This window comes from Arvicola amphibius, chromosome 6, assembly GCF_903992535.2.
Source record: "Arvicola amphibius chromosome 6, mArvAmp1.2, whole genome shotgun sequence".
NCBI lineage: Eukaryota > Metazoa > Chordata > Mammalia > Rodentia > Cricetidae > Arvicola > Arvicola amphibius.
The window spans coordinates 23434807-23505709 of NC_052052.2; the positions used below are offsets into that span (position 1 = coordinate 23434807).

Consider the following 70903-nt stretch of genomic DNA (forward strand, 5'->3'; position numbering starts at 1 on the left):
GAGAAGTGGGCATGTCAGAAAATCACCCCATGTCAAAGAGTCTCTAACATATTTTGCTTTGAGGCCTGTTTTTTTGTCAGGCCCCGAGGGCATAGGAGTGTCTAGTGTCGAGTGAGCTAAGGTGCAGATCTGTACCCAAAGACCCTGGCACAGAGTGGGAAGGACCCTGGGGAGGGATGGCTGTGGGTTGAGAAGGGGTGTTCATGGAAGTGTCTAGAAGCCATCTAAGCTTTGGAAACATAGGTGCCCAGGACAGCCAAGAGGGTGGCTACAGAGGAAGGAAACCTGAGAGGGCCCAGTTCTGTCACAGAGTTGCCCGTATCTCTGTCTCTCAAGCAATGGCATTCAGGGAAGAGTGAGTCAAGAACTCCAGAGACCTAGCCTAGATTTGGTCTTGAAGGGGGCCACTGAAGGGTTTTAAGAAACTGGGCCAAACTACATTTACAGACAAGGAGCCGAAGGTGCAGAACCTCCCATCTACCTCTGACTGTATGAAGCACCCAAGAGAGAGGTCTTCCTGCCTATGGGGGACTGGAATGTGCTGGAAGTCTGGAAAATGACTGGGGTGGGGAACTGGGTAGGAGAGCGAGGGTAGAGATCAGAGGTAAAGGGTAAGCTGGCATGATCCTTGTGCCTTTTCCCCACCTAGTATCTCCTCAACCCCTATCTGCCCAGCGAGCCACTGTCAGGTGCTAGCCTCCTGCATCGTGAGGGATTCAGCCTTCCCCCCTGCCCTGCTGTCGGTGAAGGGATGTCAGGAAGACAGGCGTTGAACCCTTGTTCTCAAGAAGAGATGCTCTATGAGTCGGGCCCCACTGTGTCTGTAGGGATCCGAACCTGGATGCTGAGGAGAAATTAGCGAGGGCGGATGACGTGCTCAGGACAGCACGCACTGGGAAGGGATGTGTGAGAGCCGCTCTGGTGGCCTCTGGGGGTGCCACAGTGAACACTGGGGATGCACAGGGGCCAGTCTCATGGACTGAGTGTGGCAGGAGGTGCTGGGGGTGCGAGAGGACACTCTGCCTTTTGGAAGGATGAGTGTATCTGTGCTGAGTCTGTGTGGAGGAGCGGGAGCAGGTCAGGGACAATGGCAGATCCCAGCGAGAGACAGAGATGCGGGAGTGGGTTGCTTGGGAGCTAGGCTTGGCAGGGCCACCTGGGTGTGGGCTGGAGCAGCTGGTCAGGTGGTGGAACTGCTCATCCCTCCAGGACGGAGGGTAAGAACCAGTTTGTGGGATTGGGGCGGGGCAGGCAATGGGCTATTTTTTAAGCCCTAAACCTGGGATGTGGAGAGCTGGGCTTATTCCTAGTCTCCCCACCTGTCAGGGAGGAGTCTTAAGCAGGGTGCTTCTTTCTGAGTTTGTTTCCTCTTTGGGAAAATGGAAATGGTTTGGTTTTCCTGCAGTGCTTTTGGAAGAAAGGACTTAGGTAATGGGGTGGCAGGGCGGGTGGTGAAGTGACTGACGCTGTGTCTGATGCACAGACAGTCTCAGTAAACATGAAGCCTTTCCTTTATTGGGTGGTGTGACAGTGGGACAAGGGCCACAGGCCTCCCTTATTCTTATCCTTGGCTGGGCTTAGGGATCGGGTGAGAATCTTGTGTGTAAGGAGACCAGGGCTATAGAAGCAGGGGCCACAGGAAGCCCTGGGCCTCTGTCCCCATGCTGGCTGCCCTTCACCTTTTTTCACTTGCTCCCAGGGAAGCGCTTCGAGGGCAGCTGCTGCCTGAAGAAGACCAGGACACCGAGGATGTGTGCAAACCTCTGTCCTGTGGCTGGGAAATCACAGACACCTTGTGTGTGGGCCCTGTCTTCACCCCAGCAAGCATCATGTGAGCAGGCCTGTTTTCCCAGAGAAGCCCAGCGGGGCCAAGGAGATGCCTCGGGAGAGGTGGGCAAGGTGGCAAGCTGGTACCCTCTGGCCAGGACTCTGGTGCTTGCTCTGCCACCCCCATGCTCCACCTGTAGTGTTTCTGCCCTGTAAGTAGGACCAGGCTTACACTCGCTGTAGTTCAAGAGTATGCAACATAAATCCTGTCCCTTCCAGCCGTGTCTGCCTCTGCAGCGTGAGGGGCCTGGCCAGCCAGGCATGGGGGAGGGAGTGCTTGGGGTCTCACTTAGTCTCCTCCCCACTTTTGTAAATATGAAACAAATAAATATTTAGGTTTTTAAAAAATTATTCAGTGGAATTATTCACAAAGCAGCGTAGGCAAGGCTGAGAGAGAGCCTGGCCTACCCGGCATGTAGAAACCTGTTCCTCACCTCAGCCCTGTCTGTTCTCCTGAGCCCTAGAATCGCCTGCTGGCATTTGCTTCTCTGACTCATCCCTGTTTTCCTCACAGGCCTCCGGGCCTGGTGTCATGAGGCAGGGTGAGTTGCCTGGTTGAGGTAGGGGTCAGAGCTGTGACCTTTCCTAAACTTATGACTGGTTGTTGTCTCTGTGTGACACACCATGAAGGATAAGGCCAGGCCCAGAGAAGCTCCAGAAAGAGAGCAAAGGAATGGGGGGTTGTTGTTTTGTTTTGCTTTACTAGGGGCTCGAACCCAGGGCATTGGGCATGCCAGGCCAGGGCTCAACTACTGAGCTACAATCTTGGCTCTACTTCCCTGCCACCAGGAGGCTTTGCGTAGACTCTGCCTTACTCTCCTTCTAAGCTGGCAAGGCAGAGTAACCCTCATATTTGGCTTGCTCAGGCAGCAACTGTTAGAACAAGGCTGGCACAGAGCATTGTGGTGTCCAGTACCACGGGTCGCAGTGTCTCCTCAGACTGGCAGTTATCAGGACACAAGCCTCTTTGTACTTTCATGGTTCATAAGCTGTGGTGTGTGCTGAGCAAAGCTGTTCAAATTTAGACTTCTCCCAGCTCCTGTGGGCTTCCCAAAGCCTCTTCTTCCTGAGTTTAGGGAAACAGACAAAGACAAATGCCACAGATCTACATTGACTTTTTTGATAAACTATTATTTATTGTGTAATGTGTACAGGTACACATGAGCCATGGTGTGTGTGTGTGTGTGAGAGAGAGAGAGAGAGAGAGAGAGAGAGAGAGAGAGGAGAGAGAAGAGAGAGAGTCAGAGGACAACTTTTGGGAGGTGTTTTCTTCCACCATGTGAGTCCTGGGAATTGAACTCAGGTTGTCAGCTTGGCAGAAAGCTCCTTCACCTGCTGGCCCAAGTTCATTCACCCTTTAAAATGTAAGGGTGAATACTTCCAGTGTATTCCTAGCAGTGAGCCCACACCCTCCATTCCCTCTCCCCTCAACCATGGCAACATGACTCTTACCATCTTTGTGCCTTGCCCATCTGGGGCATTTCACTATGACGTTTGCCTTTTTGGGGAGCATTTCTTGGGCTAAGCCTGGCTGCTTGGCTTCAGAGTTTCAGTTGCTCTGGGGCTTGTACATGACTTTGAGGTCACCTAATGAATCAGTGTGCCATGTGTTCTTCAAAGTCAAGGGTGTCTTCCTCTCTAAGACTGGGTCTAGTCTTTGCATTTTGAAAATGAACAGTTTGAAAGCTTAGGACATCAACTCAGGAATGTCGCTAGGAGCTCTTCCCTCGTCCCCGCCAGCCACTCAGAGCCATGCTTTACAGAGACTCTCATGTCGGCCTCAGCATCTGTGAGGCCATTCCTGAAGTGACCACATCAGCTGTCTGAGCAGATCTGGATCCACTCATGCTTCGTTTTTGAGTGGATCTGGAGGGACACACATGAGTCTTTATAGTTTTGAGACCTCTTGCCGGGTCCTCCTTAGGCTGAGCACCGCCCTCTTTTCGGGGTTCTTATGCTCGGAGTGGCTGCGAGGGAAGCACTGAGTGAATAGGAGAGGTCCCTTTATCTAGGACACTGACTTTTCTCATCTGAAAACATACATCAGATTGTCAGAGCAGGAAAGCACGCTTAAGTACCTCCTCGCGGAACCAAAAGTGCGAAAGAGGCGAGCTTTGGGGAAACTTTTTAACGTTGCCCCCAAGCGCTGCAGTTCCGTTTTCGTGACGTCACTTCCGCATCCCCAAACTCCTCGGATTCGCGCTGTGTGCTCGTGCGCCCTCTGTCTGTTGGGAGGAGGAGTTGACTTTCCCGGCCTGAAAAACTGCGGGAACCGTAGGTTGAGAGCAAGAGCTGCAGCTCTACCCCCCACACTCCGCCACTTTCACCAGTGGAAACCCGAGCCTTCGCCGAGTGCGAGGCTCCCACGGGAAACCTGTCAACACGGGATGGGAGAGGCGTAGGGCACGGTCGACCTGGTCTTTGCCGGCTCAGAGATGCCTGGAACCCAGGCCCTACTGGAAGCGGCCTTCTGGTCCATCAGCTACCATTAAGTAGGAGCTGTCCATAGTCAAGAACCTCAGTGCGGATGTCTCTGTTGCGTTCCTGCAGAAAACCGGAGGCTTTGAACGAATTCTCCGTTTCCAGGCCAAGATACTTAAAAATAAGAATGCCTACTGTCAGCCCTGCCTTGCCTTGCCCTTGCCTTAATTTGCATTATTTCATTACACTTCTATACAACCCCGTGAAGTGAATTTTACTACAGATTCTCACCCTCGCTGCCTGTGTCACGTAATCTTAGTTTTACCGTTTCTTAGCAGCGTCTTGCTGCGTAAGTTACTTTGTGCCACGATTTCTGTGTCTGTAAAATGGAATTATAGTACCTGCTTTGTATGTTGCTTAATTAACATATTTAAAACATACAGAACAGTTCCTGGTATATGGTCACCATTAGTGACTATCTAAGAATGAGGAAGCAGAAGCTTAAATATGAAGGAACTTGCCTAAAAATAGACAGGAACTGGAGGAGCAGCTTAGGGAGCATCCTTGCCTAGCCCTAGAGAGTTCTCTGTCCTCGCCCAGTTTCTTCTTGTGTGTGTAGGCAGCTGGTGATGAGGATAACTGCCTTTATCAGTAGCATGTATAGTGACTTATTAGCACCCGCTCACAAATGAATGCTATTTAGACATCTTAACAACACCAATGGAGTTGGTGAGGATCTCGTATACCAAGACCACGTGCCAGGCTTCTGTAAGAAATGGGAATGGGAGGCTCCAAGATGCAACGCCAGCTAAATCCCAGGGAAGAAAGAAATGGGTTCCTGAACATGTTAAATCTGTGATCCCCCATCTCGAAAAATAACAACAATAAAAAATTGTGATCCCATGGTATCTCTCCCATGGAGAGAGCTGTAATTTTGTGTGCTGCAGGCTGCTTTAGGGAAAAGGAAACCCTCCAAAGAGTGTCTGATGCCTGCATAGCCCAGAGCTGACTTCCTAAGAAGCAGTGACATTTCAAGGGAATGGCATGTGACAGGAATAGTGGCCTGATGACTCAAAGTCCTTGGGAGCTCAAGCACGGAACAGAAGGCGTGAATGGGCTGGAGGGGGAGCATATTCTGAAAGAGTGTGTTCTGGGTGTTCAAGTGAGTCATCAGGAATTCTCAGCAGGGAGAGAAGGTGACACTTTAGATGAGGCGGTCGGAGGCCTGAAAAGACTGTGGCAGGCAATCTCTAAGATTGTCATCAATGGTCCCACACCCCTGGATCCATACCCTGCTTCCATTCTCTCTCCTGGAGTAGCGGCAGAGTTTAATGATCCCATCTTAAAGGACAGAGTGTGTTAGAAGTGATGGCATCATGACTGAGTCTAGATTTCCTCTTAGGTGCCTACTCTTCTCGGGGCAAGACATCAGCCATGTTATTATGAGCTGTGCTGCAGGCAGGTTTGTATGTCTAGGAACTGATGCCTTTGCATATCTTCTAGCAGTCATATGCATGAACATGGAAGTGGACTTGCCACCAGGCTGGGTTTGGGATCATGGCAGCATAGACTAATAGCTGACTGCAGCCATGTGATAGGCCTGAATCAATGGAACCTGGCTAAGCCGTATCTAGACTCACGGAAACTGGGATTTTAAGTTTTGCCTAATTTCAAGGTAAAAATGTCACACAATAAATTCTTCTACAGAGGTTAGATGCACAGAGTATGCAGGAAGGTTAAGGACCAGAGCAGAGATGATAAAGCTTGAACTAGGCAATGGCTGTGAGGGTGAAAAGCATTAGGAAAAAGAATGGAAGGCATTCGTCAATGGAATTAGCTGGAGCAAAGGAGAAGATAGGAGAGATTGACACTCATGTTTAGTAGCATGCGGGGTGGGATCTGAAGCGTTCCCAGCATCCAGGTCACGGGATGAGTTTTAAAAGGTGTTCCTTGTAATCTCCTGCAACAAGAAGATAAAGCAACAGTGGAGACTCAGGGATGGGCAAAGAGAAAACAGCCACTGTGGTCCAGAGTAGATAGAGTGCAGAAAAATAGAGCAGAGACAGTCAGTGCCAGGGGGAACTCTTTCCCCAGTGAGAGTTACTTACCCAGGTGTGTGGTGTAGTGTGTTCTGCTTCCATCAGATCATGTATCCAGTATGTACTGACCAAGTGTCTTCTGTAACAGCGCTGTTTCAGGTTCTGGGAGCACAAATGTGGACACAAAAACCCCTTGCCTTCTTTGCATTCATCACTTTGTCTCAGATGGCAACAATAAGACTTTTAGTTTGTGGGTGCCATTCCAAGGCTGTGTAACAGTTTTGAACTTTTGAGGATTTCGGTACGAGCCTTCCAATGCTGTCCTCCCCATTTCCAGACTTTTTTTTGGAAGATCTCACCCTCTCTCCATTTCTGCCTCTCACACAGTGGCATGTGCTAGACAATGCTATAAATCTAATTCTCTGTGTTTCCAGTTATTTTCTCTTGTAATCTGACTCCACCTCATCAACACCAGGTGCTGCAATGAGTCCTACATTTTGTGTTAGCTCTTGCCATGTTAATATCTTTTCTTTCAATTTTATAAGTCAGGATAGGTTAGGCGGTGTTGCGGTAAGAAACAGTCCTGACATTTCAGTGGTTCAGATGGGAAGGTTTTAAAAAAGGGGGCATTTTTTCTTGTTTATACTACTTAAACACTATGGGCCTTCTGAGTCCTTTAGAGACTCCCGTGATGGAGGAAGCCAGCATTTCAAGTGCTAGCCACTATGCCAGAGTTAGTGAACATGGGAATGTCTTGTTGGCAATTGCTCCATCTAGGACTTAGCACCAACAAATTGAGCCAAATCAGGCACATGGCACAGCCAACCTTAAGTGGGCAGAAGAGTGCTTTTCTACTCATTGTTTAGAAGTAGGGTAAAGAGGTGAGGTGGGGGAGCTGGATTAGTTATGAACAGCATGGTGAGGTTCTTATGTCAGCTTCGATTTCGCGGGTAGTTTTTGTAACCACTCCGTTTCATTCACCCTCACCTTTCATCTGTCGAGCTGTCTTAGCCAAACTCCAACCCAGTTAAATATGACCCTGCCCACATCCATGCAGCTGAAAAGACTTCCTACATCAGCCCTTCTGCCCCATCCTAGATATTTGTTATCTCCTGTCGTGAATCACTTTATGTGCCTGTCTGCCGAGGAGATTAGGAAGGACTTGCCGTTTCCATTTCCGGAGAGCATAAGGGAAGAGAATTAGGGGTATGATGGTGGACAGGTGAGGGGTATGATGGTGGACAGGTGGGAGCCAGCTGTAGTCTGTAACGGTCTGATCACAACGAGGTCTGCTCCCCCAGCTCCCCTCGTCAGTTCTTGGAAATTTCTCCCCACTGTGAAGTCCCAGACAGCACCACTTCATCAGCAGCAGCCTTGTGACCTGTCTCCCAAGCTCAGCTTTCCTCCAGTCTGGCCTTTAAGTAGAAGTCAGATTTGACCATGCAAATTCTTGGTTTGAGTCTCCTTAAGGGATACCGTTGCTTCAGAGAGAAAGATTTAAGCCAGTTGCACCCAGTCCTGGGGGTCAAAATCTGTGTCATCCATTGTGTGCCAGAGACGGGTCTGTGGCGGTGGGCATCTGAAAAGTGTTTAGTCTGAGGTGAGAGGTGTAAGTGTAAAATACATAGCAATGTCAGTTTAAAAGGAAATAACAAAATTTAATATAATTGTATGTATATATATATTGGGTTAAATGTATTGCTAAAATAATTTTACTTACAAAGCTTTTCAATGTGGAAATTAGGAAGTCTTCAGTCATATATGTGTCTCATATGTCTGTGCTATGCTGACGAAAACTATGCTCACCAGCTTCATTTCTCTCCTTTAATTTTAACTAATAAATTTTTTCCCAGCTTGGCCTGCTGGCATAGGCCTGTCATCCTAGATGCATAGGTGGCTGAGGCAGAGGAATCACAAACTGCAAAAGCTATAGCATGAGTTCAAGGCTAGTCTGGACAATTTGATCTTAGGAATACAAAAGAATGGGGATATATATATATATATATATATATATATATATATCTTGGGACCTAAGAGGATGTTGAGGAATGTCCAGCAGAACCTTGGCAGGGCAGGGATCTAAGAGGCAGGAACCCTAGTTATGACCCCAGGCAGTGGAGCACATCCTCACTTGTTACCTTGAGAAGGCAAGGCGAATTTCTTCTCTTTTTGTCACACCTAAGTGTCACAGGTGTGCAGACATGGCAGGGCTTTGATTGGGTATTTTCCACGATGAAACGAAATAAAAGAGAAATGGGTCCCCCCCGTTACTGTGGCCCCCTTTTCCAGACGGGCTCTTTCTATGTATCCCAGGCTGGCTTTGAACTCACCATCCTCCTCCTCCCTCCTCCCAAGTGCTGGGATCATCTATACGCATCACCATGCCCACCATGGTCCTGGAGTGACTTACCTGGGTCCTTCATGGGGATGGTGGGCTGGGACAGGTGAGTCGGGACCGCCGTCGGCATGTCTTCCATAAGATGCAGCTGACGTCCAGCAGCGTGGACAAAGAATTCAGTGCTGGAATGATGATCACCGCAGCCTGCAGGCTGCCTTTATCTGGACAAGGGACAGAGCATCAGGTGGATTGCTCTCCCAGGGCAGGCTGTGCCCCTGACCTCTGCAGCCAGGTCTCACATGACATTAGACTCCTATGTCATGGAGGAGGCTTGGTACAGGGCAGCATAGGCAAAGATTGGAGGTAAAGACTGGGACCTGGGGTGAATGTTTAGGCACCTGGCAGGTGCTTGGTAGAGGCAGTGGACTAAAATGGGGAGATATGACAGCAAAACCCCATGCTTCTGTGCCTTGTCTTTCTCAGCCCAGCGAGCCACCTCCACCAGCACCATTCACCAGCTGGGTAAGCTGCAGGGCAGAGGAGGGACCCCCACCCCATACCCTCATGCTTCCATGCCTTCATGGTCTCCATGTGCGCTCCCCCAAGCATGTTCTCAACACTGACATGAGCCAAGCGTGTGGCCCAGACCAGTAAGAATTCACTGGCTCCCAGGAGTCCTCCAGAAAACTCTAGCTATTACTGTTATTATTATATAGATAGGCTCTGTTTGCATGGAAACCCCACAAAAATAGACATTAAAAAATTATTGGCTGGGTGTGGTGGTGCATTCCAGAGGCAGAGGCAGGCAAATCTTTGTGAGTTCAAGGCCAGCCTGGTCTACAGAGTTCCAGGACAGCCAAGACTCAACACAAGAGACCCTGTCTCAAAAAAAAAAAAAACCCCAATAAAAGAAAATAAAATTAGAATTTTGTTTTTGTGTGTGTATAGGACAGAAGACAATGTCTAGGAGCTTATTCTCCCAGCTCTAGGCCCCCAGTCTTGAACTCTGGCCATCAGCCCAGGCAGCAAGAGCCTTCACTTGCTGAGATCTCTCACGGGCACCAAGGGTAGACAGAAAAACAGACTGGGAAAGTGAAATGTCTTATTCAAGGTCACCCAGCGGCACACTGGCAAGGTCAGGTCCCAACAGACTGGCCCCACCTTTCCCAGGTCTGCTCTGCCTCGGATCATTCCATAGAATATCTAGAGGGAGTCCTGGAGAAGGGAACTAACAGGCCCGTACAAAAGGAGGCTGTGGAAAGGAGGCCAACCTGATCTGAGGCGCAGAGACAGGTTAGGGTCAGTGGACATCAGTGCGGACTCATAACTCTTATTCAATAGTGGGCCATAGTCGCGAGCTTCATCATCACACACACGCTTACCCAGGGCCACTGTGGTGTCCCTGAGGCTGAGATCACAAGTATCCAAAAGCTCTGCGGGACCAGGAACATACGTGGGACTCTGCTGTGCCACAGCAGGTGTCAGGTACCGTACCCACTGTGCCTGTGAAACAGGGGACCGAGGGGAGCAATCCAACTTTGAGCAATCCAACTTTAAAACAGTCCCAGAACTCCCGGAAGAAATCCCTGGCTGCCTGCTTCCTTCATCTCTCATTCCACCCCACACTTCAGCCTCCCGGGCGCTGCTGTCTTCTCTCGGGTCTCCCTGTCTCCAGCTTTGCCGCACCCTGCACAGTAGGACGACATACTCTTTCCGTGTCAAGCCCTGTCATGGCTCGCTCTTGTCCCCAGGATGGCTCATGGCAGGGGACAACGCACGCCTGCTTTCTTCTCCAATGCCACTGCTCTGCCCTTTGCTCTCTGCAGTGGTGGTCCGTTTGATAGGACCTAGGGTCACCTGGGACAAGGGAACCCCAACTGAGGAACTGTCCACATCGGACTGGCTCATGGCCTTGTCTGTGAGAGATTGTCTTGCTTGGTGATTGATGTGGGATGGTCCAGCCCACTGTAAGTGACATCCTACCTGGCCAGCCTGGGCTATATAAGAAGCTAGCTCCGAGTGAGCGAGACTGAACTGGGAGGCACGGTCCCTTCACTGGTTTGGTTTCAGTTCCTGCCCTGGCTCCCTTCCATGACGGACTGTGGCCTGGAAGTGTAAGCCACATAAACCCTTTTGTTGTGGAATATTCCTTTACACTGTGTGAAGATGTGTCATTGTGATTGGTTTAATAAAAAAAAAACCAAGCAGTCACTAGCTAGGCAGGAGGTACAGGTGGGACTTCTGGACAGAGAGAGCTCTGGGAAGAAGACAGGGGGAGTCACCAGCCAGAGCCAGACTAACCAGTATGGGCATAAATGGAGATGAGGTAACGAGCATGTGGAAGAACGTAGATTAAGATATATGGGTTCATTTAAGTTATAAGAGCTAGTTAGAAACAAGCCTAAGCTAAGGCTGAGCTTTCATAATGAATAATAAGTCTCCATGTCATTTTTTTTTTTTTTTTTGTGAGCTCACACACGAAAAGAAAAGTCCGTCTCCACCCCTTCCCCTCAGTTGCTTCCTGTCAGCGTTAGAGCAACAGAAGAGCGGGCGCTCTCATGTTCAGTCCTTGGCTTAGAGCTCCTTTCCCACTTCCTGTCCCCGAAGAGGCTGTCATCTTCCAGAAGCAGTTTGCCTACCTAGCTCCTCATCCTCTGGGGCTCAGCTTCCAGGAGGCTCCTCTGGTCTGAGTTCCAGTAAGCCTGCCTTCTCCTGGCCCTCAGCATGTGCACTATGGTGATCTGGTCACCATACACTCTCTGACAGAACCCAGGACCCCATCTGTGGTTGAGCTGCTCAGTGATTGGCACATGAGATAGGGATCTGTAGGGTGAGTGACTGAATGTGGGGGGGCAGGATGACAGATGGACCATTGTGGGCTGTCAGAGGAAGGTAGGGAAGAAAGGAACTTCCTGGCCCAGCCTTTGCCGGCCCCACAGGCAATCTGGGGACTTGGCCAAGGTCAACACTTCTCTCTAGTGATCTTGGGCTAAACAAACAACCTTTCTCAGCTAACATTCTCCCCCTCCCCCTCCTCATTCAGCTCTGGCCATTTGACTCTAGTCCAAGGCTGCTTCCGATATCCCACCATCCCTTCTTGAACACTTAGTTCTGGTCAACAGACGAGGGTGGACTGGGGGTGGGGGGCACATAGCCTGGATTCTCCCCGCTCTGCCATGATTTTGCTGTGTGCTCTGGAGGAGGCCATCTCCCCTTTTGGCCCCCCTTCCATCAACTGCAGCCAGGAAAGAATTTTCTCCATATGCTTCACCAGGTGATCAGCGGCCCAGGGGCGTGCATCTGGGCTCTGCACGGCTCTGGCTTAGGATCTGGACACTTCTGTTGAGTTACAAAATCTGAACTCGATGTTTTCTTCTGTAATGAAGGGATAAAAATGGCACCTCCTGTTTTAGGCTTATTGTGAGAGTTGAATGGGGTGACAGCTAGTAATTACCGTGTTAAAAATGTCTCAAGATCGGGTGCGTGACTGGATTAAACCAATCACAAGATATGCCAGGACTTCGAGAAGAAAGAAAACATGGATTTGAACAGAGTCTTGTATTCTAGAGTGGGGGATGTGCCTGGGGAGCCACATGGCCCATGGTTCCCATTATATAACTAGGGGGAGATGAGCTCGCTGGAGCAGAGAAGAGTTGCCTGCCCCAGATCACACTCAATTCAACACTGTTTGGATCATTGCTTCCTCTGTCCCATGTCTGGTAATCACTTGTCCTTCCCTCTGCTCACCGGACTGAGAAACCTGGCTAAGGTACCAAAGCAAGCGACACTTCTCCTCACCTAGCTTGAGTCTAGAGACCCTCCTGCCTCAGAGTCAGAACCTCTTCCCTGCTGAGTCTTGGGTGGGCAGCGAAGCTCAAAGAGCTCCCCCTCCCCCGGAGTCCAGGATGCGAGAGGGAAAAGGGCTGGCATTTACTTACTGCAGAGGTGGGCAGCGGTGGAGAAGTTGCAGGAGGACCCCACGCCCATCAGGAAGATGGTGGCACTTCTGCCCAGGAGGAGTGGATGTGGCAGGTACTCAGGATCTTGGAAGGCATTTCATTCCTGTGAGGGAGCGCAGGAAGTGCTGCCCCCTGACCAGCAGGCTTTAGCAGAGCACTCCCTGCTCAGAATGGGAGTGGACAAGTAGATGCAGGACAAGCACCATCGTAAACGGATGCTGTGGAAGGATATTTTACTAGGATGGATGTGTGCTCACAATCTTTTGTTAAGTGAGGGGAAAGCCAGCCTGTGAAACAGTAAAGTTGTGCGTGCGTGCGTGCGTGTGTGTGTATACCCATGCTACAGAGTGTGTGTGTATACCCATGCTACAGTGTGTGTGTGTGTGTGTGTGAGCGTGTGTGTGTAGGCTAGAGGACGCCTTGTGAGAACAGGTTCTCTCCTTCTAGCACATGGGCTTTAGTGATCAAATCCAGGCCATCAGGATTGACATTGCGTGCCCCTATCCATTGAGCTATCTCATTGGCTCCCCCACCTTAATGTTTGAGACAGTGTCCAATTGATTGTTTAGGCTGGCCAGACAGTGAGCTCCAGGGACCCGCCTGCCTCTGTCCTCCCAGTTCTGGAGTTATTGATGACTTCATCACACTGGGCTTTTTACAAGGACACTGAGGGTCAGAACTCAGGATCTCCCATGTGAGCAGCACCACCTTACTAACTGAACCATCTTCCCAGCACCCAGAGTTTTGTAAAATAAATCACTTGGGAAGAAGACTAAACCTTCTCGCCAAAATGCTATATCAGTGTTTGAACAGTGGCCAATAATGGGCGAGTTTCGCTTTGGGCATCTTGACTGTGTTTTCCATAATGCATGTAAGAAAAGTATTTACTTAGGAAAGAAATGGGCAAACCCCTCGACCCATAGTTCCATTAGAATGAATCTACTACAGAAGATGTAGAAAGAGGAGGAGAGTAGAGAATGATCGTACTTTTGTAGAAGGAATGACGTTTTTGTTCCTGTACAGGCAAAGATGCCCGGAAGAGCACAATGAACTATTAGTAGCCGCTGATTCTAAATGCAGGGCAAAGAAAACTGTTCTCTTTGTCTGATTTTTTATTATTTATTATTTGTTTTTATTTATGTGCACTCATGTTTTTCCTGCAAGTATGTCTGTGTGGGGGGAAGGTGGATCCCCTGGAAGTGGAGTCACAGACAGTTGGGTGTTGTGAATTAAACCTGGGTCCTCTGGAAGAGCAGTCCGTGCTCTTAACCACTGGGCCATCTTTCCAGCCCCTGATGCTTTTTTAAGTAAGTTACTTTATAATTTGTTTCAAATACAGACAAAGTACTCACGGAGTCTTTGCCACTTCTCCCTGACTCTTCTTGAGCAGTCTGGCTGGGATGACCAGGAGGTACTTCCTGGCAACCCAGCTTCCATGTAAAGCTCTATTTCTGGTCCCTAAGATTTCTCCCAACTTGGAGACATGGTGGTTACATGACCCCAGCCAGAACATGTTTTCTGGGTCACTATCATGTCTGCAGCCGGCAGAAATGCAGAAGTGGTCTCTGTCTTAAGACAGGTAACAATGGACCAAAAGCACTTCACAGTTCTGGGGCAATGAACTCTGATGGCCTTGGCCAGACATGGCCAGTCAGCCAGGTTTCATGATGAAGGAAAAGGGGCTGGGCGTTCTAGACAGGGAGAGAGTCTTACCCAAGCAGAGGTGTGAAGAATGGAAACACACCATTCGTTGTATAAGGGACCTAAATGGCCCAAGTGCTGGGATTGCTATTGTATGCACAGCATCTTCCACCTCAGGAGGAGGTCCCTGGGACCCGCTGGGCTGTGATGTGTGACCATCATCCCATACTGGGATGCTGATAGGAGTAAGGGCTGAGGGCCAGGCTGGCTTGGTTGACAAAAGCTCTGGGATTTCCAGCCTGTCTGACGACAGAGTGGAAGCCGCGGACCTGCACAGTGTTCTCTGCAATCCCAGTGTCATCTTTATCCCACATGCTTGCCACAGTGCCTGACATCCTATCATTAGCTGCCAATCTCCTGGGAGATGACTCTATTATAAATATGAATGGGTTGGAGAGAGTTACCTCTCAAGTCATATACCAGTTGTCCTGAGAGTGCCCATCCTTGCTCAGCTTCCACCTAAAGGACTCTGTAATACTGTGACTCCTGTGTCCTTCATTTTTGAGGTACTGTAGTTCTAGTCTCCGACAGGCAGGCTCCCACCCTGGACATCTTTATATGAGGCCCCTCTCTTCTGAGTGTCCCCCATTTTATCCCTGCTTATACCACGTTGGGCTTCCCTTTGCTTCTCCTCTGCTAGTCTGGGGCCCCCGTAGCTGGTTTTGTGAGCCTCCTGGTAGGCTCTCCCTTGCTTCTCTGCTTGTCTGGGCTGGGACCCCCTTAGCTGGCCTTGTGAGCCTCCTGGGATCAGGACACGGAGATTCTGGTCTTAGCTCTGCCCGATGCTGCAAACCTTGAGCTATAAGCTAACACTCTGTGGGCTTCAGGTTGGGTCAGAGGATCACTCAGTCTCCGTCAGGATTCAGACCCAGTCACTCATCTAGGTCCGTTGTTTTGCAGGCTCTGCACCAGAACCTGGCCTTTTGTACCTTTAACATCAGTCCCCCCCCCGCCCCCCCGACAGGCTATGCTTGGTGTAACATCAGGGTAGGACTCCCCCAGGTATCTGGTCCAAAGTGTCAGTGCTTCCTCATTTCACCTGATTCCTAGGGTAAGAAAGGAATGTTTTAAAATAATAAGAAAAACGATAGAACTGTCAAAACCTTGAAAGTAGATAAAAACTGTTTGTGTATGTTGTATGTATGCATGTGCCTGCCCATGTGTACGGTGTGGGCATCAGATGCCAAGGCAGGGTATATCCTCTATTGCTCGCCATCTTAGTTATGAGATAGGGTCTTACCCAGATCTGTGTCTTCACCCGCTGCCCCTAGTGCTGAGCCTGCCGATGTGTGCGGATGCACCTAGCTTTTAATGTGTTCCGTGGATCCAGATCCGTGTTCTCACGCTTGCGCAGCCAGCGATTTGCCATCTCCCCAACCCCCGGAAGACTGTTCTGTATTTAGGGTAATAACAAACAACAACAAAAACCCTACTTGTATAAAGATAGAAGATAAAAAACAGGAAAATGAGCACATTTCAAAAGAAAGGCTTCGCCTCTTCTCCCTGTGCACCCTGTTTCTGCTCTGCTCCCCACGATGCCTCCTTCAGGTGGTGCAGGATTCACAGAATAAAGACCTGGTGGACAGGTAGGATCCCATTCAGCACCTTGGCCAGGCTTCACCCTCCCCCACTCCCCCGCACCTTCACTCAGCCTCCAGCCTTTAAGCCTGTGACTCTGGTCTTTGCACTGACCTCCTGGTGTGGCGGGCCTGGTTCTGAGCTGGTGGTGAGCTTCGGGTGTTGAACAGAGCGGAGACACAGGCAGGAGGAGTCTGTCCAGGTGTGAGCAGTCAGCCACTTGGGATGGCCTCCCTGGCAGGAGGGAAGGCCTGTCCCCAGAGTCTCTGAGGTGAGCTGTGTATTGCCGAGAGACTTTACTGTTGCTGTTTTTCTGTCTCTGCCATCACCCCAGAGAGAGTAACAAAAAGATAATAGTCTAATTAATCTATTGGGGATCGGGTGGCCCAAGCGGTGGGACCCAACATTCCACTTACCCTGGTAATCGAGCAGATCTCTAAGCTGTTCCCAGTAGATATGGGGAAACTGAGGCCAGAAAGGATTAGGAACCTGCTTAAAGTCACACAGTGTGCTTCATAAGCCCTCCTTTAAGCCATGTGGGACCTGTGGTGTAAGGTCCCCCTTCAAAGCCCAGGATCCTAGTTATGGTGGCTGCTCCATCACTGAGTGGTCCTCAGAGTTGAGAACAGTCCCTCCAGAGAGGTTCATATGTGGCCTTAGTGCTTCTGGCTCTTCCAGGGACTAGCTGTGGATCCCCTGGGCAGCGTTGCTTTGTGTCTCTAACACCGAGATAATGACAGTATCCTCACGGGCTCCTCTTTGTGGTTAGATAAAGTGTAAAATGCACTAGCACTTTGCTTACAGACTGCATGTGGGGACTCAGAATGGGCTGGAGACAATCAATTAATCCTTCCTGCCAGCCTCACCTTCAACTGACAATCCCAATCTCTCTCCCCATCCCTCCCTCCATTTCCTTCCCCTTCTGTCTGTCTCCCCCCTACCCCCCCCCCGGGGTCTCATTCTGTAACCCAGGCTTCTGGCTCCAATACTGGATCTTCCTGCCTCTAGCCCCTTCCCTCTCCTTGCCCATGGACCTCTGCCTAGGAACTCAAACAATCCAGGGCCTGGTGTGAGTCCTTTTTCAGCCCATCTCAAGGTTATAAAGTCCCACCTAGTGCCTTAGAGGGGCTACCTCCCTCACCCTGCAGGCAAGGAAAGGAAGGAAGGACACTTTCAGTTAACACGAATCAATGAAAAGCCAAGACTAGACCCCAAGGTTCCGGTCCTTGTATTGCAGAGCTGCGGAGGAGCAGGCAACCTTCTTGTTAGCCATGGGCACAGCTTGTATGTGGACAGACAGGACCCTGATAGACTATGCCTAGACCGTTTCTCCATCAGTTGGAGGTAGGATGGACTTCTGTCTCCATAGCAACCTAAGGACTTCCCTATTTACCTTGTTCCACACCCTTCACGGGATGCAGGAGAAGATGGACTTCTCAGGGGCCAAGGAAGCACAGGAGCTTAGAAAATCTATGTAGCTTCAGGCACAAACTGTGGGAGAAGAGGCAGGGCCCCGGGAACTGTACACTTTGTAGTGTCCCAATAAATCATGTTAAGTCTATACTATCACCCCCATTTTCCAAGGGGAGCAACTCGGGCCCTGAGAGGTTAAGCTGTTTTTCTAAAGTGAAGCCCAGGCCTGTATAGTCTAAGACTCTTGGTGCTGCCCTGTATGGTTCCCATATCCACTTTCAAGGCTACCCCGTTTTTCTTCAGGCAGGGAGATCTGCCCTGTCTGGTGAGTGTCCTGGCAGGGTGTGGGTGCTGGCCTAGAACTCAGTTCTTCCTGTCCAGTGTGGGCTGTGGGCTTCTCAGAGTCACATCCTCTTTGGACCTCACTGTGCTCTGGAGACGTCTCCAGCGGGGCTGCCTTGGGGACCGGACTGGCTATGCTAATGAGTGTCCCCTCTCTGGGGTGGGACAGGCTGCTTTGTCTTCCTCACAATGAATGGAATGGACACCTGTGCCCTGTAACCTTAATTTAATACAAATTGATCATAATGCACAAAAGAGCAATGTTTTAAATAAAAATACTGTCGGGAGTAGCCTGGAGTCTGGGAGTGGAGGGCGCAAGTAGAGCTCAGGGTTCCTCTTGTGCAGGGGGGTCCCCAGTGCGTGGCAGTTGCGAGTGGGAGCCCCTCAAGTTCATCCATTCTGGCTCCTTGGAGATGGGCATGCTCACTGAACCCCAAATACAGGACTGAAGCCCCAGGATTTCAGTGACGCTGGGGAGCCATTTTGATTGTACTTCTGACTCCTACCTAGGCCCGAGATTGTTGCCTCTGGGCAGGGACAGGCAGGGACAGAGCCAGGGAGCAGGAAATCTTCAGCAGCTCTGCTTCAAAGTCAAGGCCGTGAGGTGGATTCATTGATTCTCCTGAGTGTCTGCACAGTTGGATGCTGTAGTAAGGAAATTGTGGAGGGGCCTGCTCCACCTCCATGCTTAACTTTCTGTACGGCTGAGGCTGGAAGAGAAAAAACACTTCCCAGACTTCTTTGCTGTCAAAATCTGGGTTCTGACTCAAGATTCCACCAAAAGAATCCTTCCAAAAGATGTAGATTTGGGACCTGAGTTGAGAGAGAGGCAGGCTCGGATAATCGCTTGCTGGCGTGGATAGTGGACGGTGGCCCCGAGCAGCTTGAGAGGCAGGGGTTCCCTGCGAATGGAAACAGCTTTCCTGGTCACAAGACACAATCACTTTAGCCGCTTGAAGTTGTCTCTGGAAACTCAGCAAGGCTCTCATCCTCCAGCCCTTCCAGTGATCTTGCAAGCCACCGGGGAGCTGATTGTGAATTCTTGTCTGATAACACCAACTTAGGTGGCTCCTTGTGTGCACATCAGAATCCTATGGGAGCCAGAGCCAGGTACCCACCGACAGGTCTCCTGGGATTCAGGTCCTGATGACAAGAACTGCTGCCAGCACCCTCTCTGTCCCCATAGCAGATCACAGAGGCCTGACTGATAAGGGCTGGCTGGACCTCTGTCCCCAGGACAGCTGAGGACTTGGGTTTTATCGTCCATTGCTGCTTTGTCCTGACAGTGTTCCGTATTGGTTTCTGGGGTCCTTATGCCTCACCCTGCCCCAGAGTCCATGGACTGGAAGGTGGTGGCATGACCATACCATGTGAACTGCCTGTCAGGCCACAGCATCATTTCTGACAGTGGGAGCAGATTAGTGGGAGAGGAGGAAAGCCACAGCTCTCGGCTTGGTGCAGGGGTAGCAGGAGAGGGTGACCCTCAGATATCCCTAGGACCAGCTTCCATCTGGGTCTACTGTGGACTTGGGTCAAGAGTAAAACAACCCATTACTCTCTTGATCAGGCGCAAGACACATCTTAGGCCACAAGCATAAGAGGATTCTGTATATCTTTTGGGCTGCTAGCTATTGGTCACATCTGATCTGTCAAGAGGCTAGGTCACCTGGGCAGAAGGAGGGAAATCCCCTGTCCCTGGGAGAATAGGGAGGAGGGGTTGGGCTAGGGATGCCCTGGGGAGGAGCCATGTAACATCCCATTAATATCAGAGCTTTAGGACATTAACCACGGAACACAACCTCTAGCTCGCAGGCAGGGCAGAGGAGGCTGGGGGATAAACAACTGGCCTGAGGTCTCAGGGTGGCCACGGTGGGCCTGAGTAGTCCAGGCCCCATCTGCTCGGCAAGGCTCTTGCTGGTGCTCACAGACCCAGAAGGCTTTGGTCTGCTTCAGCCCAGACTAGATGCGGACAGTGTTGATCCTCAGCGGCTGGACGTTCTTGCCATTAGCATGGCTCTGGCCAGGGCTGAAGTAGGAGCAGAGCTTGCCAGGGAACTTCTCTCGGAAGGTGTAGAGCCAGGACATGTCGTCGGCATTGTAGAAGATGAGGAGGCCCTGGTCATAGTCCAGGAAGACACCCACCTTGTCGAGCTTGTCACGGACGTTGAGCCGCGTCCAGGGCTCCGTGCATGCACTGTACTGATTGCCATCGTGCATCACGATGCAGTAGAAGCCGCGGCTCGGCTGGATCTGGATGCTGCCCTTGCGGCTCGCAGCCTCGTGGGCCAACCCAATCACCCACTGGGTTTTCTCTGCCACCACCACCTCCCAGTAGTGGACACCGCTACTGAAGGCCTCAGAGCCCAGCACCGACACCTCCACATCAAAACGCTTCGGTGAGTCCTGCAAGGGTTGTGGGTGCAGGTTCCCGTAGGCCACGATGGTGCAGTCATCTGACAGGATCAGGCGCTGGTGGGCAGTGCCTGGGTCCAGGGTCAGGGCCGCTGGCACTAGGTGGGAGAGAGAAGGGGAGGATGGGTAGATCAGTGGAGAGAAGGCTGTAGGCCCACTGTGTAGTGCCTACTTGAGGAGAGGGTCCTGGCCCGTCTCCAGGAGGCTACTGACCTACTGTGTCACAATATAAATGAACATAAACTTGCTCTTTTGTCTGTTTCTGCCTCCTCTACAAAACGGAACACCTGGCCGCAGAGGAGTGGCTGATAGGCTCACCAAGTGATTCCCAGGGCAAAGCACTGAGTGATTCCAGAAGGGAGTTTCAGAGCTGGGAAGGAGCAGATTAGCCAGGTGATACTGCCCCCTAGAGGGCGATCTGAAAACGTTCGCCGCTTGGTCTCTAAGACTGGTGGGATGGAGGGTGGCTAAGCAAGCTGGGGACAGGCTGGCCTCACGGGGGGTGGTTCACCCCACCACTGAACTCCAGACATCCTGCCAGACATCCAAGTGGTCGAGAAATCTTAATATACGCGGGTCTGGAAGTACAACCCACCTCGGCAGTATGTATAAATGTGAGACCGATCCTGTGATTTTTAAAACACATTGAGGGTTTTGGAAGGCAATGACCGAACTGAGGGAGGCTACATTTTATCATTGTTTGTGTAGGACTCAGGCTGATTTGCTCAGTACATCTCTAAGGATGAAATTGTGGGCACAGACAACTCTCTTAATGGTGCTTCAATTACACTGTGAGCACTGGTTACTTGGTTGTGCTTTCCAGAGTGATTCAAAATATTTAATGATGGGCTGGGGATATAGTTCAGTTGACAAAGTCCCTGCCTGGCATTCACAAAGCCCCAGGTTTGATTCCCAGCACCTCATAAAACTGGCCATGGTGATGTATGCCTGTAATTGCAACCCTCTGGAGATGGAGGCAGGAGGACCGGAAATCCTAGGTCATCTTACACTACACGATGAGTTCGAGGCCAGGCTGTGCTGCAACAGGTGCTGGCTTCAAGGAAGTTTAACTACAAATCACCTTCTATTTTTCCTTTATATTATGGTCAGTTGTTACATATGCATGTATACATTATCATATTATTAAAAGGTCATGTGTATGAGCTGAGATTTTAAAATTTATTTGTTATTATTAAAAATAGGCAATACATCCCAAAATGTTGGAAATCTCTAATTCTACCAACTCTTCCATTTGACAGACAGGAAAATCAAGACCCTTGGGAGCCCTGACTAATCACAGGTCAAAAATATGCTGGCAGAGCTGAGACTATTCAAGGCCACCTGGTACCTGGCCACAGCCCACCTCTTTGTTCAGGCCTAAACCCTTTACTCTGCTGTTCCCCCCCCCATCCTCTCTGCTGCAGAGATCATCCTCCCCCCCACCCGCCCTATTTGAAGGCCCATCCTCTGGGAGCCTTTGCGCTGGAGGATTCAGCTGGTTTCTCCCTCGGCCTCTGGACTCCTGTTCTTTCTGCTGCTCTCCTATACAGGGAATGGCCTTCTGGCTCCTATCTCACCCAGCTTTGCACCCAGAGGCCAAGGCCTGTGTTGCAGTGAACCCTGTCCTCCCTGAGAGTTGAATGCCCAGCACAGAGCCTGTCTGACAGTGTCCCTGGTGCAGGCTGGGTCACCTGGCTCTGAGCTGGCTATACCGGCTCAGCAGGTCTGATAGGACAGTCTCTTGAACTCCACAAGACCTCAGTTTATTGATAACCCCCCAAGGAGCGGTGGAAAACTGGGACCAGCACTTCTCAGCGAATGAGTATTTCCAGGCCAGGGCAAGACAGAAGGGAGAGAGCAGATGGAACAACGGAATACTACTACAGTTCCTCGGGGCCAAGGACTTTCCTGGCTCCCTGACTCTTTCCTATCAGCTGGAGCAGGGACATGATGTCCCTGTCACCTCCCATTCAGTGCCCCTGTAGGACATAGATACACAGAGAAATAAGACGCTCCAATGCTTGTGACTGTCCCGCCAGGCAGTCACGGCTGCTCCCAGCATCAAGCACCTGCATGGCTGACCTGCATGGAACCGCTTCCGTGAGCCCGGTCATAGTAACTTCACTTCCGTACCTCACACCTCTCTCTTGACCTCAGAATGCAGAGAGCTGTGTGGGAATAGCACCCTGGGTATAGAAGGAACCATGGAACAATCCTTTGTCCAGGGACATAAAATGGGGGACGGGGGACACTAATGGGCCCACAGGTGAACTTTTGCCTGTATTTTGTCAGTATTTTGGGTAGCTGGTAAGAACGAGAAAGTTCCTGCCCTGTGTGGTGTGAGGAGTTCTCACCGTGAGAGGGAGGCTGGAAGGAAGTGTGAGTGCGTGTGTAAGGACCTAATTAGCTACAGATGTGTGGCTGACGCTACAGGCTGTGGGACACGCTGGGAGTGGAGTACCAGGGAAAACATCAGCCTTTGGGAATGCAGATTCCCACAGTCCAGATGCCTAGGGGGTGAGGAGGTCAGCAAAAGGGAGACCCCAAGGCTCAAGGAATAGTTAAGGGGATACGGGCAGACTTGCTAACTCTTAGATCTGTGTAGGCTTTTGGGCCACCTCTGGAGCACCTGGCAGCACCCTCCCTGAGGCTGGCAGGAACAGGGACCTTCAGTCCAGAGAGCAGTCAGGGATCCTGAGGGGCACTCTGGTGTGGCAGTTCCCCTTCTGCCCTCCCAAGCAGTCTGTACCCTCAGGGTAGGAATGAGACCCAGTGAAGCCAAAGCCTTTCTCCAGGCTCTGCTTGGAGGTCAGAGTTCACGCCAAACTGTGACACTCTTCTTTATAGAGAAAGACTGGCTCCGAGGATCCTCTCCACTATGCGTTCTGAGTTTCTGAAACCACTCTAAGACCTTGGGTCAAAAGGCACCCAGGAAGGGTCACAGACTTCCAGACTCCATGAAAATGTCTCCTGTTCCTCTTCAACCATCGCCCAAGCAGTAGAGAAAGGCCTCCCAGATGCCCAGCCCGGCAAACTGCCCGGCAGTGGGAGGCCCGGGTCTCTTTGTTCTCGGGTACAGTCAGGGTCTCATGAGACAGTAAGTATGTCTGTATTTTTTTTTTTTCCTCTCCAAGCCAGGCCTTAAGAAACAGAAGTCTAGCCCCTTGTCAGGTCTCACAGCTCCTCAGGCCCTCAGCGCCCTCTCCTGCCTCCGCAGAGTCTGCCATAGAACAGGCACCACCCCAGAGAGTCACAGTAGTCCCAGGGTCTCGATGACTGCAGCCATTTTCCAGAAGAGCAAACCGAGGCCCTCTGAGGTAAGCATCTTACTTAGGTTCTACTTGGGGTGAAAGGGGAATTGGAGCGTGAGCTGGGTCTTTTTACATGGTGTCCTTCCATTATCTGGCCCCAGAAAATCTGACCAGCAAGATGGGGCAAGTGTCTAATTCATAATAATAAATAGTAAAGCATGCTTACTAAATTATGGGACCGTCTTCACACAGAAATTATCTTTGTTATCTATCCTGGGCAACAACCGGGACCACCTCTAAGGTGTAGGCGAGGCAGCTCAGCTGCAGCAGGGAGGGGGGAGGTTGCTTTGCCTTGGGATCACACGGTGGGGCAGAGAACATTCTGGGTCTCCACATGATTAGATCCAGATGAGTAGCGACAGGGGGAGAGGCCAGGCGAGGCTGAGGAGGGAGAGGAGTGTCCGGTGTCCCTGGGACAATGGGCTGCCTGGCTCGCTGGGGACATTTGCACCTGGGAGTGCGTGATAGGGCTGAGTTGGCAGAGGGATGGTGGACGAAGGGCTGGGGGCAGGGCAGGCGGCTGGAGGTGATGAAGTGTGGAAGGGCAGGAGTAGGGGAGCGACAGGTGTTAGATGGGGTTCTCAGATGACCCAATGGGAAGCTTAGGCTGTAAAGGAGGGGCAGGCAGGAAGCCACTTGAAGCCACAGCCAGGTCCCTGGGGAAAAGCAGCCCTCCCATCTGGACATAAAAGGTCTGGTGCTCATGGAGAAGCCAGAGTGACTTCATAGATCCTGCAGACAAAGGAGGGGCCCAGCCAACCAGGTCACTGCTGTCTAAAGTCCCAGGGGCCTTTGCTCAGGGCCGAGTGCTCAGGTCATGCACCTGCCCCCTCAGTCCCTTTGCAGGTAGTGTTCTCAGGGTCTGTGGTCTCAACCGAGACATCTGTGCTTCCAAAAGATATCTGACCACAGCCGGAGACACTTTGGGTTGCTCTAAGGGAGGGGAGGGGACAGTGGCATCTAGTAAGCTAGATCTAGAGGCTGCAGAGGCTGCCAGTCTCCTGTGGTGGATGGGACAGGGCCTCCTGCAAGGCCTTGTGGGTCAGCGGTACAGAGGCCGAGACACTCTGCCTGGCCATCATTTGCTCACTTGTGATGGAGGCGAAAAGGGACATTGCCATCTCCATTATTCAGAGGACATAATGGGACTAGAGGAAGAAGGGGGGTGTCTAAGGACCTGCAGCCCGTCCCTTTAACACTTACTGAGTACCTGGTGTATACGCTAGGCACTATTCTAGAAGTAAACTGGAGTCTAACATCTGTTCTTTTATTCCTGCATCCACAATCACTGACTGCTGGCTGCAGGGGATTAACTGAACCCAGCCTCTGGCTGCTGAGAGCTCAGAGTCCAGAGAGAGGGAACGAGAGCCACCCCAGCTGTTATCAGGCACTGTGATCAGAAAAGGCCACAGTTACCTGAGGAAACCCAGGAAGGCGTTTCAGCTGAGGTGTTTAAGGCGAAGCTACAAAAGGGGGTGAATTTTGGCCATCGAATACCAAAGCATTTGATGGTGCCAAGGCCTCCAGGCAAAATGAGCAGAGGAGGGAGAATCTGGCTCATGCACAGCCTGACAATGGCTCAGGGCGGCTGAGTGTGATGTCTCGGAGGGTTTTGACTGACTGGGTGAGGCTCTTGTGGAAGGGATGAGGCAGGTGGCAGCTGAGGCAGCAAGTTTCTAGACTACCCACTCGAGGGGTCCCAGGGGAGGAGAGAAAAAATGCCTGGGGTTCTTGTCTCTCTCTAGGTACACTGGTTCATCCACATATGGCCCAGTGTGAAAGTCCTTCAGAGGCTGGGAGCACACTCCAGGGAGGCAGGTGAGCTTGCTAGAAAATGTTCCCTTCTCCCAACATTGTTGCTTTTGTTCATTAGACCCCCTCTTCAACTCTAAGATGGCAGGAATGACACTTTAGGTGAGGCCTGTCATCTTAAGGGGAGCGCCCCCCAACTCTGGGTGATTGTACCAGGGACCTCTCCATCACCACAGGGGCTCAACTGAGGACATTCTGGGGTGACCCGTGCTCTCCAGTATCCAGTGCAAACCTGAGCTTCTCCTGGCTGCATCTGGTACTTCTGATTGACTGACCCCTGCTCCCACCCCCAGGTTTCCATGATGTGCAAATCTCATGCCAGAGCCCCATCCCACTAGACTGCCAAGGTCAGGCCACTTGCCTGTCTCCCTTGACTCTTGAAACTGAGGGACTGTCACTGTTTGGAGAATGAAATAGCGAATCCATCCAGGTGGATAGACTCTGTCTCCTGTGTCAGGACAGGGAACAGCTGTGCCTCTACTTGGGGAACAGGCACAGTAATAGAACCTGCTGTAGAGGGCTTTCTGGGGGCTCGAGGGCTCGGCATAGGCTCTGGGGCACAGCAGACGATCCATCCAATCGCTCTGGCTCTGAGCCTCTAATTCTGCATATGTGACGTGTGGATGACTGTGGCAAGTTCCTCCAGGAGCGGAGTGGGTCACCGTGATACAAAGCACTTAAAGACCAGAACAGAACACCCGCAGGCACTCTGCCCACTTCCTGCTCTGCCACCTGCCACACCTGGCCCAGGTGGCAATGCACACTTCTCCCTGTCTCTCTAGGAGGATGGGCAGAGCCTCACCTGGGTGGATGTCCTGGAAAAGAGACTTCCAGATGGTGTACTGCAGAGGCCCCGTGTATTTGGAGGTGGGGAAGTCTTCGTATGTCAGGTTGGTTTCGTGGATCTTCCCCTTGAGCCTGGAAGGACAGGGGGAGAGAAGACTTCATGGAGCCCGGTACTTACCTCCAGGGTGTGTTGATATTTAAATAAAGCTTGCCTGGAGATCAGAGTGCAAAGCTAGTCACACTAGTCAGTCATATAGGTCAGGCAATGGTGGTGCACACCTTTAATCCCAGCAGCCACACTAGTTAGCCAGTGAGGCCGGGTGGTGGTGTTTCATGCCTTTAATACCAGCACTAGAGATGAATATAAGTGGGAGGAGACAGGAGCTCAGGGTCTTGGTCTGCAGTCACATTGAGGACAGGATGGTCCAGCCTTGGTAGAGATAAGGACTCTCTAGTGGTTGGCTGCTTTGCTTTTCGGATCTTCAGCTTGAACCCCAGCATCTGACTCTGGGTTTTTTACTACACCAGGGCGAGGTCATCAGTGAGATGTCTGTTGTACCGAGACGCGAGTGCCTGCTTCTGCCACCTGGGACCTCTCTGTTACCCTCAGTTTGTTGGTGGGTACCACACAGTCATTTCTCAGGCTCCTGGCCAAAGTCAAGTGCAACGGGGTACATGTGCTAGGCCCTGCCTTTCTAGGCCCGTTGAGGGTGATTTCGTGGAGTAATGTACAGGAAAGGCTTAGCTCAGTGGCTCCTTCCTGGCCAACATCAAGCACATGACATCAGTGGAGTGTTGAGCTCCAGTCAGCCTAAGTGATGCCCTGAAGAGGAGCTTTGAGAGGCCTGCGCTTGAACCCTGGCTTTACGCCAGCCCAAGTAGCCTTGACCATTGATCGACTGATCTGACTTCCCTGAGCTTCAGTTTCTGTACTTGTGAAATGGGCATTGTATACTCCCTGTAGGGGGCGCAGAGGGTTACAATAATGAAATGTCTCTATAGACTGGTATTAATATAGTATAGTGTTATTGTAGACAGGGACTGGAGAGATAGCTCAGCTGGTAAAGTGCCTGCCTTGCAAGCATGAAGGCCCACGTTCGATTTCCAGAACCCATGTCAAAACAAAAGCAAGCATGGTGGTGCACACTTGAAATCCCAGTGCTGGAGAGGCGGAGACAGGAGGATTCCCTGAGGGCTCGCTAGCCAGCCAGTCACAGTCTACTTGGAGAGCTCTGTTAGTGAGAGACCTCATCTCAGAAGCTCTGGCGGGGGCTGCAGACAGACAATAGTGCTTACTGCTCTTCAAGGGGACTTGAGTTTGTTCCCCAGCACCCATGGCTCATGACTGCCTGTAACTCCAGCTCCAGGGGATCTGACACTCTCTTTTGGTCTTCACAGGCACCTATACATTCGTGGTATACACTCAAACAGACACACACATCCCCAAGATTGACAGTTTAGGTTGACATCTGGTGATCACAGTCATGAACATGCACACCCCATTTCCCCCAATACATAAAATACATGAGTGACACACAGCACGAAACCATGCTAAATGACTACAAACATCATCGAATATTGCTTATGCTGTTATAATATAGGTAGAACACACACACATATGTTGTTCTGAGATCAGGCTGGGGTGGTGGAGATGTTCTTCACATGAGGTGCAACTCCAGGCACAGAGGGAAAGCCTATGTACATGACAAAGTTCCTGCTTTAACATCCCCAGTGTCGTGATTACGGGGGTCAGCGACCACGCCCAGCTCCATCAGAATATAGTATATACAGAATAACATGGATATGGAAGGCTTTTAGCCTGGGCTCTGGCATACTTACAGCAGATCCCTATCAACGATGATGAAAATGATTGGATGATTTGTCTGTGGACAGCCCCATCCACCTGACTCCCTCACTGCCTCAGTTGGGTTGGGAGAGGCTGTCAGGGGAGACTGCAGCCAGGTGGCACTTACCTCTCAGACAGGGAGGCCACTCCAGCAAGGAAGGTGTGCCTGTCAGTCTCAGCCAGCCGCTCCTGCAGGATCTGGGCACCTTCTTGCACCTTGCGCAGTTGCTGGCTGTAGCGCTGGACCTTCTGCTCAATGTCGGTCAGCGTGCGGGCCGTGTCGGCCTCCAGCTCCTCCAGCATGGCTTTCTGCCGCTCCCGCAGTAGCCTGTGCAGCCGCTCAAAGGCCTCCCCGATGGTGGTCCGCAGGCTCTTGGTAGAGGACTGTTGGGGGGGGGGACCATCAGGGGTTATGGAAAAGTGTATGTGGGACCCAGTGTGAATCTTACTGTGTCCAGGTGCCAATGAGGGGGGCAGCTTTGACACAAAGGTGGGGGAGGGGGCTTGCTCGGCAGGCCGCATAGGACACACAGATAAGCAAGGTGATAAACTGGGACCTACACAGGACAGAAGGGCTCGTAGTTCCCTGGGGGCCCATCAGGAGAGTAATGGGGGGGATACAGAGGAGCCAATGAGGCTGCGAAGGGCAGGAATGCACGGTACTTCCCAGATTCCTGGCACAAGGGAAGGAAGGAGGGACAGCTATGTGGGGGATGCCTATGTGTGCAATGTGGGATTCAGTGCTCTGTATTCTGACCACTTCATCATCTATGGGCGTCAAAGCATGATGACAAAGGGGTCGTGGAGGTCAGAGACCTTCATGAACAAACAGAGACTGGACAAATCTTAGTGCTTACTTGCCCATCTGGCTCCCCTAAGACCCTCACTGCAGGAACAAGGCCACTGCCAAGGGAGGTCTAGCATACCCGGACCCTCTCCCTTCCCCGAGGCCCAAGAAGCCGTAGAGGAGCGACTGGGGAAAGGTCCCAGCTCTGAGTCTCTAGTTGTGGTGGCCTCAGCTAACTGAACTCTGTGTACCTCAGTTTCCCCATCTGTGAGAAGGGTTACAAAAGTCCCATTGCAGGGGTGTGGTGATGTTCATCGAACGAGGCACAGCTCCAGGCACTGAGGGAAAGCTGAGGCCCATACAGCAAAGGGACAGTTTCTAACAGGCATGCCTACGGAGTCCACATGGAGAGGTGGCTTCAGAGTGGGCTCCAGGGATTGGGGGAAGCATTGGTTGTGTATGGCGGAGTGGAAACAGGCAGAGGGGGTAGCCTGAGGAACGCTGACAGTCAGGCGACACAGGATGTGGCCGCACGTGGGGCCTGCCTCTGCAATTTCACTTTGTGGGCCTCTGGCTGGCAGTTCATAGAGTCAGAGACCCCACTGTGTTCAGTGCCCGGGGCTCTGTGGGAGCTTCCACAAAGGCTCAATTAGGGCCTGTTCTCTCCTGTGGTGGCTGCTGGCCCTGCAGGAAGAACGGCTGGCAGCAGGCCAGCCTCCCCGCGCATGCCCACCCAACACGCTGGGAAGACAAAGAAGGAGTGGAGGCGAGGCTGGGGATGGAGGGAAAGGCTGCTAGGGGCCTCCTGGAGCCCCTCACCCAGAGAGGGTGAGGCTGCTACCGCTGGAGGATGGGGTCTACGTCCCTGTATCTAAAGAGCAGTCTTCTGGGGTCTCCAGGTTCCGGGGTTACTCTCTGATGCCTGCTAAACTTTTCAACAGCGCTAGTCACCCAGTGGCTGCTTGGTTTGTCTCTGTTTCTGCGGCTGTGCCTTGGGGGGCAGGGCTCCTCCCCAGAGACTTACTTTCACCTCTCCAAGTGGTGGGCACACCAAGGTTCTCTGCTGTCTCCTCCACAGTATGTCTCTCTAGCTAGTGTGTGAGCCCTTTCTGGGTAGAAATAGTTTGTTCCCTGTCCCCGTGCCCATACCCAGGCCTGGAACAGGCTGGCGGTCAGGAGAGCTTCACTGATGAAGGGGAGAGGGAGGGACTTGCTTAAGGTCACATCACAAAGTTGTGGTCACATCACTCCATGTCCCTTCCATTGTCCCCAGGACAAGAGAGGACTAGAGAAAGAGGATGAGAGGCGGAGAGAGAGGACCAGGAAGTGGCATGGCAGCGTGACGGCCCATGAGTTCTATACGTGACCCTTTTGGGCCTTCCCAAACTCTTCCCAAAGTCATCCATCTTGCCACTAAAAGAAACTATGGGGACTCAAGCCTGCGGGTCAATCTCTCCCAACTGAACTTTCCTCTTCGTTAGAAGTGGGATTGCACTTTCTCACTACCAAAGGTGCTTTATCAATCAATCAATCAATTAATTAATTAATTAATACTGATGTGATTGTTCACTCACTTGTCCCACAGTCCCCTACTATGGATCAGATGCTATGCTAAGTTTAGGGAGGTCCTGCTCTCATGACTCTCCTTTCACCACGTGGGTCCCGGGGACTGAACTTACGCTGTCAGGCTTGGCAGCAAGCACCTCTGTGTGCTGAACCATCTCCCTGACCCCACTCTTTCGAATCCTAAGGCAGAGCCATCCTGAGCTGCCTCTCGTTTTGGTTCGTTGGTGGAGAAGGCAGCCCAGCTTCCCGCATTCCCGGACACACACAGGGTCTGGGGCAGCTGTGGCCCTTTCAGAAACAACCCTGCCAGGAACAGAGAATCTCAGAGCCTACCAAGGAAAACACGGTTGAGGAGGGAGAGCAGACAGGCCCCCAGGCAAGGCCATTGGAGGGCAGGCAGGCTACAGCGGAGCCTGTCAGACACCAGGTGAAATACAACCTCAAAGCCTCCATCAGCATTTCTTATATAAATATACCCGTCCAGACAGGAAGCCAGGCTGGGGAAAGGGAGGGGAAGCAGGTCCCCCAGCAGCACACAGATGGACAGGGGAGGTGGGCAGGAGGTCAGTGGGGCGGGGGAGGAATGTGGGGGTAGAAGAGGGGTGAACAAGAGAAGCAAAGCTGTAGCGGAGAACAGACCCTCAGATGCCGGCCCTCCAGAGAGGGTTCCATCTGTTTCTCCTCATGGGGGTGGTGTGGAGTCACCAGATAGACACAGAAGCTAAGGCTGGGAGAAGCATTGAGGTCGCAACCCCGCGGCTGGTTCTCATCTGTCACCCACCGAGGGGTCTCTGGAATGTCCTCTGAAGGAATGTATGTCACGACCCTCCCAAGACCACGCAGCGGGTTGGTGGCCACACTGGAACACAGATGTAAGCTACCAATGGCTTCTCCAGGCCAGGTAACCCCAAGGCTCTGCTCCAGCTACAGGAGCTTTCATCTTGTAGAACAGGGTCAGCCCAAAGTCATTCCTTTGAGTCCCTCTGTTTGGGAAGCTCTCCTCCCAGCCCCGAGTTCTGGATTGAACTTGCCAGAGTCCCCACTGTTTATTTAGATAGGGAGCCCAGGAATGTGATTGACAGTCAGTGCTAGGATTAGACCCAGTACTCCTCTCAAGTAGGGACAAAAGATTCCATCCTATCCTGGTAGCCAGAGACCACAGAAGAGAATTTCGCCCTACTTTTCAGAGTTGGAGTCAGATGCCCCCACCCTCTCCAGACAAGGCCTTGCTGTGCAGCCTAGGCTGGTCTGAGACTCAATAGCCTCCAGGTGCAGCCTCCTCAGTGCTGGGATTACAGGTGTGTCTCATGACCCCTGGATTTAGAGTTTTATCCCTATGTTTGAGTGCAAGAGGGGAGAGGACGTGAGTCATGGCTTTGAGGGGACATGCCACAGTGGGCTCCTGGGCAGTGGGCCTATTTAATAAGGAAAGAACAAAGAGACACTAAGTAGATCTTGTCAGCCCTTCCTGGTCCCACCCCAGTGCTTGTCAAAGTTGAAGAGAAACGGCCCTGCTCAGGTACCAAAGCCCTCTGTGACATTGGGGGTGGGTCCAACTGCCATTTGCTCTCGCAGAGGCTCTACTCCTGCCCACCCCGCCTCTCTCCCACCACACTTAGGCAACTGGAAGCCAGATTTCCTCAGAGGGATGGAGGATGCACGGCCCTGCTTCACCACTGCCCACCCGTCCCCACACTGGGTCAGGCTCACCTTGGTCTCCGCCAGCTGTCGCTTAAGTAGCTGCAATGCCTCCGTGTGCTCACGCTCGCTGTCCTGCAGGGCTTGAAGCTGCTCCTTCAGTTCCCTCTGAAATACATACAGGGCCTGCATGGTGGAGCAGGCCACACCCAGCCAGGGCAGTCTTCGATGGTGGAGAGACCAGCTCTGTTGGCAGCTGGGGTCATCCTGCCCTTGACCTCCAACCCCAACGCCCGCCTCCCACTGTAGTTTGCTTATCAGATCCTGTGGCGTTTGCTTCCTAAACCCGAGAGAGAACACCCAGTCACTGTGCTATAGCCTAGGCCTCTTTATTTTGAAACAGGATTTAATTCTATAGGCCAAACTGGCCCAGAACTCATGTAGCCCAGGTTGGCCTCCAACTTGTAGCAATCCTTCTGTCTTACCTTCTCAAGAGCTAGGGTTACAGCCATGAGTTACCAGGCCTTCCTCTCTAGTCCTCCTGATGTCGAGCAATCTCTTCATAGCCTCCCTCGCCCTGCACCTTAGCTGCTGGCTGGCACCCGTGTGGCACTCTGATAGGGACCTAGCACTGCCCACAGCACAGACTCACTGCCTAAGTCTCTGCCCGCCAGGTTGGATCCTGCTCTCAGCTTCGGCTGGTACTGAGTCACTGTGCCTTTCTGTAGCGCTGCTGTACCCCCATTCTCAAGAGGAAAAAGTGTATGGAGAGGTCAAGAACCCGGCTCCAAACATACAGCCAGCACACACCGGTCAGGGCCAGCATGGCGAGCCGGAGTCAACAAGCTTAAAGCCAGGTGACATATTTCTACAATGATGCCATCTAAGAAGATCCACGGCAACAAATCCAGGCAGACATGATATCACCTCTCAAACTGAAAACAGGACTGGGGATCACTGAAGTGCTTGCAATGCAGGCAGGAGGCCCTGAGTTTGATCTCCAGCCCTGAGATATAAAGCTAGCTGTGGCAGCACATGCCTGTAACCCTGGCACTAGTCGGTGAGCCCTAAGGCCAACGAGAAATCTTTTTTGTTTCGTTTTGTTTTGTTTGTTTGTTTTAAAGGTGGAAGGCTGGCGAGAGGGCTGAGCTCTGAAGTGAAACTGCTGTTCTCTAGAGACACCAGGTTCAGTCCAAGCACCCACAAAGTGGCTTGCTTCAGTCTGTGACTTCAGTTTATAGGTTGAGATGTCCTCTTCTGGCCTCTGTGGCCACCACACAGGCATGTGGTACGCAGATATGCATGCAGGCAAACCCCTCACATACATAAAATAAAAATTTAAAGAAATCTTTAAAATAATAAAAACAAAGATAATTAAACTTTTTTTCAAAGGTGGACTGCTGCTGAGGATTGACAGGATTGACCTCTGGCCTCCATGTGTGTCTGTGCACGCGCGTGTGCGCGCGCGCGCGCGCGCGCGCACAACACACACACACGCACACGCACACGCACACGCACACGCACACGCACACGCACACTCACATCCAAATGTCTCCTCCTCGGACCAAAACCAGGCTCAGTATTGTGATTATTTTCCTCTGTCTGGAGTTCCATTTGGCTCAATAGGATACTTGTGATGGCCTTGCTTAAAATATTGATAGTCTGTTTATTATAGATTTTCTGGCAATAATTTTGTTTGGAAAAATATCGCACTGGGAATTATTCCTGTTGATCACTGAGGTATTTAGTACCTACTTCAACTTTGCAGCTCCCCTCATCATCCAGAGTGGGCTCAACATTTGGGATATGACTTTGGCGGTGGTGGTACAGAGGAGGAACTCCAGCCTTGTGCACGCTAGGCCAGCATACCACAGCGAAGCCACAACTCTCCAGCCTTGGGACTTTGCACTCACTGTTTGCTTGGGCTTCGTAGCTGGAGTCTTGTCTGACTGCCCCACAGACAGAGGCACCTCCCTTACACAACCCTGGGGGCTTCGCTGTACCATTCCCTGACAGAAGGGACCATACTCCTCAACAGCTTGTGTGTGTATTGCTTGCCTCCCTCACTGAGATAGGGAATCCTGTGTGGTTGGTTTGTTGTTATAGTTTTCTGTATTCTTAGTGCCCAGAGTGGTACTAGCACATGGTGGGGGGCCTGTTTATTTATCAAATAAACAAATCGGGGTGGAGGTGGGTGGTCCCCAACAGAATCCAGCTGTTTGCACTTACTGAGCCTCTAGCCTCTGTACAGTAGGCGTGGGTCGCCCTTTCCCATATTAGCCCTTGGGTTCTTCATGGTAGGTCCTTATCTCCCTCTGTGGTCTGTGCCCAGGGGCTGTCTGGTACTAGTTAGGGCCCCAGGAGCTCTGTGAGTGAATTTGCATAAAAACAGAACCTGAACAATTCCCGGGGGCACCAGTCAACTTAGGCCACGTGATGCCAGACAGGTTGAGGTGCTGGTTCTTCTTTTTTATCCCCATTTTGATACAGGGTTCTCTGTGTAGCCCTGGCTGTATTGGAACTTGCTCTGTAGACCAGACTGGCCTCAAATGAAGAGATCTGTCTGCCTCTTCCTCGGAAGTGCTGGGATTAAAGGCGTGAGCCACCATCACCATCCAGCTGGTTCCTACTTTTCCCCCCCATCTTGTCGGAGCAGCGAGGATACTCAACAAACAACCGGTCGGACTCATCCCACAGCCTTAGCGCTGACACAAGGAAAAAGCCACGATAACACACTAGCTGAGGATTGGAGCACACAGAATGACCTTTGCTGCTACCGCTCCCTCATTCACCGAGAGTTTATTGAGCAGCTACAACGAAAGGGACACCGTTGAGGTCTGGAGATACAACGGAGAACAAGGCAGATGCAGTTTCCTCCCATGGGAATCCTCCAGTCCAGTGAGCAAGACTGACCAGAAACAGGAAAAAAGACAACAAGAGAGGGAATGATCAACATGGTCCATGCTCTGGAAAAGAAGGCAGAGTGTGTGACGGGCAGGCCGGTTCAGATGCTGTGCCTGAGGAAGTCCTGCTCAAAGGAAGGCACACGGGCCTAACAAGAGATGGGGGCGGCACGCGTGATGAGAGCAGAGAGCTTCAACAGATACGATGGCTGGAACTCTAGCAGCCGTCTCGGTGTGAGGCAATTGTGACGACTGAGGTGAAGGGAGAAGTAACTGTGTCTCGGAGGACTATGGGGACAGGCACACAATCACCAGACCCGTTCCCTGGGGGAGAAAAAGGAAGGAAGGACAGAGGGCAAGCAGGCTCTGATATTGTTGGCTAGTGCCAAGGGTGTCCATGCTTTCCACAGAGTGGGCCTCAGGTCACCTGTGTGAGGTGTTTGGACAAGCAGCAAGAGATGTGAAACATTAGCTCTCAGGATCCAGCTCAATGTCCCCTGCACACCAGAGCCTGGAGCCCTCTCTGGTGGACTTGCTTTTCATGGGAGAGAAACCTGACCTACTCACAGCTGAGAGTCATTCCTAAGGCTCCCGGGCCCCGAGTCCTCGACAGGCAGGCCTACTTCGCCACAGTGTAGAACATGGCTTCTGACAACTTGGGGTCTAATCTAGCTTGGGAATTTGTCCGGTCAAGAGGTGGACGTTTGGAGAAATGGCTAGTGTTGTATTCTCCCCTGAGGTGGTCGCCATAGGTCCTGTAAGGTCCTGGAAACCCCATTTGTCACATTGCTAGGAACATTTTGGGAATGTGGACAAACTCCTCACTGGTTTTGAACCCAGGGTCCGAGGAACTGACTTGCCCTTCTTCCTACATCCATCCAGGGGGCAGGGGAAATGTTCCCTCCTCTACAATACATTCCAAGGCATCCCAGGACACCTATGGCTCTGTCAGGGCTGGGGAAAGAGAAACGAGGGACAGGGAGAACTGTGGAGAGAGACTAGGACAAACTCACCACAGTGGATTCAGAGTAGTGTGAGGGACATCAGACCCGCCTTTCCTTACTGAGGAGAGGTGGCTCTATGGGGTGAGTGCACCCACTGATGCCATCCCGGCCAGAAACCCACAACTCATCTCTGAAGCTGACCAGTCGGCCCTCAGCTTTCTGTGGAGTCTGGTCCTGTCGCCACACCCACAGCTCCTGGTCTGGCCTTCACCAGTTCTTTTCTGAATTTCCACCTTAGGACCCGCCTCTACTCTGTGCCCAATGCCCCCCACAGCGGCTTCAATGAACATTAAAAGGTTTCTCCAAACTCCCTGGATTTCTTCGGTGTCTGGAAAGATGAGCACAAGGTCTTGGGGTAACATCCAAGGCCCTCCAGGCCAACCCTGCCATCTCTGGTCATCTCTTGGTCTATACCTGCCCTGTTCAGCACGACAGCCTTCAGCCTCATGCGGCTATTTACACGGCAGTGGGTAAAAATGAAATGGAGCAGAAAATTCAATTTCTTGACTGTACTGGCCTCATCTCATCTCAAGGGCTCAATAGCCACTTAGGGCTGGCAGCTATAGCATCAAGCAATACAGATGCAGGACTCTCCAGTGTTCCAGAAAGTTCTATTAGACAGCACTAAACACCATGCAGTGTTTGCCTCCCAGCCCTTGTGCGATGTGGCCTCTGTTCAGGGTGCTCATGTGACCCAGGGGTCACCTGTACTGAGGGCCCGCCTCCCGAACTCTCCCGTCTTCCGGCATTCCTCTGTGTGCAGGGCCCATCCTCGTACTGTTGTAGCTAGCAAATGAATTCTTCTCCCTTTGAGATAGGGTCTCACTAAGGCCAGGCTGGCCTGGAACTCACTAAGCAGCAGAGGATGGATGACCTTGGACTTCTGATCCTCCTGCCGTGTGAAACACCACACCCCATTTATGTGGTGCTGGGGATTGAACCCAGAGTTTCATGCATACGAGGCGAGCACTCTATTAACTGAACCACATTCCCAAGTTCAACACACTGTATTCCGTGAGGTTACCTATCAGTCTCCCCAGCTAGATCTTGGGCTCTTGAGGGTAGTGACTATGTCCTGAGCTGTTCTCACTCTCAGTACCTAGGACAGGACCAGACACGCCTACCTACTGTCTTTTGCAAGGTGAACCTGCTCAGAGACAAATATCCTGGAAGGTTATGAGCTCCCCATGCTAGGATGGGAGAAGTCAGCTATGACATTGACATCAAATATAAAGATATATATCTATATCTATATATCTATCTATATCTATATCTATATTTATATTCTAGGAGGATCCGGGCAGGTAGCTCTGGGCCCAATATACAACCATGGAAACAGTTAATCCAGGAAGCCCAAAGCCCGGAGCCCACAGGGTGGATGCAGGAGGCAGACTGAGCTGGGTCACTTTGCGCTTCACCGTCTTCTCCAGTTTTGGATCAGACAGATATGAGTGAGAAAGCTGGCTCAGTCACCTGCTAGCTGTGTGTCCCCTGAGATGTCATCTAACCTCTCTGAGCCCCAAGGCCCTCACCTGCAAAATGGGGATAAGTCATAGTTCCTAGGGTGGGACAGTGGAAGGAGATAGTAGCAGGATGTGTTTAGACCCTCAGGGCACGTAACCTGGCATTTTCAGGGTGACTGGGATGCTGTCTCTGTGTTCCATCTGAGGCTCCTGTCACTGCTTCATGTCCGTGTCCCATGCTGTGTCCAGGCGGCCCCTCCCTGCTTCCTGAGATGGCAAAGGCAGGAAGGGGTGGGAGGGACCATCTGCTCCAACCCTTGCCTTCGCCAGGACAGGGAAACAAATCTAAGGAAGGGGCTGACTGGCCCATGGCCACACAGCTTGCCAGGGAAGACTAAGCCAGGAAACTCACTTGCAGTTGAGAGCCCAGTTAGCAAACAGGAAACTGTCCATAAACTCCTAAGTGACAGAGCAGCCCCAGAGGAAGGGCATGGTGAGCACCGCTGCCATTCCAAGCCTCCCTACGGCTTGGAACCACGGGAGCTGGAAGTAGGTGTGGCTTGAGTTTGAATTTCACAGGCATCTCATTACCCAGTATTCACAACAGTCTAGAAGGTTCTATTATACAGAGAGAGGAACTAATGACCAGAGAGACCAGACCGCTACCTTAGGGTCACAAAGCTATTAAGAGACAAAGGCAAGATTCTGGGTGGTTCCAAAAGCATGTTCAAGACCTACCCTTGAGATCTCTACTCCTTTTACTCAACAGCAACACTTTGGAGTTTCTGGGCATGCCAAAATTTGGAGCACCCACTGGGCATCAGGTTTGTGTGGCCACCCTAACCGCAGAGACATAGTCCCTAAACTTTGAATAGTCTGCAGCTCGTTGAAGAAGCAAATCTCAAATAGGAGAGAACTGTCAGGGAGAGCAGAGTTCACATGGGGGTTTGCCTGGGAGCCAACACAACTGCCACCCCTTGGCCATGGCGGTGGCACCTTCCTTTGTCTTGGGTTTCCAACCTGTAAAGTGAGGCTGTAACAGTATCAGCCTCAGAGAGTTTCTGGGACCATTAAATAGCTCGGTTCCTTATGACACACCACATAGGGTGAGCTGTCGTGGCTGTGGATCCTGTTCTCCAGGTACGACACGGCAACGGCCGTATCAGCTCACGACTGGGAAGTTAGTGTTCCCTTACAGAAGCGGGAGAGGGGTCACCAGACTCTCACTTGAGATTCCAGTCACCCAGCACCTCCTGTTTCTCCGGTTGTGTTAACCCTGCCCTGGCTTTGGGAGCCTATAGGAGGTGGGAGGTTAGCTGAAGTCACAAAGCCATATGGGACTTGTCACCTGGGCTAGAGTGGGCTTTTCCCTAACATGGTTCCGAGAGCCACCTATGCTTCTATAATCAAGCTCTTACTCATTCTCCAGCAAGGAGCCCCAATGAACTCATTGGTTCACCAAGCTGGGTGCAGTCAATTCTCTGAGTTGCTATTGCCTTCTCTGTCTGATGTGAAGAGAAACCAGGAAAGTCATGCAATAGTCATCCAAAGAATGAGAGTAAACAGGACCTCGGAACACACAGAACACTGGGGTCTGACTTCATTTCTGATGGGAGGGCAGAGAGGGCAGGTGACAGGGCTCCCCTGGCCATTCCAAGTGCTGAGGACTGGTCACCTGATGTGTGCAGGAAGCGGCCACAGTCAGGCAGGTGACAGGTGGGTAGAGTCACAAACTGGAAAGGCTGGCTAGGGCCAGTTGGGCTGGCGTGGAGGCCTTGGACATCAGCTGGGGGAAGCTGGAGTCCTCAGGGCCCATCAGGGCTAGCTCATGGCATGCTAGGGAAGGGGGTGGGCACTCTGTAGGCCTACATAAGCACACAGCTGTACATTTCTGTCAGCTGCCAGGCCCCGGGGCTCTCCATCTATTTGGAAAGATCAGTACAGGGGAAGTGATTATGGGAAGGACAGAGCCAGGGCTCAAAGGCCCAGACTCCTCTCCTATGAAGATGTTCCTCTTCCTGACCCCAAGGGAAAAAGATGCTGTAGAAGCTATCTTGACTCTGGCCTCAGGGACCCTTCTCATCTCCAAGGAGGAAACATCAGTTTGGAGACAGAGTCCTGGCATTGCACGCCTCCTTTCCTACCCAGAGTGACTTGCTTTCTTCTTCTTCCTCCCTCCCCAGTCCCTCACGTGGCTGCTCCTGTTCCTCCTGGCATACATGAATTCTTCTCTGGCATCAAGTGCTTCCTGTGCCCTTTGGAGCCTCACAGTCCCTGGCAATACAGCTGCTCTCCTGTCCCAGGGCCTCCCACAGGCAGCCATTCACACTGTCCCAGGTGTATAATGACAGGCTACACCGGTTTGCTCACACCTGTCCTTGGTCTCCCAGCATCTCCAGGATCAACTTCTAACCCTTGAAGCATGCCCTCTACCCTGCCCCTGTGCCACATCCACATCCAGGGTCCATCCTAAGCAAGGTAGGCCTCTTTCCAACCCTTAAGCCCTCCCCCAATAGCCGCCTCGCCCCCTGTATATGTGGGCCTGACCCTGGTCCTGCTCATGACCCCAATTCAAGTTCCAATTGGCTCATTGTTGGGAGACCTAAGCACAGTTTCTGTGTCTCAGTTTCCCCATTTGTAAAATGGGGCAATGGCGGTGAGCATTAAAAGAGAGAAGGAACCATGGCAAGGTTGATCGGGGAGCTTTGTCCTGGGTTCAACACAGGGCCAACCCTCAGCAGCCATATAGGTATGAGGCCAGGACAAAATATTAAAGTCAATCTTGAATCCAAGTTTGATTCCCACCTCCAAATTTTCCATGCCCACCATGTGTCCAGCAGAATTCAAGGTGGGTGGTCAGCCAGACTGTGATCTCAGGCTGACAGGGTCCAGAGCTCTGGTAAGTCTATTTTCCTATCTGTAACGTGGGGAGAGTAGGGCACAGGGTGTCCGAAGCTCATGTGCTTTTGGTCACTCCCTGAGGAGCCAGTCGGAGGGCTGATGAAGAGGCTGTGCCTTCCAGCTCTTCTGCCTGCTTCAGAGAGGACTCAGGAGAATCCCCAGTCTCCCAGCCCCAGGGAATGTCTGAAGAATGCTGCTGATTCTTGACCCTCTCTGGAGGTAGGGACAGGAAGGGCTATGTCAAGGAACTGTGCCCACCGCACAGCACCAGGTATGCCCGAAACACCCAGTTCACCCTACCCTTCATTTTGTCACTGTTAATCTTGTCACCAGACAGTTTTGTTCCAGAAGATGAACATTTTGGGGGCCCCCAACTTCAACTCTCAGCTCTACACTGTGACCTGTGCAGATGAACCAGGCTTCCTGGCTGCGCAGACACCTTCATGGAGAATTGTGTGGGCACCGCCAGCCTCACGCACATGCACAACACCCTGCCCTTTCCCAGGAAATGTGATGGGGTGGTGGTCATTTTCCCAGGACAGAAGCACTCATCTGTCTCCCTGACCAGGGTACAAAATAAGAGCTTTTGTGACCGTCACCCTAGGGACAGGCAGTGACATGGAAGGTGAATATCCTTCCTCTGACTCTCATGTCTTAGATCAGAAAAAGGAGACAGGTAGGCCCTTCCACTTTGCAGAAGAAGTCAGAGCAAAGATTTAAGCCCCACACCCTCAAGCCCACTCCTCCCTCCTGGGCTGACTTCTTGTCTCTCATCACTGTGCCCAGCTTGCCAGGCTCCCATCCAAGGCCCAGCCCTGTTGCCTTTGTTGGCGTGAGGCATGCCTTAGGAAACGCTCCAGTGATCACATGAGGCCTGGAAAGGGACTCTCGGATGAATCGGATCCTCTCTCTGGGGGTCAGGAACCTGAGATGGCTAGGGAGCCGGATGCTCTGCTTGATCAGGGTGACATCCCAGCCACCTGCCCTGTGGTGTCAGCTGGCACCAACGGACTGTGTCCCTAGTCTGGTCTCGTGCTAAGTGCTCTTGATACAGAAACAGGCGGGGTGGGCAGGAGAAATTCTGGATGATGGATGGGGAGGCCAGGGAGTGGCCCTCGGGGGCAGCAGAGAGATTGTATGTGGCCCATTTGGACTGGTCCTGAGTCCTGACCCTCACCATCACTTAGCTTGGCGAGGCTGCCTCCATTCACAAAAGGAAATCACAGCGGAACCCACAGCAGGTGCTGGGAAGACCATGTGAGGCATTACAAACACAGCTGTGGGCAGCTCTTGGCTCATGAACCCCAAACTCTTGGGAGATGAGCTCCTCCTTCCCCTTTGCTCTGCGGTCCAGGAGCGCATCAGTAGTGGGGGAGGGGCATGCGTGTGCATGCACACACACACACACACTCCAGGAGCTCATCAGTAGTGGGGGAGGGACATGCATGTGCGTGCACGCGCACACACACACATACACTTCAGGAGATCATCAATAGTGGGGGAGGACATGCATGTGCGCACGTGTGCATACATACAAACATACACACATACACACACACACACACACACACATGAAACTTCTGCACAACTCTACAGTAATTCTAGGTAGGCTCACCCACAGGTAGGATGAGCCTTTTCTATCACATTGCCCTACTTTTGGTGCAAATATTATCACTAGAATAAGGACAGACATCTAGAGACTATTCTTGCTGACTGTGCCAGCCACGGTTCCAGGCACTTCAAGAACTGTTCACCCTTGCCACAACCTCCCTGGGAAGGTAACTGATAACGTGTGGAGACTCAGACGACTGAGGTGACTTGCCTGAACTCATGCAGCATGCCAGGATGCACCCCCTGCAATCTAGGGTGCAGAGCAGTTCTGCATGGTAGGTCAAGGGGCCAGAAGCTCAGAAATAACAAGTCATTTTCCTAAGGTCACACAGCCAGCATATGGCAGGGCCAGGGTGGAGCAGCTTGCGGTTAAAGACAAAGCAATTAATCCTCCTACTCTGTAGTCTCCAAGATTTAGAATAAAGGTAAGCGCTGCAGGCCAAATTCTGGGTAGGAGGTCTGGAGACCCCAGCTGTGTGTGAGCCTGGCCTCCTCTGTTTTCAAGACCTTGGGTAAGTCCCCTCCTTCCCCTCTACCAGCTCTCCATCTGCCAAGTGAGCTTGGCACCAGATGATCTCCCAGCCTTTGCCAGTTCCGTCATTCCCCAGAATAGGGGCCCCAGCACAGGGGCCACTATAGCTGCTGGGAGAAGCAGAACTTGAGGAAGGAGGTTGCTCCATTCCTAGTGCAGCTATAGTTAGTGAGCCTGCTTCCCCAGTAGGCAGGAAAGGCAGATGGGGTGGGGCGTGGTCTGAACCCCACCTCTCTGCACAGCCTCTCTAAGGGGAGGCAAGTTTCTCTGCCACCACCTGCCTAAATCCAAAGGGGACTTTAAGACAAGTCTCTTTCTCAGGGAAGAGAGGTGGGGCTGAAGTTTAGCCAAAGGGAGGGATGGGAAGATGTGCTACTCCTCCCACCCTGGCTAGACACTTCAGATGAGTGCTTTCCAGAGGAGCCTCAGCAAAGCACAGGCAAGGAGGGAGGTGTTTATGTCCCGATTAAGTGTCTTGAAGGATAGAGAACTCACTATTCCAAAGTCAGCGGACTCTATTTTCTTTTTCTTTTCTCTTTTCAAGATGGTTTCTCTGGCTTTCCTGGAACTCACTCTGTAGATCAGGTTAGCCTAGAACTCACAGAGATCCACCTGCCTCTTTTCCTCCAGTGCTGGAATTAAAGGTGTGTACCATCACTGACTGCACTGCTTCTGTTTTTGTTTTTAGTAAAAACATCTTCCGCTTCTGAGTCCTCTAGTCTGGCCAGCTTACACCAAGCTTAGTTATTCATTCATTCATCCACCATGTTTTGGGGGGCAATAAACCTGCCAAGGAAAAGGCTATTGATACCTTGGGGAATGTTTACTATTGGTATCCCAGAGCCAGGGAGGAGGATTCTGCGTTGAAATAGATCAGATGAAAAAAAGGATTCAAACAGGTTTGGGAATCAGTTTATTAAATGGACTTAAGTGGACGTCTTCCCTTCAAGATTTCTCCAAGCCTTTAGCAGGCAGATGTGTAACTGAGAATCTCTACTGGGGAGACTATGGAAGATAGGCTATGTTATGCTAATAAAGCCGGTCTCGGTAGAAATGCTTCCTTTTAAAGCGTGCGCCTGAGGCTAGAGGGATGGCTCAGCAGCTAAGAGCTCTTGCTCTTGAAGAGTGCAGGGGTTTGGTCCCCAGCACCCTCGTGATGACTCATGATCATCTGTAACTCCAGTTCCAGGGGATCTGACACCTTCTTCTGGCCTCTTGGGCACCACACATGTAAATGGTGCACATACACACATGCAGGCAAAATACTCATACAATAAAATAAAATAATTAAAAATAAAGAAAAATACTTATTGATAGAGGACATGAAGGAAAATGTAGCTCTCCATATGTGTATATATCTATATTTTTCTCTATATGTGCATTTCTTTCTATGCTAGTATATGTACATACAAATATACATACGTACACACACATACATGGAACTTGAGGAAGGTTTTGCAGGGAAGATATCTAAGTGGAATCTTGGGAGTTCTAAAGACACCGATGAGGGTCTGGCTGTCCTGTCAGTAACAACAGGGAGGTTTTAAGGGAGATTAGCTGCAGCTGAAGGTTGTGTTCAGTTGAGTACGCCAAGATTTTCATGCGGATGACAGTCAACAGGGGTCATCAAGAGGCCGTGGGGAGTCTGGTCCTAGTAGCCTGTCTTCACCTTCCCCGAACACCTTTGAGTCTAATTCTCCAAATCTTGAGTTTTCACTCTCTTAATTGGCCCCTTCTCTGGTTTAAACCCAAAACGGTTCTTGTCATATTTGAACTTGATTCCAACCTGAGATCCTCACACACCTTGACCTAACCCTTGGCACCCAAATCTGCTCTCTGGGCAATTTGCTTAACCTCCACCTGAATGGCACAACCGAGACCCGGTTCTCACTCGAGATCTCCAGAAACACCTGGAGCAGCAAGCCGCACCCCACAATGCCCCAAACCTGCCACTGTGGCTGCATTTAGAATAGCGTATTTCCCAATTTTCCACCCCACGCTAACTGCGACAGTAGTCCTGCCTTAGCCCGGAAGAGCTGAAGTCTCTCATTCTGCCTCAGCCAGCAGCTGGTACAGCTGTGACTACCTCTCTACCCATCGTTCCCACCCCACTCTCGACCAGTCTCAGTCCCAACCCAGATCTGTCTCAAGTCCATTCGATATTGATGCCCAAGGGCCACGCCCCCTGCCCCGCCCCTCGTTGCAACCACGCCCCTCTTGTATTAAGTCGGCCTGAGGCCCTTGCCCCTAAAGGAACACTGACCCCACCCACGCCCCCGCCTGCCCGCCACGCACCTGCAACTCCTCGAAGGCGTCGTCGATGCCGGTGACCTGGTGCTGCTCGTGCAGCGCGGGCTCGTCACAGAAGAAGCAGAGCAGCGCGCGGTCCGTCAGGCAGAAGAGCTTGACCTTGTCATGCGCTTGGCAGGGTCGCGCGGCGCGGCGCGCGTTGAGGATGGCGTCCAGTGGGAAGGCGCTGTAGCGCTCCACGATGTTGGCCAGCTTGAGACTGGGCGCGAGCGCGGGCTCGGCGAACGTGCGCCGGCACTCCGGGCAGTCGCGGGCGCCCTGTGCCTCCTGCCGCACCCAGTGTTCAGTGATGCAGCGGCGGCAGAAGTAGTGCTCGCAGCCCAGGCTCACCGGGTCCTGGTAGATGCTCAGGCAGATGGAGCACAGCAGCTCGTCCTTCAGGCTGCACGCCATGGCGCCGGGGGCGGTACGGAGCGGAGCCTGGGAGGCCAGCAGCCGGCGCGCGGCGATCGGGGGCGGCACCCGGGGGCCAGGCCCACGGGGGCACGGGCGACAGGCGCCGGGGAGCGCTGTCTGCGACGTGGGGGACACGGTGGGTCGGTGCCGAGTGGGGGCCACCCGGGATGCGAGCCCCAGAGCTCGGTTTCGAGGTACTAGGTGGCCACCAGCGATGGGCGCTGGAGGAGAGAGGCCGACGGCGTCCCAAGGAAGGGGCTCCAAGCGAGGAGGATCTAGAGGACCAGACAGTCCCAAGGGATAGAGGCTGCGAGGAGGAGATCCCGAAGGGGGGCGGAGGCCACAGTGGGGTTGGAATCCTGCGACCCGGACAGCTTTGGAAGGGGGGCGAGCTGGGGATGGGGAATTCTGCGGGACAGAGCAGCCAGACCCAGCCGCACCGCGGCTTTGCCCGGCAGAGCAGAGGAGGGGTGCCGGCCCACTCAGCTGCCCGACCCTGGCCGCAGATCCCGGCCCCGCGCGGCCCCTTACCCGCACCAGCTCAGCGGCCACCGCTTCGGTCCAGCGCAGCCTCTCAACCCGGAACCAGCCGAGCGGACCAGCCCGGCGCCCCGGCTCCCTCTCCGCCCCCGCGGGCGGGACCCGAGCCGCTCCGCCCCCGCGGCGGGCGGGGGAAGGGGCGGGGCCTCCAAGCTCCAGATCCCGCCTGGCCTTCCCTGTGTTTCTGACCCCAAGGGACATGAAAACCAGCTGTTTTTTTTTTCTTTCCGGGTCTGCACAGCTGCCAGGTTTGCTTAGGGTTCTGGCAGCAGGGGGCGAGAGGACAGTTAATGCAGAAAAAGTGAGCAGATAGCGCCCAAGTAGGGACCATTTCAATGGACGATCAATTTTTGGATGATCAAGATTTGAGGAAAATAATACAGAGTATTAAGACAAGTCGATGCTGTGTAGTCTGCATTATAATATAAGGTTTGCATAGATTGTAGGTATAAAATTGGAGACTTGCCCTGTTGGCTTAGGCTAATTTCAAAGCTGCCACACACCCTTGGGTCTATTTCCTCTTCGCTTTCTTAGGAACGCTTTTAGTAGATTGTGGAGAGAATTCTGGCTAATGTATGGCCTCAAGGGTTCTTGCTATTCATCAGATGTTTCTGCATTGCTGCATGTGTGTGTGTGTGTGTGTGTGTGTGTGTGTAGAAGAGAAGGAAAGGTATAATGGGAGATCTTGTCTTTTGTGCCAGAAAGAGAGGAGGTAAGGGATTTCTAAGCAGGTGTGTATATGTGTGTGGGGGGGGGGGAGACAAATGGAGGGAGGGAGGGAGGGAGGAAGGAAGGGAGGGAGGGAGGGAGGGAGGGAGGGAGGGAGGGAGGGAGAGAGCGCGCGAGCAAAAACAGCAGCATGAAAGGGAAGCACACAGGGATATCTGCCCTGTATTGTTGGGGTGGAATGGGGAAGAGGTTTGGGTAGGTGAAAAGTATGGGGGTCTTTGTGAAGAATTTCTTGAAGGCGTTGGACTTTCAAGCAGGGAAACCTGTCTTGGTTTGGGTTTCTTGAAGTGTTGGATGTTCATTATATCATCAGGACAGTGAAGGCAAGGACCCCTCCCCATGCATGCAATGCTGGGCACAAGCAAAACAGTACAGGTGAGCAACAGCAGCAAAGCCGAGGCTTGCAGGAGGTCAGCTGTGAGCTTGGCCGCTGACTGTGGGTCAGGAGGTCATCAGATTGAACATATAGACGCGAGGAAAGCTAGTGGTGGATAAAAGGGGGTGATGGAGAGGAAGCATTGAGAGCATATTGCATGACTTCTCCTGTGGAGACGTGAACAAAGGTTTATTCGCCCCAGACCCAAGGGCACCAAAGGCAGAGTGAGCCAGTGAGTTTATTGGGATTAGCTACAGGACCAGGGGTGACTCAAAGGATCTCACCCCAGCATGAGTGGCAGCTCATGAAAGTTGCATCCTTAGGGATCCCCTGCACAGCTTCCAGGTAGTTCACTTGCCTGAGAGTCCGTTTTCCTTGTCAACTGCTTTAAGCCTTGTGTACCCTTGGGGAGGGGCTTAGTGGATAGTGTAACTGTGCTCTTGAGCCTGGGGGTTTTGTTTACTCTTAGGGTCTTGTGAGCTTCTCTCCTTGGAAGGAGTATTCCATGCAGAGGGAATAACTACACAGCAGGGTGGCTCCCCTGTGCATGGAATACTCCTTCACCAGAGTTAAACTTCAATGAAGTACAGTTTAAAAAAAGAAATGTTTAACTCTGTTGGTGTACCCTCCACCACCCTCTCTTGACTCTTGTTTCACACCATGAGAGACAGGTTGGTGGCTCATGAGACAGCTTTTCCTTGCACTCAGAGCCTGGATTCCATTCACGTGACTCTTTATCCAATATGATCACAGGAAGGCAGACTTCAGCCCAGTTCCAGGAGGGAGTTGTATTTGATCCAAATCATGATGGTTGCATCCATGTTTCAGTGATGGATTGGTCGTGGCTGACTTGGAGAAAAATCAGAGAAAGACTAAGGATAGGGGAGACTACTGGAAGTAGTCTCTTCATGCTCTGGCTTTAGAGTAGCCATACCGTGCCTAGTCGGAACACACAGCCGGAGCCTGAGGGAGAGCGAAGGGTCCACAGGGCCCAAGTGGAAGGGGAACTGCTGCTTTGATGTAGAGCCTGGACTTTGGGATATGTACGATGACCCATCTTATTGGCTAAGCAAGTTTCACAGTGGCAGACTGTCACTAAAGAATCCTGACTGGTTCCTTGACACATATTCCCCCGCCCCCCACCAAACAGAGCAGAGTCTAAGCTATTGAAGAAATGGGAGAAAAAAATGAAAAAAAAAGAGAAAGGCTTGATGGTGTATATAACAGGCTATGTTCTTCAGTGTGTATTTACTGATATATGCGGACCTTTTACTAGGGTGCAAAATATACCATGCATTTTGCAGACTTGATGGAAAAACAAAAAGGTATTCTTACACTTACACGGTGCATTATTGAATACGAGTCTCAAAACAGTCTTTCCAGTGTAAGAAGAAACAGACCTTAAGGCAATGAGCTTTTGCTCATCTCTGTGCTGTGCCTCCTTGAGTTGGACGGCTTATATGCCAAGAACTTGGCTTCAGTAATCCTCCAAAGGGCTAACAGAGCAAAGATGTGGAAGGAACCTGGGATCCTGAATGACTGTGTAGACTGGGACCACCCACCTACATGGTGTAAGCTAAGACAAAGATCATGACTATAGTGTAGGCCACTTGTTTCTAAGAAATAACACCAAGATTTTTCGGAGGGGAAGGGGGAGCTTTCCAAAAGAAACTATTGTGTAAAAAGCAAACAATGAAGAAAAAACCCCACAAATATATGCAGACACTTAAACATGGGCACATGTGGACTTATGCGTACACACGGACTTGAATTTCAACCCAGCGTTCTGCAGAACCACATACCAATTCTGCATGTGTTCCACCGAGGGCTGGAATTGTGAGAGACTTTAACTTTTACACTACATAGCTCTACTTTCTTTATGCTCAGAAACATAAAGATTTAACTGAGTCTTGTTATTGGTGGATTTCACATCTGCAAATTCACCGACTCTTAAAATCAGGCCTGAAAACCCATGATCGAGGAACCAACTGCAGAGCAAAGCTAGTTGAGAAAAAAAATTATCGAATAAGCCTTTTAAATTGTAGTTTCCCCTTAGCAATACTGTCTAAAACTGTACAGCGTTGTCATATGTCAGATACTACAAGCAATCTAGAGATGCTTTAAGTCTACAGGTAGACATGTATAGCTTATATACAATACAATGTCATCACGTAAGGATTTGAGCACCCGTGGATTTTGCTTAACACGAGGGTCCCGAAGATCTTGAAGGATGGCTGAATATTTTAAGTAAAATGTCTTTAAAGAGAAACATGCATGTGATGCAGTTACATTGAAGGATGGCTGAAAATGTGCTCAGAGACTTGCAGGAACCCAGACCTGTGTTTCCTCTCAGGGCAGTGACTCAGGATCTGTAAAGTCAGCCCTCGCTGTGACTTTATAGACCTTAACTACTTTAAATAGTCGGAGGCGGCTGTATTTAAAGCATTTATGTGTAACAGCATCTACCAATGCAAGGTACCAACACCCACGTCCCTTTAGGTAATGCTGGCTCAGGCCATTGGCAGGGGAAGAGGAGGGCATCGGTCTGAGTGACCCTCTTGGGCCAGGCACTGAGCTAGGTGCTTCTGGCCATTATTTATGAAAATCTCATAGCAGCCCCGTGGAGTTGACATTTTTATCTGCAATTGCAGAGCTGGAAGCTGCTCAGGGCTGCGAAGTGGCCAGTGTGAAACCAAATCCGGTAGGCAGGCAACAGAAGCTTCCTTACGGCAAGCTGCTGCAGCAGGCGCCACCAAGTTCCCTGTTCAGGTCTGGCTCCCTACTCCATTTGTTAGACTCCAAGTCGCTTCTCCATTTCTAACCTTCGAGGTATCTATAGGAACCCTGCAAGTGCTGGGCGCCACGAGACAGTGTGAAATGAACCTACAGATGAAGTCAACGCACTTCCATCTTCATCCACCTGCCTTCCCCCAGCTTCAGAGGGTGAAGCTGGCCTGAGTTCCTGCCCGCACCTGGGCCCTGGCCCAGTCGCCCGCAGGCCACCTCTGGGATCTGACCCTTTCAATTATCCTCTTCTTGACTCCATTTCTGCCTCCTTCCTTGCCACTGGCTGCTTTTCCTCAGGCTAGAAACATGCTCAAGTTTCTCCCCAAAGGACACTCCATGGTTCCCACACCATGCTCCCCACCCCCGCCAGCCACCACCCCTTGTTGGCCTTTCTCTAGCCCAGTTTCTCTGAAAAAAAAAAATCATCTGCACCTCCTCCCCTGCTATGTGTCAGCCCACGACTCCACTGAGTTCACTAATAACCTCCTAATTGCCAATTAAAAATAGCTTCTGATGTGCAGGGTCCGCGGTAGGAAAACAAACCAGAGGAAAGAGCTGAGGAAATTTAAAATATTCATGACTCCTCCATCAGAAGGATGTAATACTTGGATTATATCATTTATCACATGTAACACATGCACACACACAAATGAGGAAAAGGACACACACACACCACACACACACACACACACACACACACACACGAGAGCTTTAAAAATATCTATGTATCCACTCTCTAAACTAGTGTGCCTTAGTGTGGGTTCTTCCAAGAGCTGAGATTGAGAGAAAGATTTCAGCAAAGAGAGTCCGCTTGGGGGAATACAAATAACTGGAATAGGGAAGTGGGAAAGAGGTGGGGAGGGCACATTTTTATCGCAGGCCGAAGACAGCTAGAAAGTTGCTCTACAGGAAACCCTGGGCAATGGTACAAAACACATCCCAGAGTTCCCCCACCCCGAAAGGTACAGGAGCTGGGGTTATTCAACAGTCAGCTAGCTCTCGGTAGTTCCGGTAGTTCCGGGGCTAGTAGTTGCCTCTCTTGGGGATACTGCTGGGTTTGGAAGATAAGGGTAGGGCGGTGACAGGATTTCTTATGGCCTCCCCTCCTCTCGCACTCGCTCTGATGCCTTCACTCCTCTAGTAAATTCACTGGCAGTCACTGCTTCTCCGCGGTAGTAGTCATTCGCAAGGTATTAAAGGGAGAAGGAAGGAGAGCTGGGTTGTATGGGACACCTGTGATCTCAGCATTAGGGAAGCTGATGCAAGAGAAAGAAGGGGGGAGGGGAGGGAGGGGAGGGAGGGAGAGAGAATCCATAGGGAAATGGAAGGGCAGGGAGGCAAATTCTAGCACCCATCGCTTAGACTGTAACAACTATCTCATCATCTTTCTTCTCCCCCCCCCCCCCCCCGAACCGGGGTCAGCACAAGTTACTTCAATTGCCAATGTCAGACTCCTTTCTTTGTCCGTGGGTCTACTGGCTGTAGGAAGCCCCAAGCTGCCAGGGAGGAGATAGAACCCAGTGAAGCCGCAAACAGGTCCTCTATCCTCTCCCAACCCTCCGAGATCTGGGCTTTTCATCCCAACAGAGACTAAAGCATTGGAGATAGGGAGCATTGATTTACCAGGCGGGATGCTAGCACAAGGGTGGCAGGGGTCTCTCACGTCACAGACCGCTGCCCGTTAGGGGTTCAATCCATCCACGGTGCTGTTGGCTCAAGGGTCAGAACTGCATTAAGAACAACTTAAGCCCACCTACCAGGCGGTGCGTCAGCTTCTGCCTTCAGGTGCTTAGTTCAGTGCTTTGTTGTTTGTCTTTATGATGGCAGCTGGTGAGTGGTATACATTAGGGCAGTAGGAAATCAGTCACATGCCCATTTCTTCTGTGGTCACATTCGGGAGAATTCCACATCCCAGAGAGTGGTGCTGTCCAAGACACTGTGAATAGAAACGATATTCCAAGTTGACCAACTCTGTGAAGTCCTAAGAGAGTCATGGTCCTTCCAGGGCACTATGGTCCAGTATAGTCAACCATCTGTGGCTGGATATTCTCTAAGAGGGGCAGAACTGAGGCAAGAGCTCAACCTGTATCTGACTGGACACTTAGTGGTGGCAATATCTAGATCAGCTTGGTGACAGGGATCCCATGCTGTTGGACCACACATGCCTTCTATTCCTGCCACCACGGCTTCTTGGCTCACTAGCCAGTTGGGCATACTCCAGAATGTTTGAGAAGAGAGGCAAGCTCACTTCCGTTGGAGGAGTCATTCTATTTCCCAGGATGTTTGAGGTTGCTAAGCAAGGGGTCTCTGGCAGACAATAAAATGAGACAGGGCTTTCCGTATCTGTTTCATTGCTCACTGATCCTCCCACATGATTCTTCTTTAGACCTTATCTGTAATTTTTAAAATTCACTCTTCAGAAGTTCATGAGAAATTGCCCATACCGTTCAATCTGCCCAGGACTCCTGACCCTTAATCTACTTTTCTTTCCACACCAAATTGGTGACTTAAAGTTCTGCCCCCTTGGCTTCCTTTGCTCCTCACACTCCAGAAGCCAAGGCCAGATGTTCTTCCTCCTTGGGCCAGATGGTCAGAAGGAATCCGCCATGTGTTCATAGGTGTGAACTGGGAGGACAGGGCCCCTGTAAACAGAAGCGATAACGCTGGGATGCTGACCTGGTTTCTACAACTTGTTTAACACCTGGTCCTGCAGGCTGCATTTCCAACCTGCCATGGATTGCTGTGCACATGCGTCACTGGCTTGGTGGCGATACAACCTACAATGATACAACCTACAATGATACAACCTACAATGGGAAGTTCTGGTTGAACGGTCAGTCCCTGTGTGGCTCACTGTTCAGTGTCTACCAAAAGCAATGCCAAGTATTAGATTCCAGATATTGACCGTTCGCTCAATCCCTAAGTGAAAAGCACATACTTTTTACCCAGAGCCCCAGGAGTCTCCTCCAGAGGCTGGTCAAGGGCTCCACTGTGCATCTCTATGTACTGGGATACTGCTGTCACATGGGCAGTATTCACACACCGAATGGACTGGAGCAGCATTCTTACATGGGATGCACCCTGTCTCTAAAACATGGAAGCAGAGAGCCTGCTCGTTTGTCTCTTTCCTCAGAAGGGTGGTTACCGCATGTCCTGGATCACTCAGTCCCTAGCAGCTGGGTCACAGCCCAACTTTGTTTTGTTTTGTTTTGTTTTGTTTTGTTTTGCTTTTTTGTCTCTTATTCTCTCATTCTGTCCTGGTATGGCACAGCTTTTGCCATTTTGGAATCAGAGCAACTAAAATTGCCCTAAAGAGACAGAAGATTGGGCCCACTGGGGCTGAGGGGATGGCCCAGGGGATGGGAGCGCTTGCTCTGCCTGCAGGAGGACTGAGCACAATTCTGTAGCACTCATGTGGGAAGCTAGCAGTGACAGCATTGTGGGACTCGGAGACAGGAAGGTCACGGGAGTTTGCAGGCTGCTGACCTTGCTCCAGGTTCAGTGAGAGAGCCTGAGGCAGGGGCATAGGAGGAAAGGTGATAAAGCGTGACACCCGATATCCTCCTCTGAGCACCCCATACTTACGTGTGAATAGCGTGTGCGCATGCACACACACACACACACACACACCCCAAACAAACAAACAAACAAACAAACAAATGAACTGAACGGTTCACCAAGCCCCACCAGAGTGGAATTATTTGCTTTGGTTTGCCCTGAGTACTCCATCTTCGGGAAATGGCCATTTGTTCCTGATTTTCCCGAGAAAATCCATACAACACCTGCCTTTGTCTTAGAGAGCATCCACAACACTTGCTGTTTCCCTCGTCAGGCCAGATGTGCGTATGATCATCCCAGTGAACCAGAGTGACAGTTACTGTAATGCTTCGTAGCTGAGGTAAGACCACGCATGCGCACCGCCATCCGTTCCCAGCAGCAGATCCGCTCATCCTGTCTGAAGTTCTGGGGATAAACAAAGAAAACACATTTGCCAGAACCTTCTCCCTCCCCACCTTGCCCCTCTGATGTCAGACGCCTCCATTTGACCTTCCTACCCTTAGGGGTCTCTCTTTACACATTAAGAAATGTGAGGGCTGGGGATGTAACTCCATAGGCAGAGCGAGCACACACAAAGCCCTGGGTTTGACCCCCAGCACTGCACAAAACTGGGTGTGGTGGTTCATGTCTGTAATCCCAGAACTCTAGGGATTAGTCAGGAGGCATGTGAGTTCAAGGTCATCCTCAGGTACATAGTGACCGCGTAGCCAGCCAGAACTGGGTCTCAAACAACACAACACAAAATAAAAAAAAATATGACAATAGCAAACAGAACCTAGTCTTTCCTTCCCACGATGGACTCTGGGTTGGGTGACCTTCAGTGGTGATGGCTCCCTGAGCCTTAGATCACAGGCAATTGCTCTATTTGGCTAATGGTGCTCTGGGGACTGCCTACTGATCTCTGTTCCCATAGAATCCTGCAGGTAGGATCTTTGGCTGGCTTGGTGGCATCCACGCTGCTTTTGATGTGTTAAGTCCCACTGCCTGGCTCCTGAAGCCACCCTGCTACTGTCCACCTATCTGGAATGGACAGCCACTGGTGAGCCTCTTGCTGAGCTGCTTGGTGATGCCAGGGCTCACTCATTTTTGTTTTATTTTATGTGTGTGATTGTTTTGTCTGCATTGTACGTGTGTACACCCTATGCATATAGTGTCTGTGGAAGCCAGCAGAGGGCATCAATTCTCCTGAATCTGGAGTCACAGACAGTTGGTGTTGGGGCTTGAACCCTGGTCCTCTGGAAGTGCAGCCCAGTGTCCTTCCCTGCTGAGCCATCTCTCCAGCCCCTCTGGTTTTAAGCAGTGTCTTTCTTCCAGCAGGCTCACTTCTCTGACCCTTTCAACTGTATCCTCTAGTTCTGGAAGTTTGAGCCTCCCTTCGTTTATGTTAGTCTTTCTGTGAGCTAAGCTACTGCCTCTTAATGCCACATCCGCCTTCGATGCCATGCTGTGTGATGCTGGAGCTGGCTCAGAAGACCATAGTGGCTTCCTGATGTTGCTGCCAGGAAAGACTGCAGGGCAGACGCTGGGAAAGCAGCCGCAGGAAGAGGGACTTGCTTCTTCCTCTTGGCATTTCCAGTTCCAGTAGTACCACCCCGCAGCACTTCGTCGACCTGGCATCAGCAGTGACTTCCTTGGCAGCAGCTGAACTCACTCTCAGTTTTCCCAGTGTTCTGTGGCATCAGTTTCTAATATTGCTGCCCTTCCTCCCAGTCCTAAGTCCCAGGCGCTTGGAACTCTTACAAGCATCTAAACTTGCTAGCACTGCCGTCTTTTCTTGTTTTGTCAGCTTTAAGGTATCTGTTCCTGCTGTTCCTTCCTGCGGGATAACTGAGCACTCATCAAAAAAAAAAAAAAAAAAAAAAAAAGATTTAAAAGAAATTGTGTGTGTGTGTGTGTGTGTGTGTGTGTGTGTGTGTGTGTGAAGTGCAGGTACCCATGGAGTTTAGAGGAGGATGTCAGATTCCCCTGGAGCTAGGGTTACAGGATGTTGTGAGCTTCCTGACAGGGCTCCTGGGAACTGAACTCAGGTCCTCTGAATGAGCAGTAAGTGCTCTGAGCCACTGAGCCACCTCTGCAGTCCCCTGGGCACTCTTTTTACCTTTTCGGTTACATACTTAATAACGTTATACGTACTCATCAGCGATTTATTAGAGTCTCAGCTTAACCCAGTGCTGGGATTTCTGGGTCCTGGTGAGCGCCGATAGTCTCCCCTCCAATCGTCCAGAAATCATTCCAGCTCCAACTGTGCTAGCCGAGTGGCTAATTGTTGAGTCCCAGGACAGAGATGTCTGAACAGTAGACCTCCTCTCCATCCCGGGTTCCATCCTGTTCCCACGTTCCCATTCAGCATCCTTTCCCAGGCACGTCCACGTGTCCACGTCCTTCAGCTTTCTTTTCTTCTTCTTCTTCTTCTTCTTCTTCTTCTTCTTCTTCTTCTTCTTCTTCTTCTTCTTCTTCTTCTTCTTCTTCTTCTTCTTCTTCTCCTTCCTCCTCCTCCTCTTCCTCCTTCTTCTTTTCTTCTTCTTTCTTCCTTCTTTCCTTCATTCCCCCTCCTCTTCTTGCTCCTCCTCCTCCTCTTCCTTCCTTAAATCTCATTTCTCTAGACAGAGATAACACTTCTCAAGGGTACCAATCTGGAACGTGACCTTAGTCATCGGCCTAAGAACACAGAGGAGGTAGCAGCAGGTCCTGAGGTGAACTGGTATCACCTGAGGCCTCTGCCTGACCTCCAGGCAAGGGAAGGGGCCTACTGCTCTCTGGCAAAGGGTCCTGTGCAGAGATATGTAACCTACTCTATCTCCTTATGCTTTTATCTTAGCCCCAGTTAACCACACATAAGAGTCCTTTTATGATGGGGTTCCTGCCACACAGTAGGGGGCACCTTGCTGCCCTTGGCTGGTAATTTATTTCAATTCTTGAATGTATCCTAAGGACCTACTTTAAAAATATTTCAGCCTGGAGGGATGGCTGAGCCATTAAAGGCTAGGCTCACAACCAAAAATAAAAACATTTCAAAAATTATTTTATTCTCTATGCATAGGTATTTTGCCTTCATCTATATCTGTGTACCACATGCATGCCAGGTGCCTCTGGAGGTCAGGAGAGGGTATCAGATACCCTGGAACTGTAATTACAGACAGTTGAGAGCCACTATATGTGTACCGGGAATCTAACCCAGGTCCTCCAGAAAAGCAGTCAATGCTCTTAAAAAAATTTAAATTATGTTTATTCATTTTTTGTGTTCATATGTGCATGTGCCGTGGCTTGCGTGTGGAGGTGGGCAACTGTGGGAGCTGTTTCTCCCCTTTCACTGTGTGGGTCGTGGGGGACCAAACTCATGTCTCTAGGTTTGGTGCAAAGCCTCATTACCTGCTAGGCCATCTCACCTGCCCGACCTGCTTTTTAAGACACTTACGGTTCAAGCTGCATCAGCTGAAGAAACCAGAGGCCAACCCCAAGACAAAAACTTGAGTTACATCAGCATTCCGGGGGAGTTGGTGACACTAGGAGAGAAATGGGAAGTGACAAGAGAAAGAAAAGCAGCCTCTTAGTGTGAGACATGCAAAATCTGCCCCGGAAACCACCTGTCTGAGGAGTATGGAAGCGGGGTATTTACACAATGTCCAGCCAGAAGGAAGGTCCAGTAGAGTGGGAAACTGACAGGTTCTGCAACAGCATCCATCCACCTTTGAGCCCTCAGATTCCTTTTCTTAAGGGCAGGGTCCTGATTAGGAGAAACTGTGACGCATCCGCGTGACTTCTCTGTAACTCCCCGGGGAGCTCCAATTATTTCACAATCAAATAAAAAATTTAAAAAAGTGACAAGGTGACCAAGTCACCTTGTATGGAAATAGTTAAACATGTATGTAAATATAAATGTGAAACGTAGCTGATATTTAAAATAGAAATCATATCTATATATTAGTATGTAGTGTAGTAATAAATTAAAACTGTATCTATTAATAGAGCGCCTTGGGAAGTGTTTCTTGCCTTCATCTACTTCGCGTGTGTGGGAGGCACACAAGCCGGGAGGAGGTCAGAGGACAGCTTATGCAAATTCATTCTCTCTGGCTACCCTGTGGGCTCTGGGAATGGAATGCAGGTTGTTGGGTTTGGCCACAAGCACCTGTGCCTGAACCCAGAGGAATAAAGCTGAGGTGTTAAGCAGGAGGACCCGGGTGAGGTCTTGCATAAGCTGGTGACTTACGCCAAGGAAGTTACTAAGCAGCGCAGCATCTTGTCTTTGCTCGTTTTGTGGAGACAGAGTCTCCACAGCAAGTACCTTCTGCTGCCCTGGAACTCGCGATATAGACCGAGATGGTCAGCGAGTGTTGGCATTAAAGGCATGGGCCACCATGTCTGGCCTGAACTACATCATCTCATAGATTATTTGCAGGGGACAATGGGCAAAGTCAGTAGAAAGCTAACTCAAACAATATTAGCAAAGCAAACATAGGCTACTTCAGACTCAGCTGCCTTAGGATGAACAGCCACAGCCCTTCAAGAAGTAAAGCTGGGATCCTAGGAACTGAAGCCTTAATTCCTTCAAGGCTCAGGCTTTGACCCCAGATTGGACCTTACCAAATCAGCTCCTGGACAAGGACACAGAACCAACATCCCCTTTGTCCTTTCATTATGGAATCTGAGAAAGCCTTGTTTTTCTCTGACCCCAACATACCTCTACTCAGCCCATCTCTCTGGTCCCATGTGGTGTTTTGATATAGAAGGCACAAGATAGACATCATTCAAGGGGACTGGAGGGGTGGCTCAGCCCTCAAAGGTGAGGCTCACAGGAAGGTTTATACATCACATCTGTGATTCCTTTTCAGGTTTCTGGGTTTTAATTTTAGTGAGTGTGAGGTGCCACAAGATGAAAAAAGCCCCTTTCATCTTATTCTCTATAGAGAAACACTGGATAAAAGGTAAATTAATTTTATTTACTTATTTTAAGGGTTTTGCTCTATAGTTCAGACTTGGCCTCAAATTCAGTTTGTGTGTGTGTGTGTGTGTGTGTGTGTGTGTGTGAGAGAGAGAGAGAGAGAGAGAGAGAGAGAGAGAGAGAGAGAGAGAGAGAGAGAGAGAGAGAGAGAGAGATTGTGTACCTGAGTACTGTGCCCACAGGATCTCTTAGGGCTGAAGTTAAATGTGGTTGTGAGCTGTCTGATGTGGGTGCTATGAACTGAACTCAGGTCCTCTGCAAGAACAATCTGTGCTTTAACTGTTACAGCATCTCTCCAGCCCTTCAAACTCACTTTGTATACTGGGCTGGCTTTGAACTTGCAGCCTTTCTGTCTCAGCCTTCTGAGTGCTGGGAGTGCAGATGTGTGCCATCACACCTGGCAGATATGTTTTACAGTTTGAGGCTGTACTACAAGTGTGTAGGTAAAGAAGAGACACCTGGGAGCAATGGTAATCACAGCCCGAATTAGTAGGGCATGGGATTACTTTTGCATTAACTGTAACGTGGTGATGTTGGTGCCTGGGGAGAACCCTAGGTTAGAAGCAGACATCAAATTTGTCTCAGAAGTGATTAAACTAAAGGCACTTCTTGGGAAACTACCCAGGTCTCTGCTCCACCTTGCAGGTTATATGGAATTTCCACAGAAAACAGCTCCCATGGAAGAGAACTAAGTGAAAACAGAATCAATATAAAGTCTGAAGGAGAAAGACTGCTGGGAGAGGAGGTCCGGAGACCATGTGACTTGGGCCAGTGCTGAGCTTCCCCAGGAAGCACATGCACGGACAGAGTTAGGAGCTCAAAGGCTACATCCAGGGGCAATGGCAACAAAGATAAAGGTGAATAGCAAGCAAGGCCAGGCAGGGAGAACTCACACACGATGGAGATCTGACAAGGGCAAAGAGGACCATAGAACAGATACTGCCCATCAAAGAAGTCCATTGAGCAACAATGGCGGTAAAAGCACAACCCACCCTCCTACTCCCTCCAACCCACACCTCATGCTCAGCTAGTGTTAGGGGCTGCCAGCAAAGAGCTAGGCCCTGACTTGGAAGCTGAGGCAGGTCCTGAAGGCATCTACAGCTTGAGGTTGCCCGTTGACTGAGCTCCTTGTGACCAAAGGACAAGTTCTTTCTCGAAGAGAGATCTAAGGGGTGTACCTCCCAAATTAGGACATTAGAACAACCTAAAAGACTTTAGTATATGTTCAAAAGAAACAAAATTAGGGTCTGGAGAGATAGCTCAGAGGTTAAGACCATTTGTTACTCTTCCAGAGGACCTGGGTTCAATGCCCAGCACACAGGACTGGGTAAGCAGTAGCTCTCAGACATTGTAACCCAAGTTCCAGGGGATCAAATGTCCTCTTCTGTACAGACATACACATACATAAAATACCCACATACATGAAATAAAAATAATGATAGTATTTTGGGTTTTTTGTTTTTTTGTTTTTTGAGACAGATTTCTGTGTAGTTCTGGCTGTCCTGGAACTCACTCTGTAGACCAAGCTGGTCTTGAACTCAGAGATCTGCCTGCCTCTGCCTCCTGAGTGCTGAGATTAAAGGTGTGCACCACCACTGCCCAGAAATGATAATATTGTAAAAGAAATAAAATTAGAAATCATAAGGCAAAAAGAGCTTTTGAGAAAAGAACCAAATATCATGTTCTCTTTATCCATTTATTTGTTGATGAGCCTTTAGGCAGTTCTGTCTCTTGGATTTTGTTAATAGTGCAGTAGTAAGCATAGATATATAAGCATCTTTGCAAAGGTATTTAGAGTCCTTGGGGTATAGACCCAGGTGGCACAGCTGGGGCATACAGTAGTTCTATTTGTAAATGTACATTTCCTGTCCCAACTGCCTGGTCCCAAATAGCCAACTCAGAGGCTTATATTAATTATAAATGCTCAGTCGATAGTTCAGGCTTATTACTAACTAGTTCTTACATTTAAATTAACCCACTTTTATTAATCTATGTTTTATCATGTGGCTCATTGCTTTACCTGATCTCTAGCATCTTGTTTCCTAAGAGACTGGCTGGCATCTCTCCTGACTCTTCCCTCCTTCTTCCCATCATTCTGTCTGGTTTTCCCACCTAACTTCCTGCCCAATTAATGGCCTGTTAGCTTTTTATTAACTAATGAGAGCAATACATATTCATAGTATAAAAAGATTGTTCCACAGCATTTCTCCCTTTTGTCTAATTAAAAAGGAAGTTTTTAACCTTAATATAGTAAAACTACATACAACAAAAATAGCTATTAAGTAAGAATTACAGTAACAACATCTAATCCGTTTGCCTTTGGAAAAATTAGAGAAAATACTTAATCATCTATCTTATCTTGGTGAGTCTAAAGTTTTGAATCCAATTTGCTTTCTATTATAACTAAGAAAAACTATAATTATAGTTATTTTATTTTCAACTCCATCAAAGACCCCAGAAGGATGAAATACTACCAAATGACGGGGATATCAGGCTGCCTGGACAGTCACCCAAAGTTCCTCTGTAATGTTGGGGCATTCAACTCTGGTCTACAGGCCTAGCATATCTGACAGACTTTCCTGTGAAGCAGGGAATTCTGAAGGACTGTCTGCCTTCTCTTTGGCAGTTGCCTTTCTTGCATCCTGTTGGTCCACTTTGGAAAGTAACTGTCAGCAACTGAGGCAAGGGCAGTTTCTTTGCCCACATGTCTAGTTTTTTACCATAAAAAGCAAACTCTATATGGAGTTTTTTCAGTGCCCAACATCTTCTCTGAAGTAGACTGGTGCTGCCAGGGGCAGACGTGCCTCATTGTCAAAAAAAGACCTCCTGTTATTAAAACATCTTAAATGTCATATTCTGTAGATCTTTGAAGTTTGAAGACCATCTATCTAAATATATCTGTTTATGACCTTGAAAACATACCTAGCATAAATATGTTTGACTATTATAGATGACTATTAATCTGCATTTTTAAATTATATATTACATTTTAATTAATTTATTTTATTTATTTATTTATTTATTTATTTATTTATTTATTTATTATGTATACAGTTTTCTCAGGATTCTGTCTGCATGTATGCCTGCAGGCCAGAAGAGGGCACCATGTGAGCCACTATGTGGTTGCTGGGAATTGAACTCAGGACCTTTGGAAGAGCAGGCAGTGCTCTTAACCACTGAGCCATCTCTCCAGCCCTATATTACATTTTAAAATGAGCTGCATAAGCACAATATCCCAAACAAGAGTAGAGTAGAAACATACATACAAAATAATAAAATTAATTTTAACTTTATATCAATAAATTAAAATCTATACCAATGTAAAATATTTTGAGTTTAACAGTTGTTTTCTGGATTAAAGTAGACTCAGTTATCTATCCTTTCCCCCCATCATTTCTACATCATATCACCCTTTATTTAGAAAGACATCTCAATTTAACTCCTTTGTTTAGCCTTTTTAAATTATAACTAGTAAAAATTTGTAACCAATCCCCCCTTAAATAATAATAAACATTCAGAATCCATCTTTTGCGAATGTGGTCATAGTTCTTTAGACTATTTCCTGTTGATCGAGGGTGCTGGTAATCCTTGAACCAGGAGAAAATTTAGGACAATTGGTAAGTCTTGGCTGTAGAGAGTCCATCAGCTGTATTACTTTATTTATGGCTCTCAAATCTCAAAACATTCTCCATTTTCCAGATTTCTTTTAGTAACAAATAATAACAAATATAGGAGAATTTAAAGGACTAGTCAGTTCTTCAATATGTTGAACTTTTAGCTGTTCCTGTGCCAGCTGTTCTAAGGTCTGCAATTTTTCTGATGTCAAGGACCATTGTTCCATCCAGACAGAATTGACAGTTAACCATTTTAAAGGTAGGGATGTCCGTATCTTTGGAAGATCAGCAGTGGTTGTGCCCTGCTTATATACAGCCTGAATGGTTAGTGACTGTTCTTTCTAATATTTTCCCCAGAAATATATGTTAGTTTATGGTTTGTTTCTGAGATTGGAGGAATGTTAACTTGGGTATTACATTGCTGTAACAAACCATGTCCCTATAAATCCACTGCTATGTTAGCCACATTATGGCTTTAATTTTCCTCTCTGTCCTTTTGGCCTATAACCCATCTCATGCTTTGTTTTCTACCTGAGATTCAGTTCCAATTCCTAAAAACTGATCATTTACCTCTTGAAGAGGCCAATTAGTATGCTAAGATTCTGGTGCAATTATTGTTATATCTGCCCCTGTGTCTATAAGATTGTCAATTACAATGTCATTTATTTGTATTTTTAGCTTTGGTCTTTGGTCACTAACAGAAGTCTGCCAAAATATTTGTTTTATGGTTTCTCTTAAAATTTTTGTTTTATCTTCTGAAGCTGTTCTATCATCCAGAGCAGTATGGTGTTTTTTTTTTTTTTTTAAACCATAGGCATTCTGTCCTTTATTTGCTCTGGGGAGGAGTTTCCCTCACAGTGACAGGGAACAATTGAACCACATTTGACATTGGGGTCTGTGAGAGGTCCCTCAAGGTGTTTCCCAATAGCAAAGGGTTACCTTGTCTGTCCCTTGTTGATCTGCTCCCATTGGTTCAATATTGGCCTTTGCCATACCTTCTGCATACCCCAGAAGGCAGGGTCATTCTGTTTGGATTATTCCTAGAAAAAAAACATTGTTCCTAGGAATGCCTTGCCTACAATCCCCTTTTAGGTGACCTTGTTTGCCACAATTAAAACACTTGACATTCTGATTTTTCTTCAAGCCTCTGGAAGTCACCTCTCCTTAGCAGCAACAAATATTCTAGCAGCTTCGAAGTGGTCAGAAGACAATTAAACCCCTACATTCAGCCTGCAGGCCTTTAAAGTAACACACAAAAAAACTCTCAGCTATGCACAGACTAAACGTTTTACATAGCTTGCTAAAAAGTGAAGCTCATTGACTGTCTCAAATCCATTCTCCATGGGTGCTGATCTTACCTTTAAAGGCCTAATTATCCTTTTGCATTGTGAATTAGCATTTTCAAATGCTAAAGATTCAATTATTATTTGTTTAGCTTCTGTATTTGGTATCATTCTAATTACACCTGAAGTCAATCTTTATTTCTTTTCTAAAGATTTATTTATTTATTATGTATTCAGTGTTCTGAATGCATGTATCCATGCAGGCCAGAAGAGGGCACCAATTCTCATTACAGATAATTGTGAGCACCATGTGGTTGCTGGGAATAGAACTCAGGACCTTTGGAAGAGCAGGCAAAGCTCTTAACCACTGAACTATCTCTCCAGCCCCTGAAGTCAGTCTTTATAAAAAGTCAGTGAAGGTTTCCTTTCCACCCTGTATAACTTTAGTAAATGACTCAGTTCTCTTTCTGACTTCTTCAATTCCGTCCCAAGCATTCAAAGCTGCTGCCCAGCACAAAGTCAAGGTGTGGTCATCATATAGAGACTGTCTTTGTACATCAGAATAACTGCCCTCTCCAAGAAGTTGGTCTTGGGAAATTTCAATACCGTTAGCTCTACTTTGTTGTTTAATGGTCTTAAGCCTCATCTTTCCACCAAGTCCTCCATTGTAATTGAGGACCAGGTTCCAATGCTGCTGTAACCAACTCTCTTGAGTCTTGTGGGACAATTCTGCTACTAGTTGACCATCAATTTAATATCTGCCTCACAAAAGGTAAATGCATCCCATATAAGACGATTGCTTCCTTAAATTTCCTTAAATCTAACATTTCCACAGGAATCCAGTCAGCTCTTACATGGCCTTGAGGATATCTGTTATTTGGCAGCTATTCCCATAAGGTGACTGAATAAATTAAGATTGTTTTTGATAACCTTTGGCTGTTCCTCTCTAATTGTATTATATAATGGTGGGTTGGTGGTCCTTTAAATTCCTCTGTCTTTGTCTGAATATCTCTACTATCTGTTTTATTATAAGTTTTTCTAAGGCTTGTAACTTATCAGTCAAAATTGCATTATTTTCTTAAGTAACCGTTTCTAAAGCCTGTATCTTGGCATTCATATCAACCAACTATTTTTAGGGATAAAACAAGAATTACCAGACTGTTAATGTTTATAACTGGCATTATGTAAATCCTGGCTAGGTTAATTATTCCCTCATTTAGTTGTTACATTTTTTTTCTTTTTTCTTTTGGTTTTTCGAGTCAGGGTTTCTCTGTGGCTTTGGAGCCCTTCCTGGAACTAGCTCTTGTAGACCAGGCTGGTCTCGAACTCACAGAGATCCGCCTGCCTCTGCCTCCCGAGTGCTGGGATTAAAGGCGTGCGCCACCACCGCCCGGCTTAGTTGTTACATTTTTAAACCATTTATTATGGACTCATACAGAGACTTAACTCCCTCCACCATAATAGTGTTTCCCATTTTTTTAATGTGGGAAAAAACTCTCTGTCTATTTTTTTATAAACTAATTCCCCCTTTTTAAGAATTCCAAGTTGTTGAAATCTGTGGGCAAATGGATGGATCTAGAAAACATTCTATTGAGTGAGGTAACCCAGACTCATAAAGACAAATATCATATGTATTTACTCATAAGCATAAAGCAAAAAAAAAAGCAGCCTACAATTCCCAATCCCAGAGAACCTAGACAGCAAAGAGGACCCTAAGAGAGACATACATGGATCTAATGTACATGGGAAATGGAAAAAGACAAGATCTCCTGAGTAAATTTGGAGCATGGGAACCATGGGAGAGGGTAGGAGGGGAGAGGAAGGGAGGGGAGTGGAGAAAAATATATAGCTCAATAAAAACAATTTAAAAAAAGAATAAAAAAATGAACTGGCTTTTTAGAAGAACAGTTAAGAAAAAGAATTCCAAGTGGTCTGACAAACTCTGATGACGATGACAGTGAAGTGGAAGGCTGGCCGTCACTGCACAGCACATCTGGGCCTAGAGCACAGGCACACAGCTTGGCTGAGGGCAGCTGCAGCGGCTGAGAGTGTGTGGCGCCTGCAACAAAGAAGCCCGTGTGAGTGTCAAAGCTGCTACCTAATGCAGCAGCCCGAGAAGGAGGTCCAGGGGAAGCCTGAAAGCCATCAGGAGAGAGAGAGCCCACTGTCTGAAAAATGCACACAGGAGATGGTGTGCAAGAATCACATGTGGCAGGAGAGAGAGAGCCCGCTGTCTAAAAAAATGCATACAGGAGATAGTGTGTAAGAATCACATGTGGCAGGAGCTGCCTGCTGCAGAGCTGGCTGGTGGTGAGGGGCCAACTCCAACAGCGTCTGGAGCCCATGCACCTGTGGAGTTTGGGGCTTGTGGAGATTGCTGTACAGGCTGCAACAGGAAAATCCCAGGCTCACTCAGAGGGCTTGGGGAAGGAAGGGCAAATCCGCTGATGGTGTGGTGTGTCCTCCCTTCTGAGCAGTCCCCATGTGCAGTTCTCATGGGTGCCAGCAGCTGCCAAGCCTTGGACAAGCATCTATCTGATGAATTTGTGCCCTGAGCGGGACGCCAGGTAAAAATGAACAGTTCCAAGTAACTGACTCAGAGGCTTATATTAATTATAAATGCTCAATCGATAGCTCGGGCTTATTACTAGCTAGCTCTTACATTTAAATTAACCCACTTTTATTAATCTATGTTTTGTCATGTGGCTCATTGCTTTACCTGACCTCTAGCATCTTGGTTCCTGGGAGACTGGCTGGCAACTCTCCTGACTCTGCCCTCCTCCTTCTTCCCATCATTCTGTTTGGCTTTCCCACCTAACTTCCTGCCCAATTAATGGCCTGTCAGCTTTTTATTCACCAATAAGAGTAGTACATATTCATAGTGTAGGAAAGGATTGTTGTACAACATCTATTTTTAGTGGTGTGTGTGTGTGTGTGTGTGTGTGTGTGTGTGTGTGTGTGTGTTTGAGAAACTCCCATACTGATTTCCCATAGTGGTTACACCAGTTCACACTCCTACCAGCAATGACTAAAGATTCATCATCCTTGCCAGTGTTTATTGTCATTTGAGTCCCAGGTTTAAATTTTATGTACGTGTACATATATATGTGTTTGGGAGATGGGTTTAAGTCATGACACTAGAAAGAATACTTTTGGGGTGGGAAGAGATCTTAAGGGGGGATTAGGGGATACATGAGGCACAAAAGCAGCAGGGGAGCTCTGGGAGGATGAAGGAGACCAGCAAGGAGGGGGGGGGATGGGGGAGGAGCAGGAGGAGGACTAGGAAGAGCAAAGTGCATCAGAAAATGCCTCAGTGAGATCTGTTACAGTGATGCTCATTTAAAAAATATTCTTAAAAGAACAAAATAGAGGGGCTGGAGATATGGCTCAGAGGTTAAGAGCACCGGCTGTTCTTCCAGTGGTCCTGAGTTCGATTCCCAGCAACCACATGGTGGCTCAAAACCATCTGTAATTCGATCTGGTTCCCTCTTCTGGCATGCAGACAGAATACTGTATACATAATAAATTAATTAATAAAAAAAGAACAAAATAGAAATAGTAGATATGAACTTTTAAAATCTGAATGGGCATGAGCTATGAAAGAGGGCATACAGCTAATTGTCTTCCTAATTCTGACTCTGCTGTGGATTTTTCATTTTTGGTGGTGGATAAGGGCATAAAAATATATCTGAGAGTGAAGTGAAAAATCCACTGTTAAGTCCCATAGCTTCAGAATGGCTACTCTATTAGCAATTGATCGAGATGTATAAACTTTGGGTCTGGTTAATTTCAGTGTGTAATTTTTGCAAGTTTATATATATATATATATATGTGTGTGTGTATGTGTATGTATGTATGTGTATATATATATATATATATATATATATATATATATATATATATATATTCGATAGGATATGAAAAGCCCTGGGTTTGTGCCCCAGCTGTGAAAGACAAAAAATCAAGTTCCCCCAAAATGCAGTAGATGCTTGAAGGGCCAACTAGACATTGAGAGAGAATTGACAAACTGAAATTGATTTCTAGTAACACCATGAATGTTGCTCCAAAACAAGCAGAAAGGAAAGGTGTAACTGTGATTGACAGCATAGAATATCAGTGCAGAACATGGGCGCCGCAGCCCGTAGCTGGCATCACATGTCACCCTTTACACAGGCACGATACACCCGTGGTGCACAGACACATATGGGACAAAGCACTCATACACATGAAAATAAATAAAGCCTTTAAAAGAGTGCTCTAGATAGTAGCTAATATTGCAAAGACATAGAAGAGAGAAAAGAGAATTAGAAGTAATGAATGAGAGGATGAGAAGCTACAGTCATATAAGACCGGGAGATTGGTAGCTGTAGAAGGGATTCGTCGAGGAGGGCAGCATTTGAAGAAAGATAGGTAAAAGAATTTCCTAAAAGTGAAGACAAAGGGGCCCCTAAAATGAAAGTTCTGAGTGGGATAAAAATCCATTCCTAGACAGGGTGGAGAGAAATTACAAAACTATTAAGACAAAAGGGAAAGCAGTGACTACCTATAGCAAGGAAACACACAGAAATAAGAGCTATTCTGTCTGAATCCAATTTCTCAGCAGCAACAAAAGATGCCAATGTTCTAGCAGCTTCGAAGTGGTCAGAGAACAATGAAACCTACATTCAGCCCGCGGGCCTCTAAAGGAAGACAAAGAAACTGTCAGCTCCACACGGACTGAATGTTTATCCATAGCTTGCTAAAGAGGGAGGCTCATTTTTCATCTAAATGTAATATTTTAAACATTTGCTCAAATAATTTATGAAGGATGAATGTTAGTATAAAGGCACTAACCTCACAAAAGGAAGAATTATCTTTCTGCCAAGATGAAATAACAGGGAGTAGATTTATGTCCCCACCTGGAACAACTAAGCTGGATAAAATATGTGAGATGAGGATTCCGGGACATTTGGGAGCAAAGTATAGTGGTAGTTGATGGAAGAGAGCAGATGAGATCCTTCCCCAGACCTGCCGACGACCTAGAGAAAGTCTCCAGGCACAGGACAGGCAAGGGAGCCCATGCTGGACCCTGGATGTCTTCCTGAGATGAGGAGACGGGGCTCGGAGACAAGGAGGACAGGGAAGCTAGAGTCTGTGGGACAGTGTCAGAGAGGAGCAGACTTCATGGTGCTGACTGCTGAGTTTGCGTACAGTGGAGATTAGTCCCTGCCCACCATGACCATTGTGCCTGCTGTGCCTACCAACCAGAGCAGAAAGTTTCAGAATTCTTGGGGCTCAGCAATGGAGATATTAAATTGCGTCTAAATGCTGATCCTGGCAAACATGTTAAGAAGCAAGACAAAAAAGATCAAGTTATTCCTACGTGACTTAGCATATTTAAAATAAAGCTAAAGTTTATAGCCTAAAAATATCCAATGCCCAAGAAGGTTAATGAAATTTACAGTGTCTAGCATCCTGTAAAAAAGAAAAACACTAGATAAATAAAGGAGGAAAATTCCACGTATCTTTAAATTTTATTTGTGTTATTATTATTGTCTGTGTGTCTGTGGTGCTGGGGGATCAAATCCAGTGCTTTGAACATGAAAATACTTTTCTACAGGAAATGTTAAAGGAAGCTAGTCAAACAGGGGAACATGGGAAACCAGATTCACACAAAGAAATAGAAAACTAATGGAAGTAATATCTATGTGGGAAAAATAGAAGGGCTCCAATACTTCTTAAATTACCTTAAAATACAAGGAGTTATTCAAAGTGAGGATCATAACGCAGGTGACCACAGTGTTGGTGACAGCAGACCAGAGGGCACAGCGGGACACGCTGCCATCAGTTCTTATGCTCTTTCCATTCATTTTAATTTTACCTGTGTGTCTGCCTGCGTGTGTGTGTGTGTGTGTGTGTGTGTGTGTGTGTGTGTGTGTGTACCATGCACGTGCCTGGTGTCCACACAGGCCAGAAGAGGGCATCAGATGCCCTGGAACTGGAGTTACAAACGATTATGAACCACTATGTGGGTGCTGGGAATTGAACCTGGGTCTTCTGGAAGAGCATCCACCTCCCAGTTCTTACACTCCTGATAAGTGATATGATATCAAAGATTTTATTTGATTTTGATTACCTGTATAAGCACAAGTCTCTGTGTGGGCATGCGCACATGAGTGCAGGGCCAGCAGAGGCCAGGAGAGGGCACTAGATCCCCTGAAGTGGAGTTACTGCATTTGTGAGCCACCTGAAGTAGATGCTGGTCATCAAACTCAGGTTCTCTGTAGGAGCAATAGGTGCTCCAAACTGCTGTCCATCTCTCCAGCCTTTTAGCATTTCTTTCTTTCTTTCTTTCTTTCTTTCTTTCTTTCTTTCTTTCTTTCTTTCTTTCCTTTTTTACTTACATACTTATTGTATGTGTGCATGTTGCATGGACATGTGTGCCAAAGCATGCACGAGAAGGTCAGAGGCCAACTTTGTTTTATTTATTTATTTACTTTTTTTTTTTGGTTTTTCGAGACAGGGTTTCTCTGTAGCTTTGGAGCCTGTCCTGGAACTAGCTCTTGTAGACCAGACTGGTCTCGAACTCACAGAGATCCGCCTGCCTCTGCCTCCCGAGTGCTGGGATTAAAGGCGTGCGCCACTGCTGCCCGGCCAGAGGCCAACTTTGTGAAGTCAATTCTCTCCTTCCACCTTTTTATGGGTTCCAGGAATCAAACGCAGATCTAAAGACTTGCTAGGCAGTGTCTTTACCCACTGAGCAGTCTCCCTAACCTTCTTTTGGCATTTTAAAAAATAATTTTTAGGTGTGGAATTGTTATGTTAAAATATGTATTTTAAAAATTTGATATTGCTCTTTATGAAGTCAGTATCTATTTTCACACCTCTACCAAGATGAGCAAGTGCCCGTTTCCCAGCATCCTTCCTAGAAGGATGACAGGTGAGCGCCGTTTGTTTTCTTTCCGTCATTTATTTATTAGTGAAATCACACACAGGCTTAATGACTATTTGGATGCTTTCTTTTGTGACATGGTCTGTTTATGCCGGTTGCCTGTCTCCCATTTTATCTTTGGATACATCTGGATAGCCCTGGCTGTCCTGGAACTCATGGAGATCCGCCTGCCTCTGCCTCCCAAGTGCTGGGATTAAAGGCGTGCGCCACAATGTTCCGCCCTATTGTTTTTTTAAGAGCTCCTTGCTTATTAAGGATTTAACTTTAGACTGTCAGGTTTCTCAGGATCTCTGGAGTTGAGCCAAATGTCTGCAAGTCAAATTCCCGAGAGACTGAAGCAATTTTGCCTCTGATCAGTGGGGGGCAGCAGTGGGCAAGATTCACCTTCAGGTCAGAGGGACAAGCATCTGGCATGCCTAGGGGTTGGACCCAGACCTGAACAGATAAACACACACAGAGACACACAGAGACAGAGACAGAGAAACAGGGAGACAGAGACAGACAAACACACAGAGAGAGACAGACACAGACAGACAGAGAGAGACAGACAGACAGACACAGACAGACAGACAGACACACACGCACAAAGAGAGAGCACGAGCGCAGTGTGAGCTGACTGGGAAAATGTAAGCCCGAGCCAATGTCTACCTAGCCCACAGCAGCCTCTGCCCCTTCATTCACTGACTGTACAAGAAGACCTGGCTTCTTCTGTGAGGTTAGGCGTGTACTCCTTTCAAACATGATTAGGTTTGACGTTTCTGTGTCTCAACAGACTCTCTGTGGGGTAAATGGCTGGAGACTGCAGGTTAGCAGGCCTGTGAGGTCCCAAACTAGGGGGAGTGCTTGGGAGTCAGGGACCACTGGTTATTTGGTCACATGTTGGTGGGCTGAGATCTTCTACCTGGGGACCCAGTGGACACAGCAAGAGAGGTGTGGTTTTGTCAAACTGCAGGACGATAGTTCTGTCAGAACTATGCACAGTTGGAGACCCTATGGGTGTTCAGCCCTTCCCAGCGGTAAGAAGTCTTAGCCTAGTCCGGCCTCTCTCCTCTCTGCCACGCCTCCCCATCCGTCAGGTCTGCAGACCCTAAGCTCATCCCTGCTCCAGGCCAAGAGCTACCTAAGACAAAGTCAGACCAGAGACCAGGATCACCTCCATCCTGTCTTCTTCTTCCCTGCTGTTCCCCAACTCCCCCACACTCCAGGTCTGATAGAGGGACAAGACAGCTATTTTTTTCTAGCTGGAGAAC

General features: G+C 49.4%; 2 protein-coding genes across 3 annotated transcripts in view; one reads left to right on the forward strand and one right to left on the reverse strand.

Annotated features, from left to right (window-relative positions):
• The window catches only part of Azin2 (antizyme inhibitor 2), a 27159-nt gene extending 25111 nt beyond the window's left edge, over positions 1-2048 (forward strand). For both annotated transcript variants that reach the window (XM_038334801.2, XM_038334802.2), the window contains one exon: positions 1700-2048. In XM_038334801.2, coding sequence (XP_038190729.1) covers positions 1700-1835 — 136 coding nt within the window. In that variant the 3' untranslated portion in view covers positions 1836-2048. The remainder of the gene's footprint in view (positions 1-1699) is intronic.
• A 15791-nt stretch (positions 2049-17839) lies between these two features.
• Positions 17840-45467, reverse strand: Trim62 (tripartite motif containing 62). The gene is made up of 5 exons (XM_038334923.1): positions 44486-45467; positions 31849-31944; positions 27913-28169; positions 25956-26071; positions 17840-20128 (listed from the first exon to the last, which is right to left on the reverse strand). Exons 1-5 carry the CDS (start codon positions 44891-44893, stop codon positions 19578-19580), a joined length of 1428 nt encoding a protein of 475 aa, XP_038190851.1. The 5' UTR covers positions 44894-45467; the 3' UTR covers positions 17840-19577.
• Positions 45468-70903: the final 25436 nt, after the last annotated feature.

Coding starts and splice junctions, on each gene's coding strand:
- Trim62 (XM_038334923.1), bottom strand. CDS start 44,893: ATGGCGTGCAGCCTGAAGGACGAGCTGCTGTGCTCCATCTGCCTGAGC. Junction 31,945..44,485: donor ACGCCTTCGAGGAGTTGCAG/GTGCGTGGCGGG, acceptor TATGTATTTCAG/AGGGAACTGAAGGAGCAGCT. Junction 20,129..25,955: donor TTTCCAGGACATCCACCCAG/GTGAGGCTCTGC, acceptor TCTCCCACCTAG/TGCCAGCGGCCCTGACCCTG.